At 37.2% G+C, this 71,865-nt stretch overlaps 4 protein-coding genes across 7 annotated transcripts; 1 reads left to right on the top strand and 3 right to left on the bottom strand.

Annotated features, from left to right (window-relative positions):
* Positions 1-12,540: 12,540 nt before the first annotated feature.
* LOC108678946 lies at positions 12,541-43,164 on the top strand. Of its 3 annotated transcripts, XM_018167444.2 has the most exons (11): positions 12,541-13,041; positions 18,391-18,489; positions 21,633-21,674; positions 28,327-28,800; positions 36,566-36,706; positions 38,011-38,169; positions 38,813-38,963; positions 39,283-39,540; positions 39,943-40,034; positions 40,452-40,624; positions 41,884-43,164. In XM_018167444.2, the coding sequence occupies exons 1-11, from the start codon at positions 13,024-13,026 to the stop codon at positions 42,155-42,157; spliced, it is 1,881 nt and encodes a 626-aa protein (XP_018022933.1). In that variant the 5' UTR covers positions 12,541-13,023; the 3' UTR covers positions 42,158-43,164. The 3 variants fall into 3 exon arrangements, with proteins under 3 accessions (XP_018022933.1, XP_018022931.1, XP_018022932.1); XM_018167442.2 differs by lacking the exons at positions 36,566-36,706; positions 38,011-38,169; positions 38,813-38,963; ... (2 more) ...; positions 40,452-40,624; positions 41,884-43,164 and adding an exon at positions 30,122-33,929 and having other exon boundaries at positions 12,797-13,041; XM_018167443.2 differs by lacking the exons at positions 28,327-28,800; positions 36,566-36,706; positions 38,011-38,169; ... (3 more) ...; positions 40,452-40,624; positions 41,884-43,164 and adding an exon at positions 30,122-33,929 and having other exon boundaries at positions 12,803-13,041.
* Positions 43,165-46,140: 2,976 nt separating this feature from the next.
* LOC108678943 (NADPH-dependent diflavin oxidoreductase 1-like) lies at positions 46,141-51,254 on the bottom strand. Its single transcript, XM_018167438.2, has 3 exons — positions 50,909-51,254; positions 50,157-50,255; positions 46,141-48,879 (listed from the first exon to the last, which is right to left on the bottom strand). Exons 1-3 carry the CDS (start codon positions 50,930-50,932, stop codon positions 46,603-46,605), a joined length of 2,400 nt encoding a protein of 799 aa, XP_018022927.1. The 5' UTR covers positions 50,933-51,254; the 3' UTR covers positions 46,141-46,602.
* Positions 51,255-53,986: 2,732 nt separating this feature from the next.
* LOC108678942 (co-chaperone protein HscB) lies at positions 53,987-56,222 on the bottom strand. The gene is made up of 3 exons (XM_018167437.1): positions 55,758-56,222; positions 54,738-54,863; positions 53,987-54,118 (listed from the first exon to the last, which is right to left on the bottom strand). The coding sequence occupies exons 1-3, from the start codon at positions 56,199-56,201 to the stop codon at positions 53,987-53,989; spliced, it is 702 nt and encodes a 233-aa protein (XP_018022926.1). The 5' UTR covers positions 56,202-56,222.
* Positions 56,223-63,026: 6,804 nt separating this feature from the next.
* On the bottom strand, positions 63,027-71,484 carry LOC108678941. 2 transcript variants are annotated; one of them, XM_047884809.1, is made up of 10 exons: positions 71,223-71,484; positions 70,722-70,862; positions 70,036-70,144; positions 69,077-69,591; positions 68,286-68,425; positions 68,095-68,162; positions 67,381-67,484; positions 64,305-64,388; positions 63,771-63,892; positions 63,027-63,222 (listed from the first exon to the last, which is right to left on the bottom strand). In XM_047884809.1, exons 1-9 carry the CDS (start codon positions 71,364-71,366, stop codon positions 63,872-63,874), a joined length of 1,326 nt encoding a protein of 441 aa, XP_047740765.1. In that variant the 5' UTR covers positions 71,367-71,484; the 3' UTR covers positions 63,027-63,222; positions 63,771-63,871. The 2 variants fall into 2 exon arrangements, with proteins under 2 accessions (XP_047740765.1, XP_047740766.1); XM_047884810.1 differs by having other exon boundaries at positions 70,036-70,141.
* Between the last annotated feature and the right edge of the window lie 381 nt (positions 71,485-71,865).

Raw genomic sequence — 71,865 nt, 5'->3', positions numbered from 1 at the left:
CAACGTGAAGTTTATGTCGCTGAAGAAACGTTTAATAAACGTAATTTCGACGTCAGATGTCTGGTGGGAAGGCGACACCAAGCAATACTCTCTCTAATGACCAGTGTAAAAAACCCTCTTGTCATATGACTTTAAACAACGTCGATTACGAGTTTATTTAATTGAAAGAACATTAATTCACCGTCATTTCAACATTGTTCTCTCTAATGCCCCCAGTGTAAAAACCACACCTCTTGGCATTTGACTTTAAAACAACGTCGATTACGAGTTTACTTAATTGAAAGAGCATTAATCCAGTGTCATTACAACTTACGTCGATTACGAGTTTATTTAATTGAAAGAGCATTAATTCACCGTCATTTCAACATTGTTCGAAGGCTGCTACTAAGCTCGACGTGTATGCGCAGGCGCGGAGTGCGCACTCGGCGAGACGACGTCGAGAGGAAAGGCCTCTGCGCCGACGAGAAAATCCCTGAGCCCTCCACTGATGCGCCGTCCATGTAAACCCACGGTAAATGATTAACATCCTCATGGTAAATACTACTTGTTACATATCAAAATGAATATAAGGCTTACAATTTTTTAAACTAATTACCACCTTACCAGTCTCAACGACTTGTCATCTTCCTAGTCTCTACGACTTGCCATCTTCTTAGTCTCAACGACTTGCCAACCTCCTACTCTTAACGATTTGCCATCCTATCTGCCCTTTATGATGACATAACTTAACCTTGAATCAACATTGAATGTTGAATCAATATGCAATTCAAAGTATTTTTAAACGTATTTTACCTAGTGAGATAAAGCCTACGTTAACGACAGACATGTACGAATGCACAACGGAAACGTAGCGTGCATTGAACACGCCTTTGTTGTCCTGATATTAACGTAAAGCAATGGACGGATGGCAGCAAATTCATGCACAATGACATATACTCTATATCTTTTAATATTTTATTATTTAAGGCAAAAATACCGACATTCTCAATGTTCTCTTGAGACTTGACGTTTCAGAGGAGATTTTAAAAAATCATAGTGACTTCCCACCAAACATTTGACGTCGAATCAATTTTGTAATAAACGTTTTTCTAGAATCAACGTTACTTAAACGTTTTTTCAACGTCTTTTGCCAGATAATTTCTTCAGGTGATTTTCTTTTTGATTTATAGATTCATTACCAAACATTTTGAAATTTCAATTGCAAAGGAAGATATTTTATAGACTTTTCAATTGAAAAATTTTTTCAATTGAAAATAGATGGATTTAAATGCAGAGAATATTGTCGTCCTTTGTATATATCACGCGAAGGCTTGTGAATAAATAAATATATACTCAAATAAATTAGTGAAACTTTCCAAATAACGATGCACAGTTAATCCCTGTGTGGGTCATTCTGACCCAGTTTTGGCTTTACAAAAGAGCATATCAGTATTATGTCCGTTCTGTGGGTAGGGTATTGTGTCGCTTTTAGGACAATTTTACGCATTAATTTTTCAGAGTATTTATGCTCCGAACAGCAGGGCATGTGTCATGGGAATGGGCAGAAATATCTCAAAAATGGGGAAAATTTTAACTTGAAAATCTAATTAATTATTTGATTTATTTTATCACTTTATTCAAGATCATCTTTAAAACTTCACTTCCAACAATGAAGCTAAATGGGTCTTTAAAAATCGATGGTACACAATGTTCTTTATAAGATATAAAATTACTGACCAAATTTTAACTAAATAGAGCCTTAAGAATAGAATAAATTATACCTGTTATTACATTTATTTCATACATCTCTCCGAATTTCTGCCTTAAATAAAAATTGTAATTTGCAATTACGAAAATTTGTCTCTGAAATCAATGACTTCACAATCATTTTTTGTCAGGAAAATATACGAATTATTTATATAATAAATGTTTACGCGAGTAGATGAAAAATCAGGAGCTTCAACGTAATGCCAAATTTGTTATTTAGGCAGCGACCATTCCCTCTCACCTCTATCCGAAATCACTCCTATTTTTAGCGCATTTTCTCAATTATAGAAAAATGCACTATTGTGCTCGCTATGTCCTTCTGTCTGTCTGTCTGTCTGTCTGTCCGTCCGTCTGTCCGTCCGTCCGTGACCTCAAATTTTCGTCGACGAGAAAATGCGCTCTCTGTCACTCACTGCCTGTGAGTACTGAGTAAAATTTTTTAAGCTTCTACTTGATTATATAATTAATTTTCGCTAACCTTAATAAGAAATAAGCCGCCACTCAGCTGACAATACACTAAACTAGCGCTCGTCGATAAAAATCTTATAATATTGGTCAGATGTACCATATGTTGGGTTCGATTGTCACATAATAAAAAGCTCTACTAATCTCGGCTGAAAGTTTTAGCTCAGTTTTATATGTAAAATAGATCGTTGCTGTTGACGGCCGGCAACAAAAGTGCTGTGACGACTCAACAGGCAAAAGTTATCGATACTCTGGAAATGAAGAAACAATAGTTGATTGATGCACTTTTTTTTTTGCCGTTTATAGTAACTCGAAAAATGGATAGTCGAATTTGTTGCAACTTCATGCATTGTCCTGTAATGTTGCAGCATGGTGCATTTTATGCATGCATTTACTTGGAACATGATAAGCTAATGCGGTTTATTGATATGAAACCACGCTATCAAAAATACTTAAGATATTGTAACTCCTGCAGCCTAAGACGGATTTTAAAGTTAAACCCATCAATCACAGACGATAAATTAACTGTTACGTGTACGTTGACAAGCTTTGATATTACGGCCCCATATTTTAAATTTAGTCTCACGTAAAACTTGAAATATTACAACGAAACTAAAACTGCAGTCATCACATCTGGACGATGTGTTGTTAAATATGACGAATCTCTGACGAACATGGTGAATATGAATAGATTATCTTATAGTATATTATACTAGTATCGATGTAATTTTAGCAGTATAGTACTAACACTAATGATAAATTAAATCAGTGTCGCCTAGTTTACTTTTTTCAACTTTCTTTACAACTTCCAACTTTTCATAACTTTAATATTTTTCTTTCTCAGGAAAAGTCCGAGGGAGAGCTCAGCAGTTCCGGGCATCCCACAGAGCAGCGTTAGACCTGTCTCTTATACACATCTAGATGTGTATAAGAGACAGGTACAGGACCTAAGAGTGGTCCTCGATAATAAAAGATTCAGGACCACCATCTTCAGGAGACCCTAAACCCTGGATGACTCGAATTTAGTGGAAATTTTTTCAGGATTCAGAGGGCTCATGATCCCGAAAGAATACGATGGACTCACAAAACCTGTAGCTAGACCCTCTTGCAACCAACTCTAGATATTCACGTTCAAAAAACGTTGATATCACTAGTTGATNACTCTCCACCTCCAACGCCTCACTAGCCTCACAGGCTACACTGACTCTCCACCTCCAACGCCTCACTAGCCTCACAGGCTAGACTGACTCTCCTCCTCCAACGCCTCACTAACTCCACAGAAATAAATAATTCTGAATAATATTCTAGAGATGAATCTCATTATTCTCTTTTTGGTGTCAGGAAGTGTAGGTTAGAAGAAATATAATACAACATTTTATATGATTAAACTGAATTTAAAACTGAAGAGCTAAGATTGAAGCAAAATTGGATATCAAGGTTTAGTGACAAAAACATTCCAAACAAGTTTTTCATCTTAGTGTTTTCCAGAAAAACCGTGGATGTTATTTTGGAAATCTACACTCATAGACATGACTGAGATTTTGTCCAAGCGGCGATGCACTTTTTGTCTTTTGCATAGTTAACCTCACCCTGTTTTGCCTGCCAAAAGATCGTACGAGTGCGACCCTTTTGGTCTCTTTGTTCTTGCTCTGTGTGAGATAGTGGGTCACTATTTGGACAATATCACTCAATCATTTCTCTGAGTGTACATAAACGGGTGTAACTTCTACATATTAATTCACTGGAATGAAAATTAAATTAATTCACTGAAGCAAAAATAATAATTTACTGAAATAAAAATATTCATCCATGAAATAAAAATACTCACTGAAATACAAATATTCACTAAAATAAAAACATTCATTCACTGAATCAAAGATATAGCTATGAATATTTCCCTGCGATTTACGTCTAATAATCTACATTAGTTTAACCAGTCATCGGTGCGCCAGAAATATGAAGTTGAAACATTTAAACAAAAAGTTTCTACCAAATGAGGCTTTTATTTCAACTTTATCGTTATGGATAAAAGTTTGTTTTAATGTTGCAGCGACACTAGGGCTGCACTTGCCAAGTGTCATCAATTGTTCAGTGAAATTATTGTAGAGAATAAGATACTGAACATTAAATAATATTAGTTTAGTTCAAAAGTTTCATTTGTTTAGTTTTAGTGTTATTATTAAAAGAACTAATTATACTATTAAACTAAGTTTCATAAGTTTAAATTGTAGGTTCATTTTTTAAAAAACGTACTGCACTTTTATGTCATCCTATATCAATATTCTACACTATCATCATAAACTATCATGTACTATCATCACCTAAACAACATTGCGCTCTTCACCGAAATTATTTCATTATTAAATTTAAACGAACTTTTTCCACGCAGTTTCCTTGACTCAACTATAAAATCTCAACACAAAGCAATTTTTCTCCCTATAAATTTATAGAAGAAAAAGTATTATTCTTACAATTATTTATTTGAGTATTAAATTTATTTGGAGAGAAGAAATCTAAGTTTATTCTATTCTGCTCTCTCTGAAAAAATATCTCAGTTTTGGGTATAGTCTCCTATATTTATTTTTGGCATTAAAGTATTCTCGAGATTAATATTTTTTACCTGTATATTAAAGTCTTTTACTTTTTATTTCATTTTGAAAATTTACAAAATTATTATTATTATTCTCGATAAAGTCCTGTCATATCAAGCTGGCGATCTGGATATTTAAATAAATGAATATTAGAAGTTTACTGGAATTAAATATAATAATAAATTGTATATTGTAGGGTAATTCGAAGCGCTGATATCTATTTACTTGCTGAATCTTCATAGTTCAACATTTTGCATTCTTTTTACCATTTCATGTTATGCTACATAAAAGTATATATATATCGCTGACCGAGCGATGTGTTTTCCATAATACTATTCGAAAAATTCTGTCGATATATAAGAAAATATCAATATATAATACTACTTTTAATATCGCAAAGTGAGTTTTATCAGCAGTCTTTTTAATTATTAAATATTCCTCTTGTTTATATATGTTTTCAACAGATAACAATGCTTCCATCTCCTCGAAAATTGTCTTCCAAAATCTATGTTGAAGATAATGTATTATGAATATACAGCATTACAATTAATAGACACTAGGAAGCGTGTAGCGTCACTATACAAGTATGTGTCTATTAATTTATTAATCAATTCAAGTAATTAGAATAGGTGCTAGAAAATTTTCACCATATGATTATAATATTTTAAGTTCGCTTCAGTATTAAAACGCTAGCTTGAAATTTTTATCATGTGCAGTTTTATTCCGTTAGGAACTGTGCTTTTTCGGGTAAAAAAATCTAACTGTATCGAACATTTTGTGAGTTACCTTTAATGCACAAGACATTTTTTCAGGACTTGACTTCTCTCTTTTCCGCATCTCGCATCATGTCTGATTGAACTTTTCTCATCTTGAACCTTGTCCTGAATTTTTCATCATTAAAAGAAAACACTATATAACTTTTTTTAACATCATTTATTGTTGAAAACCTTAAAATTATTAGTGCACCTCGTTTCAAAAATTTTGGCATCCGGCTTCCAATTTTTTTTATGTGGCGCAGTATTCGAAACTCTCAAAAAAGCTCAGTATGCTGCTGAAAAAATTTCACGACAAATAAAGTGTTTAAAAATAAGAAAGTTGTTTTATTGTAACTTCTCTTCCATCTGAGGTCCTATATTCCACGATCAGAAGCTCATTTTGTTTATTTTTTATTGTATTTTCTCTCCCCATGTTTATTACTTAATTAATTTTAGTGAATTAACTTATGTGCAATTGTTAACAGATTCATTTTATCGATCAGCAATAATTGTGAATTTATCTATTTGGCGCTGTTGTGGATGTGCTTCCTTATTTACAAGAATTATTGAATAACTTTAGTATAATCATCACAACTTAATTCACAAGAACTTAATAAAATCCAATCATCGAAATGGTAATATATCGTTTAAATGAAGAAATTTTTTAACTAATTATCTACAATATGTATATTCACATAATTAGATTTTGATCAAGTTGAAATTTTTGATGAAATTTATACCTTCGTAAATGATTAATAATTCATTAATATGTCACTGTGTAGCCTCTAACTGGAATCTTAAATATAAATAAATGTTATATAAATGTAAATCTTAGTAATAATAAGTGAAATGTATGACCACACTGAGAAGGTTAACGATCTATAAGTGGTACTCCATTAACCGTTGTTGATTTCCAAAACTGGGACAAAAACGAAATTCTTTCAAGTATTCAAGTCCATATTCGTTAGATAATAATAATAATGAAAATGTTCACTGACTTTAATAGCAATTTATGTTTTATAAACTAAATTTCCTTCCATATATTCTTTTGACAGACGATACTGCGTAAGCGAGTAATGTGTTCTCAACTGCCTCCTACATAACTTGATGTTTTATGGCGATGTTTTAAATTTTTTCGGTGGCGTTGTGATCGAATTTATATTTAAACTTAAAGTTGGGATTTTACTAATCTCAAATGAAAGTCATTCCTGATGTGAGAGAAAAGCACTGAAATTAAGGTCATCCTTGATACGAGTGAAATTAATAATAAATTATGTGCTGGATACGTCCTTTTCCTGTCCTGAATTATACGAGATAATCAGGATAGCTGGAGAAAGTTGAAGGAACCAGAGCGATTCACCTCAGCCTACCGCACGCGACCAGCTTTTCGGTGCTGGTGTAAGACGTGGAAAAATAACGGATTTTTCCATATAATTAATTAGATATGATAATTAATCCTATAAACAGAAGGCTGCAGAGAATTAAACCATTTATTGGTATATTTATTTAATGTTTATAAACCATTTTTAACTGGAGACATGGAGATTTCGAATTTAGTTTGCTGGAAAATAAAAGGGGTCGATTACAAATAAAGTTTTATATATGTGAATAAAATATGATGCATAATTGATATGAAATAGTGGCATTAGGTAGTATTCTTTATGCATAAAAAGGCCTAATGTTCATGAGTTCTGAGCAGCGAATTTAAACTCTGAATAATATGCGTTTAAAAATTACTTTTTAAAAACAACACTTCAGAAGAATCCAGTGTCTTGGATGTTACACATGTACAATGGATTTCTAATTTTATGTATTTTCAAATATTTAAAAAATTATTTTTCAAAATTTTTTAGGATATCAAAATTTTGTAAATTTTCAAAATTATTAATTCTGTCAACTGATTCATGCATTGTCTCTGACTTTATGCAGTTGTGCAAAATTTCAGATCGATTGGATCGATTGTCATATGTGGATTATAAGATTTGTAGCAAACGAAATTATTTTTACATTTTTTGGATAATAAACAAATTTAATTCATAAAATTATTTATTCTGTCACTTGATTCATGCATTGTCTCCAACTTTATGCAAGTGTGCCAAATTTCAGATCGATTGGACAAGTAGAAGTGTTTTAAATATTGATTAAAAAATTTGGAGCAGACAGACAGACAAACAAGAAGTGAAGTTAAAGAGAAGTGTTGTAATAAAATTACAGCTGCAGCATCGGAATAACGTCAGCTTTATGAATGTTTGTGCAACTTTTACGCCTTCAATATTAAAAGATGTGACTGACTGAATTACTGCAGCAGTTACGAAAGCTTCCGGTCATCGCAACCCTTGGTCTCGCCTATTCAAAAATTAACTATGTACTGTAAACTGTATGTACTGTAAAAAACTACCAAAATTAGGCATGGATTGCTGTACATGTACGCTGAAAGCCATAGGTTTCCAAAATGAACGCAGGTAATGCAGATTATATTTCAAAAAATACAGACTGTAAATTAGTCCTAGTAGCCAATGAAGGGTGCACTAGACCCTAGTTAATTCTGCACTGGAAGGCAGTGAAGGGTGCACTAGACGCTGGTTAATTCTGCACTGGAAGGCAGTGAAGGGTGCACTAGACGCTAGTTAATTCTGCACTGGAAGGCAGTGAAGGGTGCTATAGAAATCAGTGAAGGGTGCATTAGAAGACAGTTCAATCTAAGCTCAAATTCGAAAGACCAATTGAAGTTTGGATCATCTAAGATCTCTTAAATATATAATTAGAATCCTCATTAAAACTTATTAAATTTCGAAATCCGCGATGAAAGTTTGATATTCCAATCGAAAATTTTTAGAAAAAAAAACAGTAAAATCAACATATTTTCTTAAAAGATCAATTTGAGGATCAGCAAAAACCCGATGTTGGAAAATCGGTCCCATCATAAACCAACTTTATATATATTCAACATAAAAAAAAATTCAACGCGAAAAGTTGCATCATAGATAATAATAAATAATAATTAAAAATAAAGTTATTAAGTGAAATAATAATTTCACCTAATAACTTTTTCATAGCTTTCGGATTTATTACACAGTTAAATTTAATGAAATTTCTACTTGAAAAACTCTGTATTTTGAATGAGAGTTGGAACAAGGTTATCTTCGAGTTCTGTTCTAACCGTTGAGGCAAGAGGTTCCAATTGTGCTGAGCTCCCGTGACAGTAGCCGGCTTCGGCCGGCTGCTACGTAATCTTTCTTGAACTATCTTTCTCGAACTTTGAAAATGCCGTACTGTCCCGCTCCGAGGCGTTGAGCCGGCGGATGCCATGGTACGAGCTAAAGTAAAGTTTAACTCCTGAAGTTCTGAACACCTATAAATGCTCCCGGCGTCTAACTGCCAAATTTCGTTACAAAGATTTTAAGATGCCTCCATGTGTGGTTAGTACCCCAGGGTTCGTGGTTAGGGTCCCCAGGTGAGTGGTTAGTGTCCCCAGGTAGTGGTTAGTGTCTTGTCTGCCCTGGAGTGGGGCTATCTGCCCTGGAGTGGGGCTGTCTGCCCTGGAGTGGGGCTGTCTGCCCTGGAGTGGGGCTCTCCGCCCCGGTGTGGTCTCTACTTTGGTGGCCCCGTTCTGCAGCCCTTCAGCCATTGAGAAAACTTGAGTTTTTTTAAGACACCCAATTTTGTACATTAAAACCTAATTCGATCAAGTTCCTTCAACTGTTCTGACGTGGGGCCGCATTGAACCAGTCTTCAGAGGCTCCCATAAATTCCAATTAAAAAAAAAAGTTATCTTCTCGTTCATTTAGATAAATGAATGTTTCATTGTCCAAGTTGTCATGCACCTATGTTCTTTTGAAGGTCGTCTCGACCCGTTTCAGCTGGCAAAAGGGCATATTCATGTAGAAAGTGTGTCATCATTTGTGCAATATGGACCATTTATTTTTCTGAGTGTTGTCGCTACCGCACGTGTCCGTTTTTTTGCTGACATTGCTCAAAAAATGAGACCTACATCAAATTTTACTTTCGACTCAGACTTATAAAATGTACTCAAAGTAAACTAATGCGAAGACAATGGAAAAATCTTTGAACAAACTTGAAGCTTTTGAATAAAAATAAAGAGGCTGGGCCCTTCTAGAGGTTTTTTCGAACAAAAATGAATTTATGAGCATATATGAATATTTGGACAAGATAAACATGAAATTTTCAAAGTAACCAAACAAAATAGATTTAAAAGCAATAAAAACGGTGAATTGTTAAGAACGAATTAATCATTTTAATTTTTGAAATTTACGATTTCTAATGAGTTGTATGAGTAGGCATTTTAAATTCCTTTCATTTTAAATTATTTTATTTTAAATTCCTCACGCTCATCAGGGTGGACCAGAGGTAACAGTTAAGAGTATTAAAATTGGAGCAGTGAGTTACGGGTTTGAAAACCCAGCTAACTGTCAGAATTTTACGATGTCTAAAATCAACGGCAGGCCAGATTTGACCTATTCAACGCTTACGTCACTGATGCAATTGCTCAATATTGACTAATGATCGCTTTTTATAAGTGGGCCATTCTAGAGTTTTTTTCTGGCTATGAGGCTTTGCTTAGTTTTGCTTAATCGCGAGTCTAAATGACCCAAGTTTGATTGCATTCTCTCTTTCTCTTCCAAAGATCAGATTATGTAAGCATGAATATCAACGAAAAAGTCTCCTAACCACACCATCAGCTCCGCGTATAAATAGCGCGGCACTCGCGTCCTGCGTTCAGTTTCGCTGTGACCGTGGTAGGGCGTGTGTCACGTCGGCTGGCTCGCTGGCGTAGAAATTCGATCAGAGAAATCTGGTCGCTTTCGCTGCACTTGTCGTCCGAGCAGCTTCCGCATCTTAATTATAACAAATTCATCACTCATGACATTTTATCATACCTTTTCTACTTTAATCAACACTATGGAGAAAAATGTATGGATGCATTTTCATTTCAACACCATAACCAAATTTCTATCCTACTTTATATGATGCAATAATTTTAAAGTTCAAAATTAGGTTTATTCCGATTGTTTGTTCCTGTTCGAGGCAGCTTTATTGCCTTTTGTAGGTCACACAAATGGCGTGAGGAAGATAATTGTCAATAGACACTATCCCGTGTACACTTTTTATATTAGTTATTGTGAAGAATAAAGGCTCAAAGGAAATTCAAACAGAAATTTAATTTATAAAAGTCAATTAAATGCTGAAGTAAAATAACAACAAATTTTTGAACCTTAGTTTTATAGTAAATGCAAAGATATCAATAACGACCTCGTGATTATGTCCTGAAGCGTCAAATGAAACTTATAATCGTACAAAATTCTCTGTCGCATTCACCCGTTACACCAGCAATACAAATTCAATTAATTCAATCAAAATTTTTACTTTCTTCATGAATTAGACTTATAATTCATGTTGGAAGCGTTAAATATCAATGAAAAAACACGCTCTCTACTCCATTAGTGAGAACTTTCTTCCGCTGTTACCGCTGCCTGACGAGTCGTTTGGCCTCTACAATTTCTCAAGCTTACTGGCCTCGGCCAAATAATCTCATAAAGAAGGCCAAAAACTTTTCACAATTCAATGTTTTTTAGTCAATTTGTAATTTTTTATGCAAGAATTAAATTTTTACGTTTTGGGGGGGGCTATATATTTATATTTACAGTAGGTTTGAGTTCATCTTATATTTTGGCCGATCAACTAAATTGAAGGGAATCCAAATGCGGCAAATTTGGCCGAAAAAATGCCCACCTGGCAACCCGGCGCGAAATGGCCCGAGGCGGAGATGAGCCAGAATGTTAGGTGTAGAAACTAGCGCAGTGGCGGTAACACTAAAATACATATAATATTAATGTAACTCAATTTGTTGAATCGCATATAAACCAGAAATTTTTAAACAAAGAATAAGTCACAAAAATTCCCCATATCTTTGTACAAAAACATTTCAGAGTCCAGCTCAACCGTCCAGTTCAAAAATTCAGTTGAACGTGTTAAGAGAAGAGTGAAAATTTCACTCAATTTCCTAACCAACACTCAATTTTCACTGTTATCTTTAGCATGTTTTACTGAATATTCGAAATGATGATGGATTTGAGCAATGAAACTTTTTCTATAAATAAATGATGAATTTTTGAGGCTTTTTGTCAGTTTTTATATTTCATTTCTATAGCATAAATATGGCACGCGGGCCTTCGTTACCAGGCTAGGTCAGCCCTCGGCAGTAGGTGTGCCCATTCGCTGAATTCATTTACATAAAATGAATGGGTTACATTGTTCAAATTGTGATACACTTTTGTACATTAGCACCAATACGCTTTTTCAGGGCCAAACTGGGTCGGGATGACTCAGACAAAACTTGCATCGCTATTTGGACAAACTCGTTTCTCTGAGTGTTGAGTCTTACTATTAGTTTTAAAAGTCCTTTTATTGTGTTTGTTCGTAATATATTTTATCAATGGCCGTTAAGTAGTATTTTGAGGGGTCCACTTGAATAGAAATTCCTAAACAAAGGTTCGGACAATCAGAATATCTAAGTATTTCGAGCAATGTATACGTAATACACAGCAATTTTGTGTGATTTTACCAACAAAACGAATCACCAAACAAATAAGCTCGATGGTATTTAAAAAATTCATTGCTTCTATCGTTCATCTTCGGAACAAAACGATTCAAACGAAAAGATGTGATCATACTTGAAAGAGTAACTGATAGTTTAATCGAAACTATACGAATTCAACGTAATTTTATCACAATCAGATATGAACGGCTGAACTTTTTTGCTGTTCGGCGAATATTTTTATTTCGTTATTCAGAATTAAGCTAATATTAGGGAGTTGAAGCACTTATACTGAATCAACGTAAGCACAAATCTTTCAAAGTACCGCCGAGTACAAAATTGATCAAGAACATAAAACTTCTCTCGTCTACACAAAAAAGTACATAAATTTTATAGTCTGCTTTCCACTTCAAGTAATTCCACGGAGAACATATAATTGTCCTTGCTATACACATATCGAAGTTCATCTAAATACATTGTACTTCCTGCACTGTTTCCTCATCAACTTTCTCATTAAGAACATCACGCCTCACATCACCAACCTGCGCCTCTCACCACATGGCCCATTCATCTCATTTATTTTTCTGAGTGTAGCTGCGACTTGGCGATGTGCGGTGTGCGAGTAACAGAAGAATGTCCCTAATGAGCGGATAGCTGTCTTGTAACTATTTCTTTAAGCGGATATCTTTCCTTTATCTCTTTCTTTAAGCGGATATCTCTCCTTTATCTCTTTCTTTAAGCGGATATCTTTCCTTTATCTCTTTCTTTAAGCGGATATCTTTCCTTTATCTCTTTCTTTAAGCGGATATCTTTCCATTATCTCTTTCTTTTAGCGGATATCTTTCTTATATCCCAGAGAACAGTTTAAGCAACACGAAAGCCTGTGCCTTAACCTGACGTTGCAGCAGCCATGAGCAGTGCCTACACGGTGAGTTTAAATTACATTAATTTTAAGTTCGCTTATATCACCTAATCTTCTTTTTCTGCATCCTACTTTCTAAATTACGTGTTGTTTTAGCAGATAATTAGGGCAAAATAAAGGCATAAGAAGTTTTTTTCAATGTAAATTCCAAAAAAAAACGTCTGCAAATTCAATATCGGTCTTCATTCATGTGACCTCAAGTGATGAATATAGCGACAATGATCATACAGTACGTTCAACTTTCATGTACATATCTCTAACGCTGTCGTAAGAGTTACTTTATCGTATCAAGCTTCCTATAATCATGAATACCGCTCCTGCGTAACATTTTGCTTACGAGCGTCAGTGAGATGTAGAATACCATGTACATGTACTGGCATAAACTGTTGTGGCGTCACTAGCCCTATTTAAGTATTTATTTATATAATAATTTTATGTTAAGGTAAAATTATTATTATTTCTTTAGAAAAAATTATATGGCCTGGAGTACATGTTTAATTAAATAATAAGACAACTAGTCTTTATTAACTAAAATTTTATCAAAATTATTGAGTGACTTAGCCCCCTTGTCCTAAAGTCCTAGTGAGTGGTTTTATCGATGGTCTCTACTTCATCCGTCAATAGAATGTTGTTTAATTCATGTTTCTTTCCTAATGTCATTGTTTACTTAATGGAAAATTAACGTGGTTTACTTAACGAAAATACTGTTTATTTGGCAGCTTGATTTGCGCCGGTTAGCCTTCCGAGTTGAGTATTGATATGCTGGTTCCACGCAAAAACTATTTTATAAAAAAGGAGTGCTAAAAGGCGTGAGGTTTGTTACGTTTCTTGTCCATGGTACTCTAAATGAAATCAAGATTCATTTGATGAGTGTTTTGTTTTATTGCAAATAAATTCGGCAGGAGATTCATTAAACATTTCAGATAAGTTCCATTCATCACACGAACAAAAAGAAAGTTGAAAGACAAATCAATTTTAAATCAAATAGAAACGAAAAAATGTTCGAAGGGAAAGCAACCTCGCTTCCACGAGCTACTGAAGCTGCATTTTTTCTGCTGCCGCCGAAAAAAATCAGAGTAACCGCAAGCTCAATGTGCCTTCTAAACGCGCATTCAGGGCACCGTACTCTCATTTTTGTTGTGTTTTTCTTATTTACAGTGTTTTCTAGAAGCTCTTCCAGTTACAGTCACGTTGGATATCACCACATACTGAGAATGCATGCCACTATCTGTAGCTGCGCTGAATGAAAGCTATTCGATAAGATAATGCGTATGGAATATTAGTTATTATATATATACTACATATATATGGTGACACGCATGTTATAGGAATAGTAGTTGGGGGATGCATTTTTAAATTTTATTTTTTGCCTGAAATCAATTCAGGTCAAGTCGTTTATGCTATAATTACGTTTCCTGTTGATAAATTTTATTCGTTTCCGTGAAGTTTGTTTGGCTTCTGGAGTTTTCGTTATTGATCCATGATCATCTTTAAGCCCTCCCTGCAATTCTAATGCTTTGAAGTAATTACGTTTTGAGAAAGAATATGAAACGTTAGTGTTGAGTTTGGGTAAATTTGCGCACATTAATGCTAAATAATAAATATATACTAAATGAGAGCAATAGCTTGTCTCATCTAAAATTTATTTGGAGTAGAAGACATAAAAATAATCGGAAGAATTGTCCAATTTTTCACAGCCAGGATAATGATGAAAGTGCATGCTGAACAAACCCGGTAATGGGCAGTTTTTTGTCTCCCGGGTTGAAAAAAATGTTGGTCATTGCGATATTGGTAGGTTATGTAAAGGAACTTGAACGCCTATGCATCAAATTTTTCGGCGTTATTGACCAAATTTTATTATATACTTATAATACTTCTGTAGATTTTCTGCCACGTGATTTGCAGCGCCAATGTTAATAGCAGGATCCTGAACAATTAAGAGCTATTTTTTTAAATAGTGATGCTCATATTTTGCCCTTGTGTGGGTCATCCTGACCCACTTTGGTCAGGCAAAAAAAAGCATATCAGAGTAACGCTCTCTTTCTACTCGTGCTGTGGGTAAGAAAGTTTGTCACTATTTGAACAACGTATCCTATTCATTTTTCTGAGTGAAGTTAAGTATGTACAAGCATATCATAAATGTGACTGGGGTGTTACTGCTCGGTTATAAGTTCTACTCTACGGTTACCTTAATTGTTGTGAGTGTAATGTGATCGCACGCGTCACATTCACATCACCGATCACACGCATTCACCGCCTCATTACATGCACGCAGCGCTCGTGAAGCGCAACGTACGTAGTCAGACTCGTAGTTATAAGAGTTGCATGATAGCGTTGGAGTTATATGAGTTATATGGGAGGGTTGGTTGCTCTGCGTTGGGAGTTATAGGAGTTTTATGGGAGGATTGGTTGCGCTGCGTTGGGAGTTATTGGAGTTTTATGGGAGGATTGGTTGCGCTGCGTTGGGAGTTATAGGAGTTATATGGGAGGGTTTGTGACGCTGCGTTGGGAGTTATAAAATATTTACATGCTTTTATCCTCCTGATACAATTCAATGAGATATCCCCAGTTTTCGGATTAACGGAAGTGTTCTCAAATTATTATCTCTCTATCATCCATCATCTGCCACCGCTTTTATAAATTTTTAACAATTTTTATTTCCATCAATTGGGTACAGTTGATATAAGTTTCGATTCTTTTGCATCAGGTGCAATAATGGCTATAGGAATTTATTTTGCGAGTTATATATGAGTTACGCCAATACATTCGTTCACAAGAAAATAGAAATTAACTTTTTTAAATATTAAATTACATCACATATAAATATAAACTAACGTTAAAATATTTATATTTTTTTATATTAATATTAATATTTATATTTTTTATAGTAAAGTTAATTGAGGCCCGCTGAACATCTTGATTCTGAAATGATGTTGAATCCCGCTCAAATGTTTGATTCTGAAAACCTGTATTTGACTGGGAAATGTATTGAGTAAAATCGTGAATTATATTCGTATTTGAATGGTGAAAGTTTCCCGTCGTATGAAATAGGAGAAATTATAGTCATATTTTCTTCTCCAAATGTTACACAACGATTTATGACTATGAAAAATACGGCTCGTTTTCTCAAATTATTTTTTGCTCTAGATTCATTGCCCGAAAGTAAAAGCGCCCGCATGACGCGGCAGCTTTTCACTCATGTTAAGTTCATGTCGCGCAGATGAGAACCTTAGGAGCAGGCTTGGGGTAAAAAAAAGCAGATTTGGGGTAAAAAACTAGGTTTGGGGTATCTCAAAATCCGGGTTTTTATCAAGCAATGCCGATGCACCAGGGCAAACTTTCGTTCAATAAGGGAAAAAACAGGTTAGACATGCCACTCAAATCCTGTTTCCAGCTCCAAATTAGGAGTTTTTACAGTCCAAGCTGCACTCTCTATAAGCTGGGAACATGGCTGCGACAAAGATATTATACAATACAACTCTCTCTTGAATTCATTTGTCAAAGCGACGTTGTTGCTATATTTTTCAATACTTCGATGATGCAAGAAGTTTGGGCCAAATTGGTATAAAAGCATTTCTATGTATAAATTCATTAATTATTGCTAGAAATTAATTAATTATTTACCCTGCACTCATCAAGCTTGGTGTGCATGGTGGATGCTAACGCTGCAGGAAAATACTATAAGTTTTTGTTTATTGAATCATTTTGCAGCAAGTGTGGGCGAGAAGGGAAGGTGATGAATAAAATTTAATACAACACTATTTAATTATTCAAAAGTAAAACATAAAAAAATTATCAATGAGAACAGATACAAGAAATCGATAAAAAGTCTGTTCGCTCCTTCATTTCAGTTGAAAAGTCACAGATTCACTGACAGTACAAAAAATTTAACTACTCTTCATTGGTAAAACCTGGTCCGACTTCTGCTAAGCGGTCCCGAATATGTTATTTTTATTTTATTAGGGAATGTAAGGTTTTCCTTATGAAGTTTTGATTGCTTTGAGATCATTTGCCCTTCTCATGTCATTGAAAGCTACGACTACATTTAAAAATGTAGTCGACTACATTTTTAAAAGAAGTCACCGACTACATTTAAAAAAAGCATCGGTACGAATAAATTACTAATTTTTGCTTACAATCCCCCCCCCCTGTTAATAACAGAAGGGAGGGCGGGGGTTGGGGTGAGGGGAAGAATTAGAGGGAAATTTCAGAGAAAGTGACTCCCCTCAAGCCACGTGCTTTCGACCGCTCCCATGCATGCCGGAGTAAAGTAACCGGAAAATAACGCTAAAACAACGTTTATTACGGATCGATTACGGTCAAACAACGTTTAATCAACGTTAGTTCAACGTAAACTGCCTGATGGGAAGGGTGCGACAGCTTGAGATCAGCTTAATCATCGCTCAGTTGCGTGTGATTACTTCTATTATCAACTGAAAGCCCTTCTTCGACTTTATATGTAAACTTTCCTTGGTAAAATAATGTACGCTTTGTTTGGTCCAGATTGGTATATTTATTCTGAGGAAAATATATCATAAATTCATAAGAAACTGACTTAACAGTTTTCGAATGCACCAAAATTTTGTTATAGTTTATGAATGCAACGGAAATTTTTTTATATTTTCTACGTTCTAGATTCCACGATAATTTTCTTAAGAAAACATGTAACTTTAAAAAAATTAGTCGTTTTCATATTTTTATATCAATAACCGTGCGTCGAACAAAATGCCTTTTGAAGGCTTTACGTAGTTCCTGTAAAATCATTCTTTATAGTTACGAGATTCTAGAATAAATTCGAGTTTTTATTAATTGTAAGCTGGTAAACGTTGTGAACGACTTTGCTCGACCTTTGACGAATCTCTGAAGAAAGTGCATGGGCGCTTTCACTTGCATTTTACTACTTTAAGATTTCTTTAGGAGTTAGATTTATTACATACTAATAGGCTCATTTTTAAATGGATATTATTTTCCTCCAAAAAATATTGAGAAGCATCAGCAGCTGGCTGGCCATAATGCATTATGTTATGTGATAATAATTATAATGAACTGTAATAATTGATGATTTTGTTTGAAAGCGTCCAGCCCGCTGCATGGGCTTAAATTTAACACCTAATAACTATTGATGATTTATCTTTATTTTCCAGAATGCCGTAAAAAAAATTCTGACTTTGTACACAAATATAATCTAATGACTTCATGCAAAGCGGTTATCCCATTGTTTTTATCACTATTAAGTTAATTTAAAGTTATTAATGCAATGAACATTCTCATACTCAAATTCATTGCTCGTTAACATCAATGGATTTTAACTACAATTTCTCTATATAAACTAAAATTAATTTTCTGTTCATTTAGGTGGTGTTGGCCGCGGTGGTCGCTCTGTCACTGCTATGCCATAATGCCAGCGGTGACAATGTGGCACCCAGAGGCCTTCTCACTGCCGACATGTTTCTGGTGAGTTATACTGAATATTTACATAAATATAGACTCTGGTTTGATTTAATCTTTCTTTTCTTCTTCGTGATTCAACCTCTTATTTGAGAAAAAATTTGTAAATGTTTTCCTATCAATTTAACTTTGTTGTGTCTGTCCTCGGATTGTTTTTACAGGAAGTACTGAAATAATGTTTCAGCTGTTTCTCCCCTGAAGCGATTGTGAGCTTTATGATTACATTACAAACTTCAAGTCACAATAATTAGAGTTTATTAAGCACGTGATTGAAGTTTTATTACAAAAAGTTAGATAGCCATCGGGATAGAAATTTATAGCAAATGTGCTTCTACTTTCCAGAGGCTGGTTCTATAGACACGAATGAAAGTGTTCAGAATTATGGAGGTCCCAAAATTCATTGACGACCAACCAAACAAAAACCAGAGCCCGCTTCTGACGTTCACTAATGCCACTCTCGCGTCCGTCAAGTCACTCAAAAAAATGACCAAAAACACGACCCACGTTTAGCACGAACTCCATAAATAAAAAACATAATCTGGGGATGAAAGTTATGCGAATGTGACCAACTAGGTTGACAAAAACATCAAGGAAAAATCGCTGCTGATATTAAAATCGCGTTAACTTTAATTCCAAAGTGACGAAATATTTTGCTCGTTTATATTTATATATATAAATGACTCCTTATTTATAAATTCCAGCAATTGTGCAATTGTGAAACAGATTTATCAAATGATATTCTGAGTAAATAGGAAATGTACAGAAATAAATCGATCTATCGTTGATTTAATAAGTAAAAGTGGATCATAAAAACGTTAGAAAAATTAATAATCAATTCAAAATAAACTACACATAATCTTATATTTAGCTCGTAAATTTTTTAATCTTTCAAACTATTTTGAAGCTTTTTGTTTTTAATTTTATTAAGAAATTATACATTTGTTTAAAAAAATTTAGTCCACATATGGGAATATAAAAACATATTAAGGTCAAAAATGGTTGCCTCCCATGCTTTGGAATGTGTTAATGTGAAGGAGTGTAAAGGTAAAGTTATGACGTGAATTTATGAAAAACATTTTACAGTTAAATTTAACACTTCAAAAAAAATATATTGGAGTTTGTGTTAAGATATGTTAAATATTTTCTTCCGTAATTGAAGTTTGCGCCAAAGGTATATTGAGTTTATTCGAAATTTAATACGAGTTAGTTCTACGCTTGCGTGCTCAATATAAACATTCTCACGAATACCGTCGCAATCAGGCACTCAATAAATAGTGAAGTAACAGCTTTTTAATCTGAGAAATACACTCAATAAATAGTGAAATGATGTATTTGTCATAGAAGAAAGAAACATAATAAAGAATGAAATGTTATTTCCGATAATCCAGAGAATGCCACTAATGAAAAGTGAAATTATGTCTGTTAAAATGATGAAAAACACTTAATTAATAGTGAAATGATGTATTTTAAATCGAAGAAAGTGGCTTGTTAAATTGTGAAGTAATATCTTTTAAACCGAACAAAGAGAAATAATAAACAATGAAATGATGATTTTTTCCTCGAAGAAAGCGAAATGAGCTCTTAGTTGTCGTTGGAGCTCAGACATCTCAATTTCTAGTAGTTTTTTGGCACATTGAGAAAACTCGCCACCCGAAATTACGGCAGAGAACTGCAGACGACAAAAAAGCTGCCTCGCCAGACCACATGAAACTGAAAATATGCTTCATTGGATCATGCATGCACTCAGAGAAATTAATGGCTCCCTGTCTAAATAGCGATGCACTTATTCCTACTGTATTGGTAATCATCCTGACACAGTTAGGGCCGCCAAAAGAAAGTATAGGTACAGAAAGTGCATCACTGTTTGCACATAAGACCTATTCAATTTCTGAGTGTCGAGAAGGCAAAAGAAGAAGTGCAAATTATTATAACATCAGATACGATAAATACATTGCGGTTTGACCATTTATTTATATGAACGAGTTCGAGTTCTATAAATTTGTCAATAATGGAAAGAAAACAGGTTTAATCTTAATTCACGAGAATTCGGTTGCAAAGCCAAAAGGGCCACAGTTAACTGCTCATTCGTTTTTTGTCTTGTTGTGTTTTTGAAAGTTTGTTGCGTATTTGAAAGTTTGTTGCGTTCCTGAAAGTTTGTTGAGTATTTGAAAGTTTGTTGCGTTTCTTGAAAGTTTGTTGCGTATTTGAAAGTTTGTTGCGTACTTGAAAGTTTGTTGCGCATTTGAAAGTTTGTTGCGTATTTGGAAGTTTGTTGCCTATTTGAAAGTTTGTTGCGTACTTTAAAGTTTGTCGCGTATATGAAAAGTTTGTTGCGTATTTGAAAGTTTGTTGCGTTCTTGAAAGTTTGTTGCGTATTTGAAAGTTTGTTGCGTACATGAAAGTTTGTTGCGCATTTGAAAGTTTGTTGCGTATTTGGAAGTTTGTTGCGTATTTGAAAGTTTGTTGCGTACTTGAAAGTTTGTCGCGTATATGAATAGTTAGTTGCGTATTTGAAAGCTTGTTTCGTATCTGTGAAGTTTGTTGCGTATTTGAAAGCTTGTTGCGCACTTGAAAGTTTGTTGCGTATTTTAAAGTTTGTTGCGTATTAGAAAGTTTGTTGCACACTTGAAAGTTTGTTGTGCACCTGAAAGTTTGTTGCGTACTTGAAAGTTTGTTGCATAATTAAAAGTTTGTTGTTTACTTGAAAGTTGTTTGAGTTTCCAAAAGTTTGTTGAGTGCTTGAAAGTTTGTTGCGTTTTAGAAAGTTTGTTTTGTATTTCAATGTTGGTTAAGAATTCAAAATTTTGTTGCGTATTCGAAAGTTTGTTGCGTACATGAAAGCTTCTACCACGGGAAGCTTATCATTAATTGCAATGTCGTCACAGTATCTGGAAGACAGCGTCGGGCAGCGAAATCGTTAGTTTTAAATCAACACTGGGTAGTTCGTCATAAAATAAATAAGAAAAACATTTCTACTTGACGTGTAAATTCAATATTTCAACTTAGCCTTGCAAAGCACAGTAGAAGCAAAGTTGACTCTAATTAACATCACACATTAAATTTGTGCGCGCAATAGGCTTTTGCGCCCTGTGCATTTTTTCTCATTTGCCGCATAATTTCTAATACTGCTTTTTTCATTTCGGTTGCAGAACGCAAAGGCTTCTGCTCAGGCAGTTCCCGCTCCCGTCCAAGTAAGTACAAGTTTTTTTCAAGGCGTGTTGCTGTATCTGAATATTAATTACATCCTTCTTTATGAATTATTCTGCATTGTACAGTAAATTTTCCGCACACATAATTACCAAGACCCAAAAATTGAAACCATAAACTGTGAATGCATTGACAACACCTCAATATATTTAATGTGAAATATTTGTATTATATCACAACTACATTGTTCACGTATAAATGTCTTAACTCGGGGAACATGAATCAATCAATCAAAAATTTACGAACACATACTAATTTTCAGACATAAATAAATTAATTGGAAAGAATTGTACATTTATATCTCAATAGATGCATTAATTTCTCAGGGATACGCGCAAACTGGTGCTTAATCAAGGATATTGTTATGAAATGAAATCCTTTTATGATTTCTAGTTTGTTGGGTGCAACGCGATGGTTTTTACTGTACATAAACATGTGCATTATTTATCTTCCATATTTGCAGCGGTTCTTGAGACAACATTCGGATGTACATAAATTAGGTGGTACGTTTGCTCTTCAAACTACTTTTTTAGAACATTTTCTGTTGTTTATAGTGATCATCTATTCATGTATTCGATTCCAGAATCATTTGACAGTGCATAATGTCCTTGCTATCTTCATTATTATCGAAATATTTTTATTACATTTTAGGACTAAATTTCGATTAAATCAATGCACTAGGAATAAAAGTTTATAACAGTTTTCCTATTGTTCCAATCAATTTTCTCCAGACATCTGTTGCTTCGAACCGCGCGCGAAACTCGCAATGATTTATCTAATGATTGTAGATTGCAATTCATTGGAAACTTTCATAGATTCTGCTATGAAGTTTATACTGTGTGAGTTATTATCTTAACTTCTTTCGCTTTCTTCCCGATTACGTGAACTTCGTTTCTCTTTCAAGATCTTCATCTGACTATCGTTCACGTTATTCATCTTCATTAGTATATCGTGCGCGTTAGTTATCAATGTCTTCAAAAAATATTTATTCTTACAATTGCAATGAATATTTGTACAGCTCCAAGATGCTTCAGTGCTTCAGACGAAAAATGTTCGGCTGAGCGCCCCGTTTTGTAGAATGATTGTAATGCGTGACTGTACAACGAAAGTGCTGCCCCGAAATGGATGAGAATTGCCGCGAGCACGTGACTGTACAGCATATGTACTGCCTCGTAGTGTTTGAATGCTGCCGCGAACACGTGACTGTACAGCAGATGTACTGCCTCGTAGTGTTTGAATGCTGCCGCGAGCACGTGACTGTACAGCAGATGTACTGCCTCGTAGTGTTTGATGTAGTGTTTGAATGCTGCTGCGAGCACGTGACTGTACAGCAGATGTACTGCCTCGTAGTGTTTGAATGCTGCCGCGAGCACGTGACTGTACAGCATATGTGCTACCTCGTAGTGTTTGAATGCTGCCTCGAGCACGTGACTGTACAGCAGATGTACTGCCTTGCATGTGGCAGGTGAGAGTTTTTCCTTACGCCGTCAACAGCTGCTTGGCTGCGAGCCTTCAGTGAATTCGATTTCCCTTTTCTCTGCTCAGCTTCTTTCGTCGCGCGTTTCTAAACTTAAAGGGAGAAAAATTGCATCTGCATCTGTTCCTTGCTTTATCGGTGATCAGAATAAGATATCTAGTCTACGTAGTCTCTTGGTAGCTGCCAAGCAGACACGCATCTTAATTTCTCGCAAAATGGATAAAGATATGATATAAGGGCAAGAAACACCTAGTTTAATTTTGTCGTTTTATTAAGGAAGGGAAATCGTTTTGTTTAGGAAATGAGATTCGTTACTTCTACTAATTAGTTCTTGATTCTCTAGCTAAATTTTCAGCCTGACAAGCAATATTTTTTAAACGTGTAGTGAACATATGAGTTTTTATAAATTTCAATTATTCTGCAGCTTAAAATGCAGTGGGCTTGTATGTTTTGTTCGGTTGCGTTAGTCCACCTCGTTATAGTCAACGAAATCGACGTGATTTGCATAATTGTCACTTGATTGCTTTAATCACAAATTCAATAGAAATTCAAAAGAAAATTCAACAGAAATTTCCCATATATTTATAGAAAATGTTTCCACTTACTTGAAATTATGCCCGCTTTGGGTTCGCTTGAATTGCGTCATTTCCGCTAGAATTTGCCGAAGGTTGTGACATCGAAGGGTATATGACGAATGTTATGGCAACGAAGGTCATGACATCGAAAGTTATGACATTGAAGGTTACGACATCGAAGGTTATATGACGAAGGTTATGACATCGAAGGTCATGACATCGTAAGTTATGACATTGAAAGTTATGATATCGAAGGTTATATGACGAAGGTTATGACATCGAAGGTCATGGCATGTACTTCTTAGGTGACGTCCTCGTCTGTGAACGTCGGAGCCCCGGAATGGGGGGTGCGAAGGGCCCGACTTGAGCGGCCCACGGTAGGGGATGACGGGGTCCCCGTGATACACGGGGTCAGGGTACCTGATGACCCCCGTGAGAAGAACATAGTGTACCGCAACGCCAGGTACTTGCTTTACTGTCACTACTTTACGCTGGTACTTCCATCTGATTTTACTTCCCAATACTTTACGCTAGTACTTCCATCTGATTATACTTCCCAATACTTTACGCTAGTACTTCCATTTGATTTTACTTCCCAATACTTTACGCTAGTACTTCCATCTAATGCTGATGTGCGCTCAGAAAAATGAATGGGGCAGGTTTTCTAAATAGTGATACGTTGTCTTGCTCACAGCTCGAGCAGTGAGCGGAGGTAGCTCTGATAAGCCCTTTTGCAGGGCCAAACTGGGTCAGGGTGACCCACACAAGGCAATAAATGCATCGGTATTTGGACAAAGTCCCACTCATTTCTCTGAGCGTGGTTAATTTGGGATTCGCTAAAAATTAACCTTTCAAATATAACAATTTTTCAATGATGCTATGAACGGCCACTGAATTAGCCACGTTATTTATTCCAGTGTTAGACTTTGTCCCAAAGTGACCACAAGCACTCGCTTCTTGCACTTCAGCTTCACGTTTTTCTTCATTCAATACTTTCACACATATGCTGGTATATTATGCCGTGTTTTCATAATCTTGATGTAATAAATATTTCTCTTATATTTATGTTATCTTGTTTGTCTTTTTATGAACATATCGCTGTTCGTGAATATGTTTATGTGTGGCTTCATTCTCTATGAACAATCAACTTAGCTTGCTTATCTGTCTTTTCATTAACTTCAAGCCTTGAATAATGACTGCAATCCTTTCATCAGGAATGAAGTTATTCAACGTAATCTGAAAATATTTCACATTTCTGCAATTTCTACTGTATTATGTGAAAAAATTAGTAATTCCATTTATACTTAATATAGTACTATATAATATACAAAATATTTGACATCTTTTGCAATTCACAAGCAATAACTCAGGGCTCTTGAACAAGCACGAGGCTTCACGGCTCGGTTGAGCGTCGGCTAATTTTCGTAAATTAAGGCGGTTAACAGTTTTTCGTGGAATATTCGATCTATTAAATAATTCGATTAAGTAAGTTATAGTATTGATTACAGTTACTATTTCAAGTTGTATAATATTTAAAGACACGATATTTGAACACACGATAACATGCAAATCAGAAACAATAACTGCATAACGCAATAAAATTAAAATTTGACTTCCTACGATGCATACTAAGCTAGAATTGAACATGTTGCGAGATCGAGATGTTTGAGATCCACTTGTGAATGGTACAAAAACAGAGTTTCTCTCCCCTCACTGAGCATAGAATTAATTAATTAATTGAATATCTACTCGGGTAATATAAATATCTCTAATGCAATCCGCCTACTAGCTGTAGCCTTTTCTATGGCCGATGACGTCAATCGACTGTATATTATACTGTTTTCAAATTACATTTCACCAACAGCAGAAAAAATTCTTCTGATTTTAGTTCAATAACATCTGTGTTCAGAACTAAATTGTTCATTGTCATTTTCTAAAATAAGCAAATTGTCTATAAATTTTGATGTCAACTGGACAATACGAGAAAATATCTCACAATAATCGATAAACCAGGCAATTTTTATTGAAGTTGTGGTAAATTAAATTTAATGTAAGCCTATTTCATTACACAAGATTTTCGGGTTGCACCTTATGAAAATCTGAAGACGAGATGCTATTTTTTTTGCATTTCTCAAGCCCGAAAACGATTATATTAGAGACAAGAATAGAGTATGTTTCATAGTTAATCGGCATCAAGAAACTCTCACGCCAATACCGGAAAAATGTTCGAAGTAGAACGTCATGAAAAACAATAAATAATCGACCAATCATGCAAGCATTATTTCCACAGACCTTGCATATAGAGAGCGCTATAGAGGAAATATGACTATGCTCAGAAATTTTAAAGCGTTAGAACGGGTTTTACTCTCCCATTTTCCTCAGTTACCGTCGTCAGCAAGATCGTTCACATTTAATTAATGCTGTATTTGTTTACATTTAATTAATTTTAAGTGTTTGTTTTTCACCGAAGGAAAGTTTTAATTTAAGGTTATTACCGGACAAAAAGATATTGATATGACTATTAACTGAACGCGAAACCGAGTCATGAAGCCCAATGACATCGAGAGCCCATGGCCGTGGAACATTAGCTCATCAAAGGCTATATAGCAAACAGGAACCTAACCGTATTATTACAAACTAAATAATTCCTACAAAACAGTTCAACATCCATAGAATTATTAGCTTGTTCTTTGATTAATGTGAGTTTTTTATCTCTTACGATCCTGATTCTTGAAAATAGGTCCCAACTCTTGACCAATACCAATTCAACATTTTTGTAACAGATTTGTTATCTTTTACTAAGTGCACGCATATACAGTAGTCACTTTAAAAAAGTTTGGTCCTCAAACTCACTATTTATCCGACACCGCAGAATCATCAACAATGTTTTAGTCACCGACAGCGACTTGAACGCCGAAAACCTGAGTCACGTGGTCTCACACGGCCTCAAGTTCGAGCCAACGTCTTCGCCGAGAACGTCAACCTTTACACAGACCGCCATCTCTTCCTTGAGCAACTTGGCCAAGCTCATCTACAACAGAAATGACATAAAAGACGAAAATGACGAGCCTAAAAAAAGTCGAAGTATCTTTTTTGACACCCACGATCGTGAGAAGAATGCAGATTCAGAAACTGGGTACCCAAGATTTCCAACAAGAAATTATGCTCTTGATAGTGTCAACAGCATCCAAGATGAGAAAAATCATGGCCGCTCTTACCGACATAAGTCACAGAAGCTTGAGAACAAGTTCCCTGACTTCAGTCACAATCCGGCCATTCCAGTTCGAAATTTCCGTACTCCTCCTCCAGTTCAGTTCTTCGGCCACTGGTCGCCACGAATTGACGTCACCAAACAACCTCATAACCATCATTCTCGGTACTCCTTGAATTCCTTCCCACAATCGTTCAGTCCCTACAAAATTAACCCTCAAAGATCATTTGCGTCGCGATTGAGTGAACGCATTGATAACAGAGACATTTTTTATCACTACAAACAAGGTTTTGCTCGGCGCCATTAAAGCACTATCTGCTAACAACGAAGTTATTAATCTGTTAGGTTATGATAACTCACAATAATTATTTCTTTGCTTAGAATGATTAGATGCCAATTCTTGACAAAATATTTCTCTGATATTCTGGAATGCCATCAGCGAGCGTTCTTTGATTGCAGTGTTCTAAAAGACTCTCTTGATTTCTTTTTATACTTACTGTCTTCGATTGCGAAACGAACTAAATAAGCTAAGAATATGAAAACTTTTAAATGCCATGTAAATTCTTCACAACTTAATTGAAAATATTTCGGAGATCAGCATGAAGACTAATGAATGAATGAACGAAATGAGGCTAATGGATTAGCTCGACATGTTATAACTCACCAGAAGATCCTCAAGATCTCCTACACAGCTCCAACTTTCGCGGCGTCTTGCCGGCGTCTTTAAAAATAATAGATAACCACACATTTTGCGCTTCTGTCAATTGTTATTCATCGAATTTGGTTTTCACTTTCAAAATTGAACTTTAAATTGCCATGATGTGATAATTTTTTGAAAGGTTGAACAATAGTTCGTGGACTGCTAGTTAAAGGTAGAAATTGAAATGTGTAATGAGTGAAGAAATGTGATTAACTTTAAGTGATTTTCATCTGAACAAACTGGCAATAAGTAACCTAGTTTTTCGATGGTACTTGACTTACCTATTCTTATATTCTTGCTTAACTGTCGTCTTCTATCTCTGTCATTAAAGTGCCACATGAACTTTCGATTAATTACGAACGCTATACCAATTTATTTTGAACGCGATAATAGCCTGTTTCTGTCATCCAGCCATACAAACAAAATTCAACATTCGACACCCCAGAGACGCATTGGATGAATTTTTACGATTTTTGTTCTCTTAAAAAGAGTTTATTTGAAAGTGGGAATGTTGCATTTTGGTCGTCCATCATCAGAATAAAATTAATGAAATAAAATGTAGTATTGATACACCCAAGTAACAGTGGACGATTTTGTTTAGGAATACTTTCTTAACGGGTATACTCTTCGCGGATATTAGAATTAAAATGCGACCTTTTCGAATTTCGTGAAGGACTACAGCAAAGTTGCGGTGTCAGGAGCTACAACCGTCGGGCCCAACGCCCCAACGTCAGATCCTACGACGACTTCCGCTACCGACGTGAAGACCAAACCAACGAAAAAATATTTCAACAAGATTACAACGAAGAAAAACCACTACCCAATCTTTTATTACAAGAGTTTCTATGACCCTGATCGTAGTGGCTTGCCTGATCAAATGATGACCGCTTCAAATAATGTTAATAGTGTATATAACAAGAACCAGGTGACTAATAAAAATAATGCCAGTTACAATTCGGCGCTTTTCACAACTAATCAAATTTCTAATTCTAATGCTGCACAAGGTGCTCTGGGTACATACGGCTCTCTCAACTCGTTACAAAACAGTGCTATTTCGTCCAGTCTACTCAAGAACATTCCAGCCACAGCTTTCGCAGCGACCTCTGGTGACGTGGCATCGATGTATAATCTACAACAACCTAATCAGGTTTGCGATAACCATTTTAGCTACCCAGTGCACATGTTAATAACGCTACATTGAATCATGAAACTCAGAGAAATGAGTGAAACTTTGTCTAAATAGTGATGCACCTTTTGCGTTTGTGTGGGTCACCGTGCACCGTTTTGGCTCAGGCAAACGGGCTTATCATTGTCAAGTCCATAATGTATATCACTATTTAGACAATGAGAGCTATTCATTTTTCCGAGTGTTTCACACTCCGGATACACCCTTACGATTGATTGTTTATGGTCTCAGTTAATGGTATCCAGAACTACTATAATTAAGCCTTACCAGTTACCACTCATCACGCGGAGATTAACTATGGGAAAATTTATGTCACTTAAGATAAATTTCTTGGACTTTCATTTCGACACTACCAATATTTTTACACAGTCCCATGGCATCTGTTTACTACGTATTTCATGACAAATAATCCTCATTAAATATTAAATGTCATCTGTTTACTTCATCATTCCAGAAAAAAATTCTGAGTTTTCATTAAGTTATTGCTACCATCAACCATTGTACATATTGGTTTCACCAGTAGGATTCTTATTCGCCAATTACTGTTTCAACATTTAAATGAGTTTGAAAACTTGTTCGTTCTGTCATTTAGCTTCATTGAGTTTATAATATAATATCGTTCACTAACATTGCACAAGCTGGTTCATGAGGCAGAAAATTTTTATTCTCCAACAAAAAAATTTGTTGTATACAGTTTATTTTTCTGCTACGTGGGATTTGCACTTTAAATAAGAATTTTTTCAGAATATCCCTGGAAAAACTTGTTAAATATCTTGCCTGAAGTATCTGTGATACTTGTTAGATATTGACTACAATTCGATGGAAATTAAATTTATTTAAAAGCGTTAAGCTCGAAATGAAGCCAGGTTAACATAAGTCACAATAGCTAAATGATTCAAAAATTAATAAGAGGACATGATATTCAGAACTAATTGTGCAAGGAATTTACATTTAATTTGAGCCTCTCCGATTATTCTCCCAAAGAACGTCCAAGAAGAGATAAATTCAAGCAGCAAATAATGAACTTTAATTCGATGCATTATCGGTCGCACGTTGCGGCAAATTCAGTATTCAGCAATATTTAAAATTAGTGTGCGCACAAAATACTCTATAATTCATTAATAATAACGCGATTTAGCAATAAACTTCCGAGTAATTAAAATTTTAGAAATTTCATATATAGATATAAATTTTCACCAGCGGAATTAATTAGTTTCAATTATAAATTCTTCCTAGTAATTATTATTATTTGCACATGTAATAATTAAAATTTCATTTCCAGGTAAGCGGGTTGCGGCGTTCAGATCGAGCCTTGTCTGGGGAAGAGCCGTGGTCCATTCTTTCAGTACGACCGAGCTACAAGCAGAGCTTCCACGACATTTCTTTCAGTGAACTTCACTCTCTTGGTTTCGTCGCGTCACCAAACGAGTATGCACAGTTTGCAGCGCTTGAAACTTCTGATCAAGGCAGCGATGTTCCAAACCAAACTGAGGATCCAACTGACCAACCAACATCGTCAGTGTTAGAGGATTTCGTTCAAAAACCATTCGAAGGAGCTGCAGTGTTCAGGACAAATGTTTATAGTAATGATAATCCTTCTTCGTTCAGACAGGTCAATGCTGGATATACGGTGCGTAACCCCTCTCCCCAGAGAGATGAACCATATGCTTTCACTCAAAATGGAGAGCCTATATACGCGACTATTTCTTCGAATAAGCCACAAACTTCTACTCAGTTCGTCAGAGCACCGACAACAGAACTGAAATTGCACAGGAACCTTCAAGATTTTATTCACCAGCAAGAAAATGCCCAGGCATTCGGCGAAAACATTGCTGATTCACACAATCATCAAAAAAATATCGATGAAGAAGAAGAAACTCTTAGCAAATCTAAGACCTCCGAAAAGAAGGCTGATTCTACCATCGATAGCGAGAAAAAGAAATCTTATCCCCCGAAAGTAATCTTCAAGGTTGAAAAGAAGCAAAAGATCACAAACGAGCCTTCGTTTGCACAGCCTACATCTTATAGCCCGCCTCGACTTCATAAGAGAAGTTCTAAGCAAACTCGCTCAATAGGTGGTAAGAAGGGCGGTGGTTATGACGCTGGATATGGAGGAGGCCAGCTGGCTCTCATACAACCAAGTGGAGTGTCATACCAGCCGTCGTATGGAGTCCAACCGTCGTATGGAGTCCAACCGTCGTATGGAGTTCAACAGTCGTATGGAGTGCAGCCTCAGTTGGCTTCATATGGTGCTATTCCTGACGCTACTATTGGTGTACAACCTTATGGAGGCTTAGGTGCTGGTCTATCTCATTCATATGGAGGTGGCCAGGTATTGTACGTCATTGACGACTATGGTGGAGGGAGAGGCAAGAAAGGAGGCAAAGGGGGTAAAGGATCGTACAGGGCTTCAAAGGGTGGTGGGGGAAAAGGAGGCGTTGGCGGTGGTAAGGGTAGCTTTGGTAGAGGAAAAGGAGGTTTCGGAGGCGGGAAAGGAGGTGGTAAGGGTGGAGGGAAAGGAAAGGGCTATGGCGGTGGAGCAACCATTTTGGTTCCTGTGGGACAGTCTTACGGCCATGCACCTATTTCTCCAGCCCCAATTATAGCTCAGCCTCAGCCAATTATTGCTCAACCTCAGCCAATACAGGTGGTGCCACAGCCAGTGCGTCATGTGCAGGTCATTCAGAGACCCGCACCCATCGCCAGGCCAATTCAAGTCATTGCTCAACCAGCTCCTATCCAGCCAGTTCAAGTAATCAGTCAGCCAGTCCATCAGCAAGTGGTTCAACCTCAGCAACAAATGGTTCTTGTACCCGTAGGTGCGACAGGTGGTTATGATTACGATAGTTACGAAGACTATGATTATTATGACGATTACTACTACGATGATGGAAAGGGTAGCAAGGGGACGAAAGAAAAGGGAGCATTTTGGGACTTCTGGGATAAAGGGATGAAAGGATTCAGCTGGGGAGACAAAGGCCACGACAAGGGAGGTGGACTTGAAAAGGGTTCATTTGATAAAGGTGGATATGGTGGTGGAAAAGGAGAATACGGTGGTAAAGGAGTAGGCAAAGCCAAAGGTGGAGACTATGATATTGGACCAACTTACTTGCTGTTGAGTCCAGTTGCTGGTTACAATCAGGGTTATGGTCAAAGTGTTGGCGTTGGCTTAGGGGGCTATGGAGGCGGCTTAAGTATTGGCGGACTTGATAGCTATGGACAAGTCGGAGGGTTCAAAGGCTCCTATGGCGACTCAATTCCCAACCATGAACTCGCTGGTGCCATCACCACTCTCGACAATGATCATCATTCATCATCATTGGGACATTCAGGTGGACACACAGTATACTCTTCTGGAGGGTTATCCTCTGGAAGTGTAACAAGTTTCGGGTCTAGCACATCGTACGGTGACAGTGGTGTTTCAACTTTTAGTGGTGGTGCAAGTCTGAGTTCAAAGGGTGATAACTCTCACATAACCAAGTTATCACCCTCCAGTATCACCACTAGTCAAGTCTCGTTTGGTGGTGCCGGGGCCAACGGAGGATTTATTGGTGGAGGAAGAATCGTTGACGACAGCATTGAACATTTCGATTTCGACAGGCATTTCAAAGTCGAAAGCCGAGGTTCCGTCATTGACGATTCTGTTCTGTCAGAAATCTCAAAGCCTGGCGATAGCGCCGTATTCATAAGAGAGGAGTCTCCGAGAGAATCTGAATCTAGGACCAGTTAGAAGTTTAATCTTTCTAATCACCACTAAGTTTAAATCGTTCTAATATGGGCCACTTTTAAATATACACGACCTGTAGATAGTCGAAATCCGACATGATCGCTCCTATTGAATGTCTACGAATACCGTCGCCATTGCACCAAAGCAAAACAAGCACAAAAAAAGTCACACGATAATTTCATCTCATGCGCGTTGTTAAAAAAGGCGTCTGTAAATCACGGAGCTGTAAATTCTGTTGGCTTCTCTTAAGCACGTCTTCTGGCCTTTTATTTTATTCTCATTTGCTATGATTTCCTTTTTAAAAATCTGCACGATTAAAATTTTTATTTTAGAATATTAGTTTCTATTGTAACTTTTACAATTTGATCACTTTTTTGGGATGTTATCAGGCCATTGCGTCAGCATTGTCCTACGAGCAGAATTTCCAGAATTTCCGATTAATTTTATTACGTTAATTTAATGCAGGAGCATTTAGAGGTTCAACAATCGCAACTATCATTTGAATTTGAATATGAACAAATTTATTTACTAAACTAACCTAAATTTTTAGGCTTCTGAACTGTAATTTTAAATTACTGAATTTCTGAAGAAGTATATAGGAAGCTCTGCACCGAGAGATCAATTTAATATTAATTTATATTTTCATTCGGTACTTAAACGTTTTAGATTGTTTCTATAATGCACTAAAAGCATTATTATATCTGCAATTAAAAGCTACAATCATTTTATTACATTTGTGAATATAATTAATTCTCAGGAAGATCCTATAGTGATTGAGATTTTAAGAATATTTATTCTCCTTATAAATATTTTATTCACAACTTGAATGGGTCTCCTGATTACATGTCTGTTCAACAGCACAATATGTTCAATGTTAATTCGTCCTTTTATAAGTTGAATTTTTACTTGTTGAATTTTTGTTTATCGTTTATAAAGATTTTATTATTCTAACTTGTTGATTAGATGAATTCATTACTACTGATGATCTGAAGATCATCACGATTATTCGGATTATCTTTCTTGAGTTGATCTGAATGGTTGATTAAATAACAAACAACAAATGAAGATATTCTTTACACTCAAAGTATTAGCTATTTCCTCTTACGTTACAAACAAAGCCATATTCTTATATGGTTTGGTGCCTTGGTTGTCATATCTTAAGCTTTTTTGAGACACTTCAATATTCTAAGCTCTTTTGAAGCACATTAAGTACTCGTACTTTCCTTGCACCGTACGGAAACCATATTATACATACTAAGTTGCCTATTCTTCCAGTACATACAAATATATATAATGTATCACTTTGCACTATTAGTCACGGGTTGTATCCTGAAAATTGCATTCAATATATGGGCTGAATATCTATGCTGTATTTTTCCCTGCTCATCTTTAATATCAATTGCACTCACTTTGAATGTAAACATTGCAATCGGAAAAACTAGTAGGTCATATTTATGGTCCTAATAGTGACACACTTGCTGCTCGTAGCACTGATACGTCGCTGTTGCAGTACCATATATGCTGGGTAAGGATGACTCACCCAGGAGCAAAAAGTGCATGGCTACTTGGACAAAGTCTGGCTTATTTCTTTGAGTGTTTCCTTCGTCTTGAAGCACGTTGTAGCTTTAATTTTATTTAAACGCTGATTAAATTTTATCGCCAAGCCGAAATTGAAAAAAATAGGCTTCACTTCTCGACAAGATTATGCACTAACTTTGCACTATAATATTCATAATTCTATGCTTCTCTTGAAAAATATTGGTAAGATTTACTAGTAATGAGGTACGAGACAATAGCGGTTATTGTGATGAAATTATTTTACGGCTGAATTTAAAATGTGAAAGACTGAAGTAAGAATTATTTGAAATATTTTATTGACACCACTCTTCATTACTTAATAATTTATTTACCTAATGCCTGAATTCATCATTTTATATAATCTTTAATCATGATTAGACTGCTCACCAATAGTACCTTGATCGTATAGTCATCGTATCTGATGACTTGATCGTATATATGAACGTTCTGCTTCATTAGCATTTTTTCCAATTAAAATAATTACAAAATTTTTAAATTCATACGATTTCCATCAGATTGAAAATGCTTCAACGTTCAATGTCACTTGATTGCTTGAATCGTGAATTCACTGAAAATTTGAAAGCAAAGAAAATTGCACACAAATTAAACATTTTTTTTTACAAAGCGTTTCGGTGTTCAACTCCGAAATTTTTTTTTTATTGAACAGTCTTTTGTGTTTTTAATTTTGACTGTACTAACACTTTATTGTATCTTTATTATAGAATCTTCGATTGGACAATTGAGCTGGACAGTGAAATGTTTTCTATAAATGTACGAGGAATTTTTGTGGAACTTTATTTGCTTTTAAATTTCTAGTGCCGCAATGCATACTGCAGGTAAAATGTGGACAATGAAGTGCCGCGTAAGGAAATATTAAATTTGGAAAGAATTTGAAAACAGTTCGAGTGGCCATTGCAGTAGCGAGCTATGCATACTGTCAGCGCGAAGCCCTGATATGCCTTAATTGTCATGTCAAACAGGGTCTGCGTTACCCGCCTAAAAGGCCAAAAATGCATCGCTATTTAAACAATCTCACTCATTTCTCTTTAAGTTTTGTGTTAAACTACATATAAACTTAACCTCAACCCATCACGATGGGTTAAAGCTAACATATTTCACGTGTAAGCTACAGTTGTAGCTCAGCGGCCATAATGGATTCATCCGAACTGTTTTAAGAAACAGGACGACACGCTTTTTAATATATAATGGATTCGACTTGATTATTTGGCCGGTATGGGTTACACTCGGCAAAATGTATGGGTCATACTGTCCAAGTATTGATTACTTACTTTGTACCAATACTTCCGACAATACTTACTTTTTCAGGGTCAAACTGGGTCAAGATGACCCAGACAATGGAAAAAAACTACATAATTATTTCGACAAAATTCCGTTAATTTCTTTAAGTGTAAAATATCAGGCATAGCAACGTCAGGCAGTGGCGTCAGTCATAAAATCTATTCGTTCCGAAAATCTTAATGTTCCTATGCATTTAATGGTAAGAACATTTAAAGAACAAAAACATTTAATTTGTTTTTGTTCATCAAAAAGGTAAGATAATATTCTGTGTTATGTTCATTATTATGTTATGTTTAATTGTAAGATAATATTTATAGTTGCAGGTAATTGATACGACACTCAGACAAATGTAGAAGTCATGTAGAACAAATAGAACACACTTTAGTGCGAAGCACTGATACGCTTTTTTACCTGGCCAAATTGGGTCAGGATGACCCACACGTAGGAAGCGCATCAATATTTAGGCAAAGTATTGCTATTTTTCTCAGTGTATGAATTACTTCAAGGCAATCATAACCTGAATTTTAGTTCAATTATCGAATATATAGGGTGAAAATAAATTGTTCGACGTTGTCAGTGAATGAAAAAAGCTAGTTAATTCAAACAAAATATACGCACTAGGTAGACATTGTATAGTTTTGAATAGTTTATTTTTGAAATAAAAATTCTTCTAGGGATGCAACGTAAAAATAAACGTATCTTCAGTTGACGCCTTTCCATATCTTGTAACTTTAGTGCGCAACAAAAAAAATTAGTGGGCTATATTATCCAAATACTGACACACTTTCAGCAGGGATATTGACCCGCAATTTTGCCGGCCAAAATGTTTAAGAATTGGATCAGGAGGACAAAAAATGTTTCAATAATTAGACAATGTATCCTTATTTCTCTGAGCGTATGTATGTATCTTCGAACCATCCGTCCCAGTTACGCAGTGATAAAGTGTTTGAGTTACAGCAATAACAAAAAACAATAATATAAGAACTTATTGCGAGGACAATAAGGACTTATTTTAATATACATATAAGGTCATAGAGCAATAACATAAGGACATAATAATATTGTCTAATTTTTAAGTGTAAGCTAAAACAAGGCCTGCGATGGACGAGGTTCTGTTTTCAGGCTATGGATTCTAACAGCCTGGCAGCAGCTTTAGCTCGCCATCAGCATCAGAAACTTCAGCTTCAGCTACAAGAGCAACAGAAGAAACAGCAACAACAGAACAGCGTCACTAACAGCATCACTAACGGCATTCAGAATAAGGTGAGCGATTAGAACCTTGTCACATTCCTTGTTAGGTTTACCCCAAACTCAGAGAAATTAGTGAGCTTTTGTCCAAATAGCGATGCAATTTTTGCCCTATGTGAGTCATCTTGACACATTTTGACCAGGAAAAAGGACGTATCAGAGCAACATGCACGTCATGTGTCACTATTTGGACGAAATGACCCAACCATTTTTCCGCTGTAATTCTCTGTAGAAGACATTTCTTTCTTGTTGACTTTAATTTTTCTCTAGTACAACTATAAACTTTGAGGTTTTCGTTTTTTAACTTTATTACGGAGAAAACCAGATTCTAGGTTTTTTCTAGGTTTTTCTAGGTTTTTTCCGAGTGGGCTCGACTTTTCTAGGTTTTCTGGGTTTGAGCCCACTTCTGGTATTCTGGTATCTGGTTTGGAACCATTCGGGGCCATATGGTCCCTTATGGTAGTCCCTTATGGTCGTTTCGGTATGAAACCGGGTCTAAAAACTACCATAAAGGGTCGTTTTTTTAAACCGGGCTAAGCCCACTCTTAATACCGGGCTGAGCCCACTACCAGATCCATAAGTTACGTCCAATAACACATTTTCTACATAGTGATGTCGGCGATAAAGAGTAGGCCTAATGTGGCCTGTCGCCGATTCTTGAACTTTTCGTGACATTATATCATAAGACGTTTACATAATTTCGTTACACGTTGAATTTCACTGTTTATGCGAATTTGAAAAGTTCTTAAGCTTTCGTTAACTTTTTCAGCTCATTGAACACGATTGTTGTGTTCATTGAGTTTGTATTGATCTTTTGCAAACATTTTTTCAACTATCGAACATGGAATGATGATTTTGAGAAACTCATCATTCCATTTCATGATACAAAACAAACGATGAACTACTAAACAAAACTATACAAACTATTAAACCTTAGTAAGTCTAATTTTTACACTTTTTGATAAACTTTAATTCTTCAACTGACACGATCGATGCCGGCAGTTCGTAAAATGTCCCTAGAAGTTTTCAATTCCAAATACAATGCAATAAAAACAAAATAATTGGAAAATAGATTGAAAATTAGCAAATTTATCTGTTCATTGCGTCAATGTTTTGCTTAAACTTAAATTTGATAGAACTTTAGTATGTGTAGGAGCTCCATCATTCCCAACATGCGTTGGAAGCAGTAAAACCGATATTATTTTCGGGAATAAACGGTATTTTGGGACTCATTATCACATTTTTGTGGTCCCGAGTCCTGCTCAAATAAAAATTTTTTCAAACCACCAGTCACTATTTCTCTTTTCCGACTGCTGCAGCATCAAGATTTACAGCAACATCAACAACAGCAATTGAATCTTCTTCAATACCAGCAGCAACAAATGGCCGCCCTCGCTCAGCAACAAGCAACCTCAGCTCCCTCCCTCTTCGGAACTGTCATGTCTCCCTTCAAGAACATGGGCAAGACATTCATTGATGTAAGTCATGTCAACTCAGAGTTTCATTCACTGATATGAGTCAAGTCTACTCTGAGTTTAATTCATTGATATGAGTTAAGTCTTCTGAGTTTAATTCAGTGATGTGAGTCATGTCTACTCAGAGTTTAATTCACTGATTTGAGTCACGTCTAATCTGAGTTTTATTCATTGATATGAGTCATGTCTTCTCAGTTTTTAACGCCTGGCATTATATTTTAATCCAACCCTACCCTCCACGTTTTTCAATGATCTAAAATTCTTGTACTCTGATACGTCTAAATTTAGTTGGAAGGACAAAACACATGTTCGTTTTTTTTTTTTTTGCATTTTGAAACTTGTCATTTTTCAGTTAGCATACATTAGTTTTTATTATCAACTGGATTCGGGCTAAACCGTCTTAACAGCATTTCATTGGCCGGCAAGAACGTGGAAAAATACCTTGTCGACGTTTTTAACACAAAAAACCGGCACTACACTAAAAAAAAACAAAGAAATAATTCATTTATGACAGGGCGGCTGGCCACTAGAATGCCGGTCACACCGATTTTTCGCTGTTATTTCGAGCAGTGAAATGGTTAAAATCTGGATGACACGGAGAAATTTGATCATGTGTCGCATGTGTTTTTTTTTTTTGCTGGTGCAGGCGCTGGAGCCGCTGATGAGCAGTGACAGCTTCAGGAACGAACAGTTCGCAATTCCCTCCCAGTTTTTGACCCCCAGTGAAAAAAGTTTCAACTTCGGAGGTGACAAAAGCGGCGGTTACCCCGCTGTCCAGCCCCCAACCTCCTATGGCGGTCAGTGTTGGAACCAGCTCACAATACGAGTTTTTATTTGTAGTTTACGTATAGAAGAAATATATATATTTACTCATATAAAGTTTAGGAGAAAGTTAGCAACAGTTAGAACTGGAGGACTCTATGACACGTCAGTGATTTATAAATTGAAGGGTACAACAATTATTAACCTTCTCTGCCACGTCACTTGAGTGCCATCATTAACCAAGAACTGTTGTTGTATAATACCTTTCAATGTATGGAACAATATATGATACCCTTTAATATAATAAAAATAAATATAGTTTAAACGTTTACAAAAATTTTCAAATATTTTCAGCGCCAGTCACAATACCAACCAACACGTACGGATTGCCAGGACCAGCACCGGGACCCGTTCGTCCACCAACCAACACGTACGGACTACCAGGTCCAGCGCCACCAACATCCTATGGAGTTCCAGGACCTTCGCCCACTTCCTACGGAGTTCCAGGACCTACCGTCGGAGGATACGGAGCGGTCGGAGGAAAAGGCAAAACCGCCATTAACTCTGATTCTCTGCCATTTTTTGCCGCAGCTTCGGCGCTGGCTGCTCTAGGTGAGGCCACATTAAGGCCACGCTGGCGGCTCTAGGTGAGGCCAAATAAAGCCTTAACTGCCACTTGACTCCATACTCAGAAAAATGAATCAATTTTCCAATTAGAGAAACATCTTTTTACCAACAGCACGGGCAGAAATAAGACCAGGCACTGATACACCCCTGTTGTCAATCCAAAGTGGGTCACGATTACCTGTACAAGCGTAAATGTGCATCGCTATTTAGACAGTTCCACTCATTTTCTGACTTAAGGGTTAAAGAGGCATTCTAATCCTGAATTAAAATGTGAAAATTTTCCAAATGAAATTGGGCTTAGGCAATATCTTACATACCTCGGCCAAAACTAATGCAAATTTGCCAATATAACAAAATTTGCATAATAAGAAACCTGTGCGTTCGTAGGTGCGTTCTCGGTGGCGTGCGCCGCTGTGGGCGCCAACGTCACCATCGGCAAGCGCTCCGTGGAGGGTGATGACTGGCACCTGGCGAGTGAGGTGAGGGTGATGACTGGCACCTGGCGAGTGAGGTGAGATTGATGACTGGCACCTGGCGAGTGAGGTGAGAGTGATGACTGGCACCTGGCGACTGAGGTGAGGGTGGGTGATGTCTGGCACCTGGCGAGTGAGGTGAGGGTGATGACTGGCACCTGGCGAGTGAGGTGAGGGTGATGACTGGCACCTGGCGAGTGAGGTGAGTGTGATGAGTGTGAATTGAGACCTCTGATTAGCCGCCAAAATTATGACCTGGCGACTACAAAACAATTTTTTAACCGCCGGTTCGTCCATTGTATCGTAATAATAACTTAAATAATTACATACAATTGTATTAAATCTTAATTACAATTAATAAAATTGTATCATGACCTGGCTGCTATAATTCAATAAAAAAATAAGTACAATTATTGTCGCCAGGCCATGGAAGCGCTGCAGCTTTACGAACCAACCATCACTCGTGGGTTCGAAACTTGGCATCGTGTTTTACAAACACCGTGCGTGGAGCGAGCCGTGTGCGAGGTGCTCCGTGTCACGACAGACGAGGACACAATCATGTCGTGGCAACTCACGGCCGAGACTGCCCTGGAAAAGTGAGTCAAGTCACGACAAGTGAGTCGTGATGTGCAAGATACAGGTTGGGCGTAGAACTCTCTCGGTGACTGGGGCAACAACGAGCCATATTTCCTGCAATGCTTTTAGAACCTAACGTTTTCATCTTTAGAACCTAACGTTTTCATCTTTTGAACCTAACGTTTCTTGCTGTATAGAACCTAATGTTTCTATCTATAGAACCTAATGTTTCTATCTTTAGAACCTAATGTTTCTATCTTTAGAACCTAATGTTTCTATCTTTAGAACCTAACTTTTCTATCTTTAGAACCTAACGTTTCTATCTTAGAACCTAACGTTTCTATCTTTTTAGAACCTAATGTTTCTATCTTTAGAACCTAACGTTTCTATCTGTTTGAACCTAATGTTTCTATCTTTAGAACCTAATGTTTCTATCTTTAGAACCTAACGTTTCTATCTGTTTAGAACCTAATGTTTCCATCTTTAGAACCTAACGTTTCTATCTTTAGAACCTAACGTTTCTATCTTTAGAACCTAACGTTTTTATCTGTATAGAACCTAATGTTTCTATCTTTAGAACCTAATGTTTCTATCTTTAGAACCGAACTTTTCTATCTTTAGAACCTAATGTTTCCATCTTTAGAACCTAACGTTTCTATATTTTTCGAACCTTACGTTTTTATCTTCTTTAGAACAATGTTTCTATCTTTTTAGAATCTCTCAGTATGGCATCTCTCACCCTTTTATCTATCCTTCTTCCTGTAGAATCTTTCAGGATAACGCCTTTCTCCGTATTTCATCTCCGGCGTTCAGATTCTTTCGAGATAATGTCGTTCTTTATCTCATAACTTTTCTTCTATGAAAATTCTGTTTCTGTGGATAACGTCTCTTTTTTCCCACAACATTCACTCAGGAATGCGTGATCCTCAGATCCTGTAATATATTTATTCTTGTGGATTCTTCCGGTATAAAATCTCCGCCCACTTCTTATCTTCTTTTCTCTGTAAATTCTGTAGGTATTAGGTCTCTTATCTCATATCATTTCTTTCCAGGATGGCGCGCTTTATCTCTTATATTTTGTCTTCTTGTAGATTCATTTTTCCTGTAGATTTTTTCGTGTAGATTTTTTTTCCTGTAGTTTTCGTTTCAGTAGATTCTATTTTTCATGTAATTTCTTTTTTCTGTAGATTTTTTCCTGTAGTTTTTGCAGATTCTTTCTTTTCTGTAGATTCTTTTTTTCCTGTAGACTCTATCGGTAAGAGCATATTTTTTCCGTTAGATTCGCCCGAGACGGCGACGTTGGTAAGGACGTCTCGGCAACGCTGGGCAGCGCCGGCAGCAACGCCTGCCACAAACTGCCCTGCCTCGGCGCCTACGTCGGTGGCCCCCAGCAGGAAAAAAGTCGTGCGCACGAAAAGGAAGATCAAAAAACATGGGAAATATCCGAGGATCAGCTGCAAGAAAAACCCCGTCCGTACGAGAAGATAAAACAAAATGCGGAAAAAAACACAGAAGAAATGTCCCTTGAAACAGAGTTGATGGAAGTGCTTTGAGTAGCACTAGGATAGTTTGGTGGATAAAGATCTAACAAAGAGGCCGTTTATATCTTGTTATTATCGACCTTAAGTCTTTGCAATATTTATTTTAAACACAAAAAAATATTGAATAACACACCGCATGAAAACCAATATCGAGCGTCTCAGAATATTTACCACGACTAATTTATTATATCCTTCACAACGATAATGTTTGTAAACAATACAACGATTTATTTAAGAGCTTCCTCATGCAATTTTCAGACCGACTTGACGACGGAAGAACTTTATTATTACTGCAGCAATGTTGCAAAAGTTGAAATATTTATAGTACCTTTTCCAAACCCATCATTATAATAATCCCATTACTTTTAAATTTATTCTTCAAACTCAAACATGAAAAATGCGCAACGAAAGTTTGCAACGATTCAGTACGTCCAGAACTATTTTAATAATCAATTTACATTCCCATTACAATAAGCTGTTGATAACTGCAGAAATCACTCCTTCTCAATAACACAGCAACAAATATTCCAAAAATTCAATAAAATTCATATTTAATACAAACTCCTGAAAACCGCACAGAAAATTTATCCTTTCAAAAGAATAACATTCATTTTTAATAACATAGTCACAACTATTTCAGTCACCAAGAACAAGTTAATTTATTTGAACAAACTCCCGAGAACTGCACACATAAGTTGATGTTATCACAACATTTATTTTTTATGTTATAATAACATTTATTCTCAATTGCCTACCTAGGTGCTAGGTTTGTAATAAGCTAGGCCCATACTCAGAAAAATTAGTGAGACTTCGGTCAATTAGCCACGCATTTCTTGTTCTCGTGTGGGTCATCCTAACCCAGTTTAGCTACATACAAAAAATGGCAGTATTTGGACAGAATGACCCATCCATTTATTTGAGTGCACACTCAGCCTATTTATTGTTCTAGTACAAAATGCACGCTTTAAGCCCCTCTAGGAGCTGCATGCTTCACTATTTATTATCACAATAAAAACATATAAAACTTCCTCTCATTTTGTTTCCCATTATCTTTCTAGTTGAATTAGTCCCTCAGCTGCTCTCAGACAAATGATCGAACATTTGTCCTTATAACGATGCATTTTTTTGCACTTTTGTGGGTCATCCTGACCCAGTTTTAACTGGTAAATAAGCGTTCGAGTTGGGTGTAAGAAATTTCTTAGAATGGCCGAAACTGAAACAATATATTCGCACATCCACGGTTTTTCCCCGACATATTTATTGCAGGCCTAAGGAAGCGAAATTCCAATGAAGGTATTTCTAAAGAAGAAATTGGCCTATAATTACTAAATAAGATATTTTGGCAGAATAAATTAGCCTATGGTTACCAAATGAGATATATTGAAAGAAGAAATTAGCCTATAATTACTATAATTACCAAATGAGATATATTGAAAGCTGCAAGAAATATAATTTTTCGGTGATCAACAAAGTCCGCTTGATAGCAAGTAAGTGATTGATTACAACAAGACTGACGACTACTTTATTGGTAAATCGAATGTAATTAAATGCTTTCGCCAACTGGAAATAAGTGTTTCGTGAATGCCTGTTCTTTGTAGCGCTTCATCTCTTCGGGAAGAGCCTTATGAAGAGCACCATGCCTGTGGGCAGGAAGAGGAACAGGTATTAAGTATGACTTTGACGGCTTACTGAATGTGATACAAGTGAATGATGAATTAATGGTGGGGATTAGGTATAGAAATGAATGATGAATTAATGGCAAGGATTATGTATAGAAGTGAAAGATGAATTAATGGTAAGGATTATGTCTGTCTCTTATACACATCTAGATGTGTATAAGAGACAGCGCGTATGGTACCGCGTGTAGTACCGCGTGTGGTACCGCGTGTGGTACCGCGTGTGGTACCGCGTGTGGTACCGCGTGTGGTACCGCGTGTGGTACCGCGTGTGGTACCGCGTGTGGTCCCGCGTGTGGTACCTTAACATCCACGTCCAGAACGGTGCGCAGCTGCTGCAGTTTGCGGCGGTGGCCTAGCAGCGTCTCCTTGTCGGGCGGACTGTAAAATATTAGTTAAATATAACAGTAATAATGATAGTTATATCAATTATTAACATTATAGGTACAATATGTATTATGATGGTTATAATAACGTCACTTATCATTTTGAAAGCACTGCTGATACATAATATATGAAGTTATATTGCTCAAGGTTCTGCAGAAAATGAGTACGTTTAATATAAAATTGTATTGGTGATAATTCTGGTGGTAATGCTAATTATATGGTGAAAGTAATGATGATAGATATAATATGAATTTATAATAATTATATTGAATGCTAATGATAGTAAAAATATTCTTTGAAGCAAACTTAGACTATGGTTAGCATGGAGTTATGAAGCCATAACATGAGTTTAGATTTAAAAAAAAACCTGGGCGCCTTGTGGCCAAAAAAATGAATTTTTAAATTTTTTTTAATTTATGCATAGTTTATTCATAGAAGATAGCAGTCAAAATGTAAAGCAAAAAGTTATATTGATAGGAAAATAGATTAAATGGATAAATAAATTACGATGAGCTTACCATGGGCTTTTCTCGAGCTCCGGTAGCGTGCGCTCCAGCCATTCCACTTGCTGTGGACAAGGTTAACAATTAACCGTTCAGCTCTTCAAAATTGCTAACAATGTTTCATCAAATCAGTAAATATATTTTTATAGTTATTTTAGAATACGTTACATTTGCGAGAAGCTGTATGTGGAAGTAAATTGACTTCCCCCAACTGGGAAAGTCAATCGTGACTTTCATACTTGAAAGACTTTCACACTTGGAAAGTCGATTGTGACTTTCCCACTTGGAAAATCAATTGCGACTTTTCTCCTTGGAAAGTCAATCGTGACTTTCATACTTGGAAAGTAAGTGTGACTTCTCGACTCAAAAAGTCACTTTAATCACCACTTGGGCTAACCTGTCTCAAAATTTCTGCCACGAACTTTTCAGGAGGAGGGTTATTACATAAAAAATGTTATAATAAATTAGGGGTAGAAACTCTAATTTCATAAAAGACAGTAATAAGTGTTGCAAACATTTCTTAGTTATAAATTGGATAATTATTGAATTGGGATTTGAAATTGATTAATCTCGTCGAGCTCGGAGCTCGTTGAACTTCGCAAATATTTGTATCTGCATTAGTCGGTTTGCGGCCGACCTACAATCAAGAATTGTTATGGCTATGTTAGTTATTGTTAATTGTTAAGTTAAGGTTAAGCTTAATATTGAAGATTAAGCTTTACTTCTCTGGTGAACGCACTCAACTTGACTATATATGCAAAACTGAAAACTAATCATATAAGGAAATAATTATTGTAGTAGACTATCCGAAATAAAACGATAATGATAGACTATCCGATAGAAAATGACTCTTTGCACCGATAATATGTGTATAATTGGGATCTGAGGTACGGTGACGGTTGCACAAACTCACTCCACAGAATTGAATTGCTAAGTACAAAATATTGTAGTTTTCTGAGCACAGCGTTTTTGCTAAATCATTGGTAACAAGGATAGTCCGTGCTGCTTTAGTATTAATGGTATCAGCGTTGAAAAAGTCCAAATCTGGCTTGTGGCCAAGTCTGGACATCGAAGAATTCTTACTGCTAGGTTTCGAACCCGCAACTCACTGCTATAAGTTCGGTACCTAAAAATGTAACCACTGTCCAACCTCCAAAAAAAACTAATGTAGAGTAACGATGCAACAAATGTTAATTTTCATTACCGAAATATTGCTGCCATCACACCCTAATGTCGCACGTGCAACATTAAATATAATCAATCAAAAATACGAGAGTAGGCGAAATATATTTTGTTGTGGTCTACAAGTTGTAGATAAGGTAAATAAGCTTAGTTTGTAATTATAAAAAACAAGTAAGACTTATCCCTAATTTATAATATTCACGGATGATAGAATTAAAGGAAATGAGGAAAATAATCGTACAACTTGTCCATTTCAAGTATTTAATGAACCAATTTGTACAATACTACAGTTAATTCACATCCCAGAATTATGATACAAGGCAGTTTGCCGCCAGCGACGACTGCTACTTTACATGCAATATCTCAGCTTGAAAAAGTCTTACACACAGACCAGGGAAGAAAACTCTGAAGAAATTATCCCGCTAAATTCTAGTGACAAACTGACAGAAGACGGCATCACTCTCCATTGAAAAAAATTTTCGATTCAGTTTGATGAGTACCGTATCAAATCAATTTGATAAAGGAATGAGTAAATTCATATACTGAACAGGAACATTCAGAATGAATAGCTTTGAGCAATTTGCAAGCGCTTAAATCGTTTGAAGAAATATGACTGAGTTATCTTTTTTCCTGACACAAATGCTCAGTGTAGATACAGCAACATATTAATCTATTTAAATTACGTTGCATGTTACAAATAAGCGAATAATTATGCCCAAGTCTCAGTTTGGTATCGTTTGCCCAAAGAATTCTTCATGTAGACGTCAGCCAATTTGTCGTCACAGAGTCCAAATTTGCAGACGTCTGTGAGCGCTTCGTGTACGTCGATAGGAATTCGTTTGGCGTTGCCAGCAAGGAAGACCTGAGCATCGGCTTGATGAATTAGAGGCCATAAACGCTGGGCTTGTTCACGGATGCGGTGCTGAACGTAAATTTTGTCCTCCTGATCCCGGGAGAACGCGGTATAAAGTTCCAGACTTGGGTGATACCGACGCCATTCTTCTTCGAAGAAAAAGTCAGTGTTTTTGCCTCTGCACCCAAAGAAGAGGATCATAGGAGCAGACGTAAGGCCTAAAGCTATCCTCTCTTGTATGTACGACCGGAATGGAGCAACTCCGGTCCCTGGAGCAATCATAATAACTGGTGGCAGCGATGATGAAGTGGTAAAATTCTCCTCTTCATGTGCCCCTTCCAATGCTTGAACACCATCGCGTGGTGAACAAGTTTGTGGTGCCGTAACTTGTTCGTAAGTCTGATGGTTTTGCGGAACCGGAGTGACATTTTCGCTTGGTAATGTGAACCTGAGGGATCCTTTCTTTATACTTAAAAGTACTGTGTCTTGCGGCCGCAGCGCGGCAAGCCAGTTGCTGCAAACGCCGAGTCTTGGTCGTCTCAGGTTTGTTCTGTAATTTACGACAGCCATTAAAATTTGCGCCTTGCCAGGGATAAGAGCACTCGAGCTTGCGATGGAATAAGCCCTCGGCTTCAGACTAGGAATGACGTCGAATAGATATTCAAAAGGAATATTCTTATTAACATGAGGAAAGTCGGCCAAAACTTCAACGATGGATCGTTTGGGTCTGTTGCAATAGTCGTACAACTCTTGCTGTCCCACAGAGGATGCAAACTCCAGGAATTTCTCTTTTTCCATCTCATCGGTGGTAAAGAAGCTAAGAAGCTCGAAGAAGTACCGCTTAGGCACTGACATTATGTCTAGGTATTTAGTGACACATTTTTTTATGGTGCAACCACTTAGCAGCCAAGGAGGGACATCACTGACGTTTGTGTTCGGCTCAGATGGACGAACGCGAAATTTACGAGACCTATCCAACCCAATGACATCGAGGAATTCTTGTACGTGAGACGACAGATTTTCAGGTTTAATCATGAGCACGTCACCAGGTTTGTGCTTGTATTCCATATGCGAAACGTCGAACTCTACAAGCTGGACGTTTTGGAAGTGTCCAGGGGCGCTTACACGCTCTATTTTTGTTAGTGAGCATGAGGTGAAATTACCTTGAACATAGCCTACAGGTTCATCAACAGCAGAAGTTTCTGAGTCGAATTCATCTAGAAATTCAACTTTGAAACGAGGAGGTGGAAGTTCATGAGAAGCCATAGGCGCGACATCTTCAGGCAGTGGGTAAAGTTCCTCCAGCTTCTGCCATAGCTGTGCAAGCCACGAGTCGACGACGAAGTCTGGCCCTAGATCGTGCTGGTCGTCGGCAAGACCAATAGGAAGAACAGGCTGAGCTCCGAGGAGACGGAGCAAATTGTTCATGCGCTTACCGCTGTAATTGAACTTTTGGTACGAGCTGTCGCCCAAAGCCAACACTCCAAAGTTTACCCCACGTAGTAACTGACGATCCGACCGCAGGTTCCAGAGATTCTCAAAAAACTTTTTCATGTTTTCAGGGTCGTCACCTTGGCCAGTGGTAGCGGCTACGCATACCACACAGAGCGGTGGCAGGACTGAGTATAGCGCATCCATTACGGAATTATTTTCAAAAACATCATTAAATTCATCAAATCCGGATCCTTGTGAGTTCTCGGTAGGCTCTAACGCATTGCAAGTCAGAACAGGCAAAATACGGGCCGTAGTAGTAGGTACCATTGCAGAATTATCATCAGAAGAAACCAAATTCAAATGTTCGACGGAAGACATTATTCGCGAATCGGTCTGCGCTGCTGATGCACCATCAAAAGCAGGTGACACTTTTTGAATTAAAGATTTATCCTTGACGGCGCTCAGGACAATCTCGTTCAAGCGCTGTTTGGAAGCGTCCGACAGGCAGGCAGGGGGCAACAGTCCTGCCTGCAGATCAGGGAAAGCTCCTCTCAGCAGATCAACGTCAGCAGAGTTCATCTCCAGAACGACTGAGGTAAATCGTCGTCGGTGAGCCTCTCTGACGACCCTCTCGGCGACCTGCTGAGCGGTGCCAGTCTCGCTGCCGTACAACACCACGAGGCGGCGACATCGCAGCAACTGCACAGGCACAGGCACGAGTCAGCCAAACTTCCAACACGCGTCACGTAAAAAACCTATTAGAATAAACGTATGTAATTATCGCACACGTTGTGGCACAAACAAATTTTCAGCGTAAAGTTGCTCTTCAAAAGGAGTCTTCTCTGATCTGAAGAAGCTTCTGTAAGTCAGACAATTCACGACAGAAATTTCAGATGCAGGGAAAATGGCGTCCAAATAACGTGCAATGAGTCTTTTCCATAGTCCATATTTATGGAGGTGTGACGGCAGTGGAGTGACGGACTGGCAGTTCTTTGGCCGCCTTCAAATGCATCCATCCAGACTTAATTCCTTGTCCAATTTCGTAAGCAGAAGGATTTCAGTTACGAATAACATTGACGACAAGTGATGTATCCGTACAAAATAGGTCAACAAATATTCACTTAAACACTTATTCATTAAAAATTTTTAATATTTTTACAACAGATCATTGTATTTTCATGATCACCCATCAATATCGACTTTGCACAACAAATCATCATAGTACCCGGTTCAGCGTTCAACCTTTTACAGCAATTAAACTAATTTCACCAGATTTTAAGCATTAGAAGAAAAGAAAATCTTAAGAGATAATTTTTTTATATTTACTAAGCAAGTAACTGGCAAGTAAAACAAATGAATCTATTTGATTACGCAATAAATTGTATAGGGGCCTCAGCTCGATGCCAGGTGGCTAAAAACGCTGGTTCTGACAGGTGGCGCTACCCTAATTAAAGTACCGATAATAGAACTTAACAGTACAAACACTTGGTTCCAGTGACCAGTAACAGAGATTAACGTACCAACAGATAGCGCTGACCTAATTAATGTACCAATAACAGAACTTAACAGTACCAACAGGCGTTTTGTGCTCACTTGACCTCATATACGAGCTGACAACAGTTCTCAACAGTGCCAACAGGTGGTGCTAGGAACCAATAACATCTCGCCAGTACACCAGGTGGTATAACACCTTGTCAGTACACCAGCTGGTATAACATCTCGCCAGTACACCAGCTGGTATAACATCTCGCCACTACACCAGCTGGTATAACATCTCGCCAGTACACCAGCTGGTATAACATCTCGCCAGTACACCAGCTGGTATAACATCTCGCCACTACACCAGCTGGTATAACATCTCGCCACTACACCAGCTGGTATAACATCTCACCACTACACCAGCTGTTGGTATATATGTACACCAGCTGGTATATATGTACACCAGCTGGTATAAATGTACACCAGATGGTTCTCACCTTTTCAAAAGACCAGCTGCGAGGCTTGGCCCCGCTCGCCATCTGCTGCGTCTCGCGGAACACGCGCAGGAAGTTCACTTCCAGCCGCGACAGCGACGGCTGTAGGGAAGAAAGTTAGTGTCATGTAAGTGCTTGAAATATCACGCAGTAGAAGATAACTTATTATATTAATAATAAATAATTTAATTGATTCAACTAAACTGGTATAATTTTCATTGCTTTTCGTCTATTAGCATTTAAATATTTTTTCACTACCGTACGGTATTCTGGCAGCGACAATATCTCTACATATCGTGTTACTAATGGCACTTCGTTGTCAACGGTATCAAGTCTTTCGATAATTTATAGAATCAAATTGTCTAATTTAATAGGTACTTTTTTGTTGTTGTTGTATCAACAACAACAACAATAAATCGCCAATTAAGTTTTAATAAATTGCATAGGTACTTTCTTGTAGTCACGAGTGCCAATCACTGTACAGTTAATTGTTAACAAATTAGTAAACAAATTACAATCTTATCCCTTGAAACCAATCAACGGGTAAATGCGTTCATTACAGCATTCACTCACAGTAATGAAAAGCTCATATTGTTCATATTGACACACTTTCTGCACGTAGCACTGATAGCAGGCAAAACTTCTAACAGAGGCAAAAAGACCTTCTAACAGAGGCAAAAAGTGCATCGCTATTTGGACATCGTCTCACTCATTTCTCTGAGTGTAGGATTATTCACCAACGAGTAATCACTCACCTTGTTGGAAGCAGAAGGCACCATGGCGATAATTAGGCTGACGGTACAAATAAAAAATCACTTAATTTCTGGTGCCAATAACAAGTGACTATTTAAGTAAATTCATTAAATACATTCCTAATAAAGTATTTTGATTATAAAAATGTTTAAGTATGAGAAACTTGTTAGATATACTGATCTATTCAGTCAAAACCTGTGAATTTCAATTCCATTAAATGCACTTCTGTCTCGTTTTAAATGGTTTGCAAAGATTTAACTCACTACTTGCTTCATAAACCCTTCAGTTTCATCGCGAAAAAATACTGGCAGAAAATTACGAAAAGAATTTACACTGCAATTCGGGCAGAATGATATTAAGAATGAGATTGAGTGATACTTCAAACAAGATATTATTTATTAACGGTGTTTGACTTGCAAATTAAGCCATTACACTGTCAAAAATCCTGAACATCGCAGAATTCTCACAGCCTATTTAGGTTTCGAAGACGCAACTCAATTCTCTAATATCCACTGTGCTTAACCGCCAGGTTACTTTTCCGATTTTCTACCAGAACTTTATACAGTTGGCTGCTGGTATCGAACCCACAACTCAGTTAAGGTCCCCCTGAATTATAACCACTTGGCCACTCTGGATTGCAGGATGAATTTCTTAAACTTTTATCCTAGCAAAATTCAACCGAAAAAAAGAAGAAGCGATCTCAACGTTATCATAAGATATTAGATAGATAGGTAATAATTTTTATAATAATAACTATTTATGTATCAATACCATCAATCTATTGATACCAATAAGAACTTAGTGATCCGTTACTCAGGCTTTTCAAGAAAAAAGATTTCAAAATAAATCTGCCCTGAATTTGTTAAATAATCTATTCGTAAAACTACTCATGAAAAAATACAATTTTGTCGCACTGAACTATTGTGGTCCTTTAATTTCCAGACATAAGTAGTTCGTTAACAAAGGCGAATATTAGTACCTATAGTTCTTTCATGCAAGTTTCGTTGAAGATTAGTGAGCATTTCTTATCAATAGTATAGGTATCATAGTATAGTAAGGAAAAGTATAGTATAGGTAGTATAGTATACCATAGCATAGTTGTGTCGGTGCTGAAGAGATATCGGCGCCTATTGCCGATTCTTTTACTTTTGGTGACGTTTTCAGATCTAAGAAATGGCCCTTTAAACAAATCTTTTCACAACTTTCAATAACTGATATTATTATTATTGATGGCTGATATTTTTTTGTGTATGAATCAATTTTTTTACACTCCGGGAGGGAGGGATCGTGATGCCCTTGCATCAAAAGCTTTTGATGCCCCGTGCCCATTGCATCAGGCATCAATTAAGCGCTGAACCTGTTTAGCCTGTTTAGCCTCTTTAACCTGTTTAGCCCGTTAACCTGCCAAACCTGAATTACGCGGTAAACCCTTCAAGAGAGACAAAATTCATATTTATTAAACTTCATTATTGAAGTTTATGGCAAACTTCATTATTGTTATGTTTGCAAAGAACTTCCTGATCACAAACCCGTTCAAGATCTGTTGCTCACTTTTATCTTCACATAGCAAATAAAAATAATGATGAAGATTCAATCATACAAAGTTTGCTACGATTGAGAAGCGTACATATATATATCCCACACGAGTATATTATATATTTGTAAATCCAGTTATTATTTCATTTCTCTTACGTTTCGAACGGCGATTTTCGACAAATGCATCAACGTTTAAAGGAAAATTTTAAAGGTATGTAATCAAATAAATTCAAACACTTTAAAAATATTTCCTACAGGACAACAATAAATTATAAACAATTTTGAAGCAGCTTTCTACGTGCGAACACGTAAAAAACTCAAGGCGTCAGTTGCTACAGTCAATTAATAGGTACTTTATCAGCAGTGAAATGATTTAATCTTTAAAATTAAAGGCTTAAAATGTTATCTTTAATAATAAGCGACTGCAGTGGAGGATATGTTGTACATGGATGCAGTCTCAACACAGCTGGAGAAGCATAGCTTACAATCTATACTTGCTTAAAATACTTTTATTGGCAGCAAATGCTGAAAATGGAACTTACATCAATACTTTCATCAGCATTCAACAATTAAAATTTGAAATTATTCAAAATATGAGGAAAATATAATAATAAACTATAAGCAGCAGCAGCATAGAGATATTTATTCCTGAATGCAGTCTTGATGTGGCTAGAGAGGGACAAAGCTTGCAGTTAATATTTACCTCAAATAATTTTATTAGCAGTTTATATTTAAAATAAAACTTACATTAAATACTCTCATTATCATTTAATGTTCAAAATATAATCCTAAACAAGAAGCGGAAGGTGTGTTGTTTCTGAAAGCAGTCTCAAGGCGCTAGAGGAAAACTTCCACTTAAGGTGAAGGCTGAGAACTGCAAGACCTTGGACAGACTTGGGTACAGGCTACAAGATCATGAGTAATAACTTGCCAATCTGAGGACAGAACAAAGGGTTTTACACCATGGTTGCAAAAACCTTGAACTCAGAATTAGTGGCATCCTGACTAGTACGTAGTACAAACTTTAATACAGTCTTTATGGTGTGTCATATACTTTTATTATTATTTAGTGTTTAAAACAAAATCTTAAAAAAAGTAGATGCAGTGGAGGGTGTGTTGATGTAGCTAGAGAGGAAAAGTTTCCACTTAAACGTAATCCCTGCAATCAAATACATATTCTGACTAACTATTAATGTTAAGATAAAATTCTAAACAATAAGTGGCAGCTGCTATGGCAAATGTGTGTTGTTATTGAACATTTCAACGTGGCTATAATGGGAAAGCAATCTTTGGAGAAAAGTGTCTTACATTCTAAAAATAGTTTGAAGTTATTGAAGGAATGGGCATGACAATATGCATCAATAAGCCAAACTGAGCTGGAAGGACACCTTCAAAGATCATCACAGTCAACATAAAATATTGGATCCCAAGCATAGCAATATGATGAATTTTCAAGATCAAGATCATTTTGTATAGCACTCACCCCATGAGGTCATCAAACATGTGTTGTGTGGTGCACTTGAGCTGCCAGTTTTGTATAGCACTCACCCCATGAGGTCATCAAACGTGCCTTGTGCGGTTTGCTTGAGCTCGGCAATCTGGGCTTCAGTTTGAGCTCCAGCAAGCTCCTCATTGAGCTCCATAACTTCTAACAGGAACTCCTTATCCATGTCAATCTGTTCCACAAGGAGATATTTTTCACTGCAATTTAGAATCTATTGGCAATATCATGGAGGGGAATGGCAATATCATTATAAGATATTAGTACCTACTAGTACCTTGAAAAGAGCTCTGAGCTAGAAATTTGGACATCAAAATTTCATCAATAAGTTCATATAGAAACACAGCATAAGTAACCTGGTTCAATTGCTTGGTTTATTTGGGTTTGTTCTGTTGAATTGTGTCAATCAAGCATAGTTTGGGACCACTTAGATTGCTACTGAAAAAAATTAGCCTATTTTGGTAATGGAAAATAAACTAATTACATAATACAAGTGAGACTATAAATAATATGAAAATCAAGTATACCAGTATATAGAATATCAAGGAATCTTGTACAGAAACAACTTTTATTTGGTATTAGAGCGTATGATGGGTGTACGTAATAGAATGTACCTACACTACATATATCGCACATCAAGTAATCAACAAAAATCCTGAGGCAGTACCTATTGAAGAAAATACCATTAGTTATATACACAAAATTAAATGGAATACAATAGCACACATGATGTGATCAATAAATATTATGAGACAGTGATGAAATAAATCTCAATCAATTGACAGAGAACTCACATGATCCTCTTGCAGTGACAGGTTCTCAAGAGAGAGCAGGTATTGAGCTCTAGCGAGTGCTGAATTCAGCACCTGATATGCCTTGTTGATGGCGCTGGAATAGCTTGCTGATATTTCCTGTTCTTTCTGTGGGACAAAATTACTTTAATGCCTTCTTCAATTTATTTACACTCACAATTATAATTTAAAATTAAGATCAACCCCTCAATAAAAAAAAAATAATTTTTTTAACATGATGCAAACAATAGATTTTTTAGAGATGAGCTCATTCTTGATTCCTTGACTCTGTCAAAATTCTATTTAATATCTAGGTTTGAAAATGCTTGTACCCACCAGGCCACTTTATTAAAATGCTTGTACCTAATTTAGTCTACAGGCCTTTACTAGGTGAACAAACTTCAATACAGTTGGGTTAAAGTCAAGTAATTCTAGACATGATAGGTCAAATCATATACATGTATTTTGGATACAAATTTCAAATATGGAACAATTTTGAGAATTTCTAAGTGAGGGATACAAGTGAAATATCAGATTAAAATCAATACCTACAAAGTAATTGCGTTGGCACCAAAATTAATTAAAATACTCAATGGTTTGTATCACCTACTTTTGTAACTTGTCAACAATATTCAAATTCAAGATGTTGATAGTAACAAATTTCTGTCTAATGATGCCCCCACATATATATACCATACCTATTTCAGGAGGCTAAAATTCATTAATATTTGACTGGAAATTGGAATGGAAGAAATATCTGACTGGAAAAACTGGAAAATTCCAATGAGGTCAACACAGCTTGGAATAGATGGTTAACTTCACAATGTTATTGTATCATTTCCATGTATAAAAATATTGCTCAAGTTTCAACACAAAATCAAAAGAACTTCTGACAATAAATTGGAATTGCAGGAATAAAATAACAAAATTTACTAAATCAGCCAGAGAAATAAAGATGGTATACAGAATAAGAGTGTGATATTGATAAAAATACTCACAATGATCTCTCATTTCGAGACTCACTTCAGATGCTGAAGCAAACTTATCAGGATGATAAAGACGTTGAAGATTTCTAAACTGATTAGCAAGATGTTCACAATCACATAAAAATTGTTTTTCTACACCCAACAGTTCAAAATAGTTCAAGCCATCCTTTAAAGGCTGAATGATATTGCAAGATGGACAAAATCTCTCATCACCACTGAGCAGTTTCTGGCATTTCCAACAGTACACTTCAGTCCTTGTGTTTTTACAACAATGTTGTTTACTAATACTTATAGCTCTACATGATAACCAGCTGTGCCTATTTAGAGAATCGTGCTTTGACACTACTACATTTTGACACTTGAGCCCACAATTTAGTTTATTTACAGCCGTTGTTGACAACATATTCCCTTGTGAACATATAAGCCAACAATTAAAACTTGGTCTCAATAACTTTGAAAATATGTTCACACTAGGAGACATTTTTCCACGTTAAAATTCTCTGCAAAAAATGAAATAACAAGTTACATATTAAGTTGTATACCTATATGATACAAGTTATAATAAGTGCCAGAGCATAGCTCAGTGGCAAAATCTGTAACTAAGACAAGGTGGATCCAAGAGTTTCAGTTAGTTTAAATATATATATTTAAATATAAATATTTAAATATAAATATTTTACTATATATATACTGTCAAACGGGGTAAAAAGGGATGGGTGGGGTAAATCGGGACACGTGTCCCACATTTTGTAGAAATATTGTAGCAGCTAAACTAATCAAAATATTGCAAAACTAAAAATAGTGGCATAAACTTCAACATTTTTACTATCTATAATGCATATATAAAGCTAGTCCTGAAATCAAACATTTACTATCTCTAAAAAATCGCTGAAAAAAAGTGTGAAAAGTGCGATTTTGGAAAAGTACCTCTGCTAAGGTCTGGAGCAAAAAAAAATATTCGCTGTATTAAAAAATTTCACTTACATAAAAGTTGCACCCAGGTGTCGGCTTGAAATCGTAATAGATGGAATTGTCCTATCTCATTCCAAAAAAAATGGCAGCCATTTCAGCACGGCAGGGCTACTCGGGACACCCCCCTGGGGTAATTAGGGACACCCTTAAAAATGCATTTACAGCAGAACCTCAGTTAGCAAAGGTTCCAGGTAACAAAAAAATTGATTAACAACAAAGAATTTTGATTACATTCACCTTGCTCAGCAAAAAAAAATTCACTTATCGAAAAATTAGTGCATCATTGGTCGTCACAAAATTGTACATAGAATGCTATATATGGTCCCGTAAAATGGGGTAACTTAGACCGGCGGGGTAACTTAGACCACTTTTCGATTTTTTTACAAAAACCCCCACAACTCAAAAACTATTTGACATAGAAAAATTTTGTCAATGGGCATTAAAGGCCTAATACTGAGGCTACATAACACAATAGAAAGATTTAAAAAGTTTGCATATCTAATAGGTTAAAAAATTAAAAACGTGACCCACAAAAAAAAGCTATTATTTAAAGCCTGTCTGAGTACCCCCTCCAATTTTTTTATTTTTTGGTTAAATAACTCTCATGTTTCAATTCAAGTTTAATTTAGCTAGTAAGAAAATGGCATCATTTATAAGAAAAAAAGTGGTCTAAGTTGCCCCATTTTACAGGATAGAATTGTGCACCGGGCATCATAGAATGAAAAGTAATTGACCTAAACTATGATTTATTTCTCCAAAACATATGATGGTTGTCACTAAAACATTATTTTCTGTTTCAGGTATGTTTTTCACAATCTTTTTTGTTATAGTGAAATCACTTGACTCGATTAAAATTGTGCAAAATTACAAAGAATCCTGTAAGCTTACAGATACAGAAGAAATGCTACACAGCTGCTGATATGAAGCTTGCAGTGGACAAGGTAATTGTCAATGCTCAATGGCATGTCCATGGATACAGTATTATTAATATGGTAATTAATGAATACCTTTGGTAATATCATATCAATAAAGGAAAAACAAGTAAAAATCACAGAAAATGTCATTTATTTTACATCTACATCATCTACAATGAAAGAGGAGGACTTCCGAGTACTGTTAGCAATACATGAGTACACTCTGCATGCTTCAAACATTTTAAAATTAACTTTTATTGCAAGTGTCCTCAGTGTCCTGGATTACCCTGTTACCAGGGGTAAATCGGGATGGTTTTATTTTGCGTCTGGCACCTTACGAATAGCATATGGAATTTTTTTTAATATGCCATTTGATAGCCCTTATAAAGAGCTATAAAATGAGCCTAAACTTGTTTCTGAAATGTTTCATGGTAAGAAGTTATTAAAAAAATGCTCAAAACCGTCCCTTTTTACCCTGTTTGACGGTAAGTCTGTGAATATATTAGGAATCCTTTAAGTATACTTGTATTTGCTGATTTCAAGTGGTAAATAAATTAATAGGTGATTAAGTTAAGAGACAGTTTTAGACACATAAAAACTAATTCCAACACAGCTGAGCAGCTCTTTCCAAGCTGTGTGCAAAAATTAAAATTTTCTTAATTAAAAGCCTAATAGCTCTTAATTAATAGCCTAATTAAGTAGTGTTCAATATTCAATAGTGTTCTAATTCTGAGCTGTGTTGTATTCAGTATTCCAAATTTCCAATAGTGCAAAACAGCTCACACAGCAATCGGAATTCGAACACAAGAGTGTCGGAATTACGAATTAGTAGAGTTTGAAGTGCGGCTGGAATTAGTCTTACAAAATGCCAAATTTAGTAACACACAGCATTCGCCGTTCGGAATACTGAATATATGGATTTGGTATTTTTTTTTATAATTTGATTTGAAGGCTTCGGGTATGCAGGTAGCACACCTCCCAGCCTGAGCACAACTGGGGGTTTTGGACACTTCACTCGACTTCTAGATCTCTTTACCTCCTAGCTAGCACTTTCACAGCCAGTGTGGCAGTAAATTGTGAAAAGAAAATTAAAATTAGGCTTTTTTATTCACAGCCTGGTCACCACATTGCAGCTAAGCAGATATTGACCAAAGAGATGGATGCCAGCAGTGCGTTTCCTCATTGGGGCATCACCACCTCCAAGAGCTGAGGACAGCTCCCAGGTAGATGAATAATATTAAATATCAAGTCCTTACTTTGCTTAATAGCCTAGAAATCTTGAATTTAGAGCCTGGTCCTGTCTTACCCCAACCTGGTCGGGCTGGTCCCATACCCATCTTACCCCAACCCCAGTGGGGTAAGATGGGATGGTGGGACTAGCCCAGTGCCCACTTTATTTGCTTTGTACAAAAAAAGGGTTCAATTTCAAAAAGTCTGAGTTGAGGGATAGAAGTCCATTGCACCAAGTTACCAACATACCATTTGGTAAATTGGTAGGTTCAAGGCCTGTCTCTTATACACATCTAGATGTGTATAAGAGACAGTTTTCCAATCATGCACACTGATAGGAAGTTGGACATCTGGCTCCCTCTAAAAGATGGTGATTCTAAGGCAATCAGCTGGCGCCAAGGATTAGTGCGCACATTCAAATCACTAACTTTCCCAAAAGGAGAGCTCTTGATACCCTGAGCAAGGCCAATTGGATCCTTCAGGAAACTCAGAGCATTAGGTCCCTGAGCCTTCACCAAAATGGTCTGACCAGAACCTGCACTCCGAAAATTCGAATTTGATGGCAACTTTGCCACCACTCAACACTGACTGCCATTGGGATGTTCATGTCCTTGTACTGATGCACCAAAGACCGGTAGCCTCTTGCTATTCACAGCTGCGCGTTTTGCTCTACTGCCAGGAAGACTTTCACTTTAACCACCCGAGTTACGGTTCCTGCGCTTTCGAGCAGAAACGGCAGGGGTAGCCTCAATGATGCTGTCACTGTCTGGGTCTGAGTTCTCAACAACAAAGACTCCAGAAGCTACACCACCACTCTCCATCATCTCAACCAACTCACCAGTCTCCACCACTCCAGATGACTCTGGAGGACCAAAACCTGACCCAGCAAGCATAGTGGCAAAGCAGAGAGTTTTTACCACGTTTTTCTTAGCTCGCTTTCGTGTCTGTCTGTGATGATCAAATCTTGCAATCGATATTTCACCAACTTTCCCACTAGCTAGCACTCTGAAACTTTTAGGGAAGCTCAGCTCCCGATAACAATACAATAATCAATAATTTGTTGCACGTTTCCAGGCGTATTTATTTCCGAACCTTTCTTTATTACAGCCACGCACCCAGATAAATACGGGAACAACAATGTATCCCCTCGAATACAATTTTCTACAGAACTTCGAAAAGAATTTTCTTTCGTGCATTTGCGTGGCCAACTGAAATAAAATGAATATTATGTAGGATGGTTGACCTTTGTGCACTAGTTATAAACTCTACAGGAACTCACAAGCAAGGGTTTGGGAACCTTTAAATGCACGTCATCCTCAAGAGGATATTCGTGTTTAGACTGCGTATATCGATGATACGCTGCGTATCATCGATACGTACATCAAGTCAAGTAAATTGGCTCGCAACAACGTTTTTCATGTGTAGCAACGGACTAAAAAGGAGAAAATATAATACTTTAAAAAACTAAAAAGTAGAAAATAAAATGTGTAAAAAAAATTTTAAAGACCACGTTTTTCATGTGGACTCAAAAGTAGAAAATAATTTTACGGCAGCTACTGATCTCTGTTTGCTTTCATTCTCTTGGTCTTTTGTATTTCAGTTAAAATATTTTACAACATCTAAAACGAAAAACGTGGGGCGCATATGTATTTAATTGTTTGGTGATTACTTGATATAATGAATATGATGGTTCATTGAACATTTGACAAGTGTAGGTATTGCTGATATATCTGATTTGAGCAAATTTTGTTATTTACTGTTGGTATATTGATTTATCATGTTTCATCCAATATAGGTAGTTTGAAATGTGTATAAGTAATTCAAGCAAGTAAAGATATTCCTCTGAGGGAGAAAGCCAGTCGTGTTTTATAGAGAAATAACTTGAAAATGATTATTTTAAGCAAGTGCAAAAGCTAATACTTTAAAATTAAATTCACCGGTTTTTAGAGAGCTCAAATGACAGACGTGCTATCGCCGTGAAAGCAACTGACTTTCTCCATGGATTTGGTAAATTGGTAGATTTGCATTCAAAAGGCTTTTAAATAAAGATGGGTACATTTTGTGATGTTTCATTGTTGCTTGCGCGTAGTGTGGTGTTGTGAGAGTGACGCAAGCGGTAAGCAAACAGAACTCGAGTTGCGCACTTGCGCATACGGTGATTTTTTATAGCCATTCATTTTTTGATACGTCCTTAATGTGTCGGAATATACCGCGTTTATTATAGCTACTTTCCAGTTGGGAGTGTTCCATGGCAGGCATACATCTAGATTTAGTAGATTATAAATATAAGATTACTACAAATAAACTACTAGTACATATATATAAATGAAACAAAATGATGTTTTATTGACCTTACCCGGAATACTCAATGCATCACATATCTGCGACTGCGACCTGCTGTCATTGATGTACGGTCAGTACTGACGATCAGTCGATCACTGTGCTTGGCCAGCTTGGGGTGCGAGGCGTCCCAGATAGCAGGCACGGCTTGGATCATGGATGGAGCTGATCAAAGCTTCGACATCCAACCTCGACACGACCAGGCGAGTGGCGACCTCAGGGGCAACTACACGGCTGACGGCATACGCGCGTGCTTGGTGCGTAGTTGGTGGTGGACTGTTTGCGCAGTTGCGCTTGTATATCTAACTAAACAAATCTACAAGCTTCGTCCTTCGAGCCTCAGCACGTGCTAGCGTGAGCACCCGTCTTATCTGGCCACCCCTATGGGATTGTTTGAATATAATATGGTCGCTTGCTCGCTTCAGCACGCTTACGCTAGCGTGCGCTTTCTTTTCCTGCCTGGCTGACCCTTTTACGAGTGTAGGACTGACACTGTGACACAACCACACAAGTAAGAAAGACCAGACCCCGATCCGGCCTACCGTAAATTTCGATTTTCATTTTCTAATATTGTATGATGGAATATTTTTATATATTGAATATCTGACAAATATATATCGATAATACATCGAATATATGTGATCTTTTTGATCGAAAATTAGAAATCAATCAGTTTAAATATAAATATAAATCAGTTTAAAATATAAATATAAAATGCTGATCGAAGTGAAAGTATACCAAACCCAAAGTAATGCCGGGACTGAAGAATGGGCCAAGTTCTGCCTGTCGCTGATTTTTGTAACTCTCCTGGCTTGTACATATGAGATATCAAAACTTGTATTTGACAAGATCTTTTCAAACTGACGTTGAATTGAATAACTACTGTGTTTTCACCAGGTCCGTGGTGGGATGTTTTCACTTCAAGTCTGAACATATACGGCTGCATAACATTGTCTAGTCTTTTCTTGAACGCGTTCATAATCATAGCGTCGGAAATTGTTAACTACAGAATTGCATCAACCTCTCCTATTTCGGCAGCAGATTTAATTAAATTGGGCTTAGTCGTATCTTGCCAACTCCTTTTGAGGTTGGCAAGAGGAGTTGGAGTTTACAAGGTAAACCATAAAAATATCTAAGGAGAAAAGAAAGACTGATTTGTATTTAAAACAAATTCATGCAACCTTGATATGCCAACAAAAGCGCCTAAACCTGTCAACTTACAACAAAAAAACTTACCAAGCAGTAATTGAAATCAATGAAACACAAATCGCCCTGCACAAGGTATATACTGCTCTCAACTCGCCACTCGCTAATAAAACATTTATTATGAATACTAGGCGTTGTCCGATACGTGAATACTAGTCAGAACTACGATTCAAGGCAATGCGGAAGTGTAATTGAGGAAAATTTTGGGATGCATTGTCGCACTCTTCAAGTAACTTATAAACATTGAAGGTTAGGTACAGTCCCGGAAACTAATCTATCAAATGCCTGAAGGCAAACCATTCTATTTAATGGGAATGTGATAGATTCCCATTCCCACATAGATCCGCCAGGTCCATAGATTCCAATCGTACCTAAACTCCCTTAGAGAGACCTAACCAAATAGCGACGCACATTCTGCCATTGTGCGGGTCATCCTGAACCAATTCGGTGTGAAACAAGATCATATCAGAGGTACGTGCAGAAAGAGCGTCTTTATTTGGACAATATGATCCATCCATTGCAGCTAGAACTGCAGAAATAAAATTGCAGTCGCTAGAACTGGAGAAATAAAATTTCAGTCGCTAGAACTGGAGAAATAAAATTTCAGTCGCTAGAACTGGAGAAATAAAATTGCAGTTGCTAGAACTGGAGAAATAAAATTGCAGTCGCTAGGACTGGAGAAATAAAATTGCAGTCGCTAGAACTGGAGAAATAAAATCGCAATCGATTCTCTATGCTCGATTGGATCGTTGTTACATCGATTGCAATGATCGCATCGTTGAGTTGACATAGACACAAATTCCTCGTTCTTCTCTTGCTGCAGTTGCCATTCGACGCTGCCTGTAAAGTGAAACACAACTCACGTTTAGAAATTGAAAATCAAGCTTACAAATAAAATGTAAATTCTCTAATCGATTTCGAATTTAGCAAAACACGGCCATTTTAATATTGCATAAATTAATTAATTTTAGTTTTCATACGCAGTGGAATACAGGTTATACATGAGATAAGGTAATAATTTCAATAACGGTTGAGGTATGGAGAGTAATTTTTGTGGAAAAAAAAATTTAGACAAAATTACCAAAAATATTCTAAACTATAAACAATAAATAAAATAGATATTCGTCAAAATAGGTTCAATTTATAGCATCAAAGTTCCAGACTCCTGAAAATAAATTTATCGCGCACTTTTTTTAAAAGCTCGGCTGTATCTTCAGAATTTTCAAATTTTGATGTCCTAATATCAGCAAGTGATATTTCAATAAATTTAGAACAGAAGTTTCGAAGAAATTTGTCTGAAATTTCATAAATTTGTGGACGACATTACTGAAATATCAAACATGAATGAGACTGAGTGAGAAGAACATATCCAATGTACAACTTCTCACCGCGAGGATGAGGCAGAAACTCGTAGCCAATCTCATACCACGCGAAGGCCCCAAACACAGAGGTCGTTGGGTACATCCTCTTGAAAATTTTCAGCTCAGTGTCAGGGTTTATTTTCATCCTCCTTATGAGTGGTACAAGTAAATCATCAGTAGATATTATAACGGCAGCAGCAACTGCGTTAGTTTTACTCAAATGCGATGCATTGTCAGAAACAAATTATCTGGCAGCTAAAGCAATATCGAAATTGTGAACATTTAGTTGGGAAAAAGTTTGCAATTAATACACGCATGAATTAGAAAAAGACAACACGGAATATGGACAGCGTCAAGTGAAAGGAAGCAAGTGTTGAATAATGAATAAGATCTACGATAATTAACGCGCTGATTCCAGAACTTCTCACATACTCGAAGTGATAAGATAAACTAACTCGAGTTATTGACAACCAGCTTCGCGAGAGTAGTTTCTAGAGAGCTGACAAGCAGTTAATTAGTATCAGTATAAATATTAATAAGATAAATAACATCGTTGCTTACCTCGTTTTCTCGAAGTGGAGGTCGTCTAATGCTGGTGACGAAGAAGGCAACACTGGTCTTGCAGGGATCATAGAACTTCAGGAACTGAAAATAAAGTCAATAAGAAACGGACAACCGCAAAGCATCGCACCGTCCTGATATTAATCGATCAAATTCACACCTCCAGAGCGACGGTTCCATAAGTGAGGGCATACTACCCAAATTAGCAGTGAGTTCGCAACTCAATCGGCTAATCACTAATTCTACAGCTATTCAAGCTAAACCTACCAATCAGCCTCTATGTGTACTTAGGTCGCTACGTATATTTGGGTCGCTACGTGTACATGGTAAGACTCCCACAATGAGGAGACGCTGAGGGTAATGGGGAAGAGGGAGCAGGCGATGAGACGCTGGACAGACTGGAGGGGGTCCCCGCACTCGAGGCAGGTGGCGCTGGGGAGCGTCCGACCCTAAAAGTGTAGGACGCCAGGGAACTATAACGGCCTCCCGAACTGAGCTGGGATAGGGCAGATCGGTTGGGGCGAGGGAGCGAAGCATCTCCTGATGCAATCGGTGGAGGTCGGGTCGCAAGAACAGTGTTGTTCTCGGCGGACGCCATAGCTCGGGAGGCGACCTCCCTGCGGAGGGAGCGCTTAGCTTCTCCATAGGTACCGTTGGCATGATGCCGTATCAAGAAAGGGCGCAACAAAGTGGCCAAATCTCGACATGAGGGAGGCTTTCCTGGGACGGTCCCCGACGGGAGCAGAGACAATGTGGAACGAATAACGAGTGGGCTGGAGTGCGCTGGCGAGGAACTGAGCGCAAGCCACGTCCAGGTGAGCGGCAGGAGGAGAGCGCCAGTCTCATTGTGGAGATGGGCAATTGGGGCCATTTTGAGGCAGCCAGTGGCTAATCTTTGAGCTGTGCTTTTGATAGTTTGGAGGCTTTCTATTGTAGTGCATGAGGCAACAGTGTAGCAGATGGGGCAGCGTAGTTAAGGGCTAGGCGCATGATTGTCCGGTAGGTGGCGAAGATATCCTCCTTGAAGAAACCCCAGTAGGTGACAACCAGGGCTTTTAGAATTTGCAGAGAGCCCGTCACTTTTGTGGCTATAGCTCTAACGTGAGGTAAAATGGGCGTCCCATGTAACGACTAGGATTTTGTGGGTTTTGTCTAGATCGATGATGCCGTTGCAGATTGTTTCTGGAGGGTGAGTGCGTAATTGATGGGAGTCCGGAGTGAAGAGCGTGACGGATGACTTGCCGGTGCCACGGCTAGTTTCTTGGAGGCAGACCAATCGGAGACGTCCCGAATAAATCCAGCGAGGTCAGCCTCCGCAGCATCAAGCCTAGAGGCAATATTGGAGACCGGTACTGGAATGTCTGAGATGAATTGGTTGAATAGGGCATGGTAGATAACCGAACCTTGTGGGACTCCTGAGTGAATTTGTTCTGAAGGGAAATAGCGTACTGAGGTGAAGGCAGGATGCCAGCCTACCTTTCAGATAACAGCACAGCCAGCGGACCAGATTGTGGTGGAAATCCAAGGCTGCGACCATGCTAAGAAGGAAAGGGTACAGATAGGTCGACCGTAGCTGCCACTGTGCAGGCTGGGGGCCGTCGTGAGTTTCGTGGCCCGGTTTGAGGCCGTGTTGCGAGGGAACGGTGGACAGGGATGCCGATATGTGCGGGAGTAGGAGTCGTTCCAGGATCTTGACTGCTGGGCAGAGGAGGAAGATGGGGTGGTATGAGGAAATCTGGTTACCAGTCTTACCAAGCTTGAGGATAGGAATAATTATTAATTTTTCCAGATAGCTGAAATAGAGGCCGTAGAAACATAGATGTTAAAGAGGCGGGTAAGGAATTGGAACCCGTGGGGGCCAGGGTGCTTGAAGTGGAGGACCGTGAGGCCGTCTGAACCCCAGGCGGATAAATGGCTGGCAGCTCCGCTGACGAGCTTTACCATGTCGTAGTAGAGAAGCAAGGAGCGAAGGTCGGAACACCGCTTGTGGGTCCAGGTATTGCACCTGGAGTACAGAATCTAGTATCCTCGCCACGTTACCGGGAGGGTGCAGACTGAACAGAGGCGCGGGCCGGGGTTGGAGTGGAGACTCTCGGCTAGGAGAAGAAGATCGAGCAGGAAGAGGTGAGAAGGAGGTATTGCATGGGGTGGTTCAAGGAGGATAAGCTGCCAAAGAAGTGGGTAGGTGGGGCAGACCGACGTTACCCGACCCTAGCGGGTGATCCAGACCTGACCCGAACATCGCGCCACTCGCTCCAAAAGCTCATTTCGTGTTATAATGCCTGGTCTTGATGATAAATGAAGCAAGAGTTTTCCATCATGAATATCACATCAAACTAGTCTGGCAAAGCAGTATTTCTCCTTAACTAACTCACAAAGGTTGGCATATATTTTTTGGATATAGAGACAATAACGCACTATGTATACCTACGCCTTAAATTTTCAAGCATTCTGGAAGCAATTATGTCAGCTGGAGCATGAATGTAGTTAGGCTTTTCTTAAACTGTTGAGCTCAGCAAGTTTGGGGGAAAAAATTTTTAACCTTCCACGCTTAGTTTGTCTCGCTTCATGTTCTGCTACAGACGCTTTCTGAAACTGAAATTCATGGCCACGAGCGAAGAGGGTTTGTGTAGACTGTAGACGCTATCGACAGAATTAGCTTTCAATTTCCAAATCAAGTTATCCCAGCTAGCAAAGATCAAATAAAAATTAGTTCGCTTCCACCTTGGAAGGTCAGACTGGAGATGCGCGTCTGCATGGTTACTCTTCGCTAGGCAAACTACGTAGAAAACAACGTTGATTACGAGTTTTTTTCGTCGAAACGTCGTTTAATCAATGTTACTTCAACGTCAGGTGCCTGGTAAGGCAAATCTTTAATTAAGTGCATGCATGATGTGTCAGTTTCTCGTCACCTTAGACATGACGTGTCATATTCTCGTTACCCTAGCTAGAGGCCTAGACAAAGCATGACATGTCATGTTCTCCTCTTCACCTTAGACAAGACATGACGTGTCATGTTCTCCTCGTTACCCTAGAGGTCTAGACATAGCATGACATGTCATGTTCTCCTCGTCACCTTAGACATGGCAGGACGTGTCATATCCTGTCCATCCGTGGGAGAGGGGATGATCACGCTTGCAGCCGTCACGTTCTCACCACACACCGCCATGCCGCGGATACCTGAATATTTAACTCAGGTCTTATGATTATGCAATAAACCTTTTCTTCAAGTTCGCATTAATTTTGGGTTGAAAGGTTATAGGGAAACATTATGCGAATAACGGCAACGGGGAACGAGTAAATTGCTGTTGGTTGCATCCGGTGAAAATGAAACAATTTATATTTTCGATAAAGCAATCAATGATCAGGAAGAATGAGTCGCAAAGAAAAACGTTGTAACCGCTCAGAGTAAATATATACATAAAAATTTTAGCGAATTACACGAAAATAAAGTTCGACCTCATGATATGAGCCTTTGTTACACGAAATTGCAAGAAATGAATAGGATTTTGTCCAAATATCGATTCACTTATGGCTATATTGTCGGTCATTTTGAAAAAAGGTATGTCAGAGCTACGTGCAGAAAGTTTGTCACTATTAGGACAGCATGACCCTTTTTTTCTGAGCGTAGGCGCACGCATGTATGCAGAAAGTAAAGCAATCTTACAGTTTTTACATTATTATTAACATAAATTCGCGTTTTCACCATCAACATCAAGTTAGAAGAAAGAGCAAAATTCAAAAATGAGCGTAAAAATCTAAGAAAAAAATTTACAGATTAATAACTTACTACTTCCTGACGGATGCTCTATGTGGTCAAAAGGCATGCCCCCCACCACAGCCACGTTGCCTTGCTCTCTGCTCAGTGAATTAAACGTGAGCCGAGAGCATGAAATTCGTGCGCTGTATATATATATAGCTGTATTCAAATTGGATGGATATTCAATTTGCTTTAAGTAAGGAGTTCCGAGTTATGCTCACTTTTTGATAAGCTGCTCCAAGTAAGGCTTAAGGTTCGTGTGTCTATCGTCAAAAACCAGCACGGCTCTGACCCGTTCATCTACTGGCAAACATCCATTCCACGTCACCAAGTCTTCCGTAGAATTTGACGAGTTGGCGCTCTGCAGAATCAAGGATAAACTTGTGATATTTCTTAATCGCAATATAAATATTCACATTAATTCATTTTATTTTTAATCCCGTCAAATCTGTACAGAGTAGACCAGAAGAAGCCGTTCTTGCATTTCAATAGAACCTCTCCGTAAAAATTCAAACGAAAATCCAACTTGTCACTGAAAATATTGCACAAACCAGCAGAACTAGCTAATCTTCTAACAGCAAAATCAAACGATGCTTATTAAACATTGCTCTTAAGATGCATGAAGCCAATCATCCTTAAGGGAATATATATATCTTGCTCTAAGTATGTCCAACATACGTATAATTTCTAGCTTCATCTACCTAATGAGATAGATGAGGAGATAGTTTCTGAATCTTTTTAAATATGGTAATCGTCTTTAAAATCTGTTGGCATGCTTCTAGCCTGGGCACCAAATGGCCTTAATTTCAGTTTTTCGTGAATATTTGTGAACTGATATCCTGAGACCGCGATAGGTGAACCGTGAATTATCGTGATATTAATGCGACTGTTAAATTAGCATAGGGCTTTCGTACAATAATAACATTAATATATAGTCTATAGGACTTTCAGGGATGATCATTGAATTGTTATAAGCTATTATTCGACTCGAAATTATCAAAAAGTCACGTACCTTTTGCTTCTCGCCTATTTCCAGTGAACGGAAAGTGACTCCAGGAATGTTTGGGACACAGATGATTTCGAATCCCTTCATCTCGTGCATGAAATCTACATAGCTCGGACCAACATTCCACCTCAGAACGTTACGGCAGAGAACACAATTTAAGCTGGCCTTCTCCTGCTGAGCTCTCAACATCTCTTGCTGCAAGGATTGAACAAAACTTGTGTCTGAGTTGATTTCTGAATTTGAAGACTGTGGCACTGATATGTCCAGGGCAGCAGGTGTTTGGTCCAAAGACTGGTTAATACTTTCAGATCTTTGAGCTTTGATTGCCGTTTTAGGAAGGAAAATAGGTTCTGAGGGAAGGGACATGTTTGGGCACTTGAGAGAGCCACAAAACGACAGGTTATGATCTACAGTTCGATTATGAGGTAACACTTCATCAGAATAAAATATGCCTCCTTCGCATTGCACTTCAACAATAGGGCATGTTGGCGGCAGAAGTTTGCTATCTTCCAGCATTCTTTCTGTGGGAAGGTTTATTATCAATATCTACACAGTCATCACAATAAAAATCATAAATTAATTTCTTTGAAGTTATTCATTTAAAGAATATGAATTTAGATATTGACAAGGCATGAGCATCGCAAACTGGGAATGTAACAAAGTATTTAGGTAATGTATTTGTATGCAACCAAATTAGCTTGAGAACAGTTTATTAATTTTGGACAGACAGTTGAAAACAAAACCATTGTCTGATTCTTAGCCTTTACTTGCTAAAAAATTATTTGAATTCAACTTGACCATCAAAAGCACATGTAAAACACATCCTCACATATAACACATACTGGAGTCAGCATTCGTCAAAACAACAGAATTGTACGATAGAATGAATTATTACCGACAATTCAAGTTCCCATTCAGCGAAAGAGGTATCATGTCAGAACATTCAATCAAGAAACGCTATTTACCAGCACGATTATTGCTCATGTAGTTAAGCACCAGACAGAATCTGGGTACTGATCGCCACTGTTGTGCCCATGAGCAAAGCCTTTCTTCCTGTGAGGTGTCACTTGCCTGCTGCAAGTAAAGGCATCCATGAATCTTTCTTTTGACGGGAAGGACAAAGTGGGATAGAACAAGGAAGCATATTCTAGGAATACTGACTGCATGTTTGAGCAAACAGTTCATGGCCTATATCAAGAATTGTATGACTATAACGTGTAAGTTCAATAGACTTCAAAGCCTAAGTAGTTTGTTTTTGCAGATATAAATGATACATGTAGCCATTTTACTCGTGCAACTGTCCATGTAGCTAATCTGACCATTGAACCAGGCAAAAGGACAGCAGGACACAATAATGTGTCAAATCAATACAGCCAAGTTCAAGATGAAATTTTCGAAGAAAATTATTTGTTGGAAACTCAATATAGTGTTATCACATTTTACTAATATAGGTATCATTTGGAGTTTGACTTGCATGCTCAAGTCACTATGCTTCCTGTTTTGAAGTAGAAAATTAATGTTTGGAATTTATTTTGATTCAGAATTAATTTCAACACACAAAATCAATTGCGTTCATAGAATTTAAGTTGATAAATTAGGCAGTAATGTCTCAAGAGATGTTCATCATAAGGAAAATTGGTAAATTAATCACCTGCAAAGGGGAATTAGAACTCATAAATATGAATTGCATGTTTTTTCGTCGCTGAAGTTCTTTGAGGCCAACAGAATGCCATAAGCGGCATATGCTCAGGAGGCGGCTCACTTGCACTGCTGACAACGCACTCAGGATGGCCTGGAAGAAACATTTGGCATTTCAATGACATTTCGTGTCATATAAAACTTTTAGGAAGGAAGCCAGCAGTTTATTCACACCTTTATCATACTACATTAATTAATACTTTGTGCCTATGTTCTAGTTGAAAGTTTGTGCTTTAATTTACTTAATTGAACAATTAATTTATCAAAATTAAACAATTAACTTGATAAAATTACATTACCAGCCGTTTCAAATCTTATAGCCAAAATACATTCCCTTCCCAGGCTTTAACACTGACCGTGTAGAAAAAAATGATATGGATTGCAGAACATTAACCAACATGCCACAAGAAGCACAGAGCCCAACCATATGAATACAGATACGTATTTAACCTACCGTCGCAACTTCAAGATTGGTGCTCATGAGAACCCCAACTTTCGTTGCAAGAGATGGTTGATCAGATTCCTTTTCCAGCACCAACTCCAGAGCAGCACTAGTGAACTTCTGGGAGTCTTCCATGGAATTATCATTAAGTGACATATTGTGAATTAAACTTAAGGGCAGCAGAAAGAATGATTAAGTACAATTGAAACTAATAGATGAAGAGTTTTATTAGATTTTAACTACTGATTTTAACCCTGTTTGGAGTCAAAGGACGATACAGAGACACATGGAGGACAATCAAGAGACGTAACGGAAACACAGAATCTAAACCTAATTCTAAAGGATACAATAGTGAAATTGAGTGAACTCCCCTGAGCGGTCAGGTCTTGTCTTTCCGTCGTTGTCTGTTAATAATTTACAGATGCGACCCATGGTCCACCGAGGACGTGGTTTATTCGGTGCATATATGATAACGATGTCTCGTATTTTAATTCGATCTTCCCATTTGGGCTGATAGAGATTAATGCGAGTTTCTCGCAACGAGAGAAAGCACTCATCGTACCATAAGTCTTTAAATTTGCCTAGAGCGTCCTGCTTAATTTCGAGGGTTTAAATTAGATCAGCACGAGCAGGCACATGTATGTTGAGGTCACCC

This window comes from Hyalella azteca, unplaced genomic scaffold, assembly GCF_000764305.2.
Source record: "Hyalella azteca isolate HAZT.00-mixed unplaced genomic scaffold, Hazt_2.0.2 contig16235, whole genome shotgun sequence".
NCBI lineage: Eukaryota > Metazoa > Arthropoda > Malacostraca > Amphipoda > Hyalellidae > Hyalella > Hyalella azteca.
This window is presented reverse-complemented; position numbering and strand designations above follow the sequence as displayed.

What these genes read in the sequence shown, in the direction of transcription:
- LOC108678941 (XM_047884809.1), bottom strand. Translation starts at nt 71,366, where the DNA reads ATGTCACTTAATGATAATTCCATGGAAGACTCCCAGAAGTTCACTAGT. An exon ending in TTGGAGCAGCTTATCAAAAA is followed by an intron (nt 68,163 to 68,285) that starts GTGAGCATAACT and finishes TTCACTGAGCAG; the next exon opens with AGAGCAAGGCAACGTGGCTG. An exon ending in CACGTCCTGCCATGTCTAAG is followed by an intron (nt 64,389 to 67,380) that starts GTGACGAGGAGA and finishes CTTTATTTTCAG; the next exon opens with TTCCTGAAGTTCTATGATCC.
- LOC108678942 (XM_018167437.1), bottom strand. Translation starts at nt 56,201, where the DNA reads ATGTCTCCTAGTGTGAACATATTTTCAAAGTTATTGAGACCAAGTTTT. An exon ending in AGTTTGCTTCAGCATCTGAA is followed by an intron (nt 54,864 to 55,757) that starts GTGAGTCTCGAA and finishes TTTGTCCCACAG; the next exon opens with AAAGAACAGGAAATATCAGC. An exon ending in TGTCACTGCAAGAGGATCAT is followed by an intron (nt 54,119 to 54,737) that starts GTGAGTTCTCTG and finishes CTTGTGGAACAG; the next exon opens with ATTGACATGGATAAGGAGTT.
- LOC108678946 (XM_018167442.2), top strand. An exon ending in TCACTGCCGACATGTTTCTG is followed by an intron (nt 18,490 to 21,632) that starts GTGAGTTATACT and finishes TTTCGGTTGCAG; the next exon opens with AACGCAAAGGCTTCTGCTCA. An exon ending in ATCTACAACAACCTAATCAG is followed by an intron (nt 28,801 to 30,121) that starts GTTTGCGATAAC and finishes TTTCATTTCCAG; the next exon opens with GTAAGCGGGTTGCGGCGTTC.
- LOC108678943 (XM_018167438.2), bottom strand. Translation starts at nt 50,932, where the DNA reads ATGGTGCCTTCTGCTTCCAACAAG. An exon ending in TGCCTTCTGCTTCCAACAAG is followed by an intron (nt 50,256 to 50,908) that starts GTGAGTGATTAC and finishes TCTTCCCTACAG; the next exon opens with CCGTCGCTGTCGCGGCTGGA. An exon ending in GCAGCTGGTCTTTTGAAAAG is followed by an intron (nt 48,880 to 50,156) that starts GTGAGAACCATC and finishes GTGCCTGTGCAG; the next exon opens with TTGCTGCGATGTCGCCGCCT.